The sequence below is a fragment of the Benincasa hispida genome, chromosome 12 (assembly GCF_027475165.1).
Source record: "Benincasa hispida cultivar pf3 chromosome 12, pf3_genome.v1.1, whole genome shotgun sequence".
Lineage (NCBI taxonomy): Eukaryota > Viridiplantae > Streptophyta > Magnoliopsida > Cucurbitales > Cucurbitaceae > Benincasa > Benincasa hispida.
In genome coordinates, this window is record NC_143489.1 from 39044336 (window position 1) to 39116424 (window position 72089).

Sequence of the window (72089 nt, forward strand, 5' to 3'; positions counted from 1 at the left end):
TTTGGAAGGAAGGCACTATCATATAGGCTCTTAACACTAAGTGATGTAAGCCTTTCACACCGTGAGCAAATTTTTGGATATCTTGCAAAATGAAAACTATTTTCATTTTATTCTTCAGTTATAAGAACTGAATTGAACTTCCCACTTTCGCACGAATTTGGAGAAAAACTCGGCCAATTATTTCATAACCGCCTAATTAATTAAATAATGAATATAATCATATTATATTCTTAACCTATAGTTTGATATCATATATCAACTATAGTGTTTTCTCCTCTATTTTATATAAATCATATTTATATCCAATTTCTTCCAAAATAATGTATCTCATACATTTAATCAATCATATCATATATAATTAACCAGTCCAATTATATCATATATAATTGAACTCCCTCTTGTCAATTTGAAGATTTCAAACTGACCCAAAAACTGATTCTCAACTTTTATCCAAGCTACCAAGGGGACCTTATGAACCTATGGCTCGAAGCTCCAACGGTACATGAATAGCTGACTAAACTCTTTAGCCACGAGATCTACCATCCGTTAACTGTTAGACATTCCACTAAAGATCGACAACTGAACTCTTCTTACCACAGATATATTTCTGTGTCCTTCGGATATAACCAATCATGAGTACGTTGACCCTTCATAGATGCTCGTAAGTATAGCTGGGCCAAATTACCGTCTTGTCCCTATAGTTACATCTCATAAGTACCACTGATCCCTCTAATGAACAATACAACATAGTCTAACTATGTGAACACCTCTCAGGCCAAGAGAAGATGTAGTGCCACATCGTTCAAGCCCTGGAATCAGCCCTTAAGGTTGCTATCTATCTACTTACTCCTGCTTCGGGAAAGAGTGAATTCCATATTGTGTAGTTGAGTTCCCAGCTCCCAAATCAGACGAATCCCCAAAGTACTAGGTTTGAGTCGGCAGCCTGGCCACTCGCACCCATGAAAATCAAAGGATCACCCTCAATGGCAGGAGTTCCCAACTTCTTCAAGATTGAGGTCATATTACCTATGGTCATTCTAGTGAAGTGAAGTCTCTGTCATGAATGATGTTATATAACGAGACGTTAACACTTTGTGGTCAGGTCTTATACAAACTCTTTGTATAGGATGCCCCCACTCGCATGTCCCCTACACGAATGATCAGGATTAGATCATCTGTAACAAGTCACAACACTTATAACTATTCCACAAAGCGGGTCACATCCATAGTGTTACCAGGATAAGGTTTCCCTCTATATCCATATACTACAGACCATTTTGGTTATCTCTTAAGACATGATCCACTTGTATGTCACCACATACATGCTTAAGTTACATAAAGATAACCAGGGATTTTAGTTTATTGGTTTGTAGTAAATCAAATAAAACATTCAGATGAGCAAAATCAAGAAGTGAAGTAAATATCATATATTATACATCACAAGCGTTCGTACAAACTGTTTACAAAATACAGGACACGAAACTTTAGGACATCAACCCCCAACAAATAGAACATTGGCACTATTTCAAGCATCTTATATTGACAAGATGTTGTTAAGATATAATATGCAAAATTCCAAGAAAGGTATGTTACCTTTTAGGCATGAAATTCATTTGTCGAAGGAACAATGTCCTAAGACACCCCAAGATGTTGAGGAGACGAATAGAATTCCATACACATCTGCAGTTGGGAGTTTGATGTATGCCATGTTGTGTACATGTCCTAACATATACTTTGCAGTTGGAATCATCAGCAGGTTCCAATCCAATCCAGGTTATAGTCATTGGACTGCAATAAAAAACATCCTCAAGTATCTAAGGAGAACGAGGGATTATATGCTTATATATGGACCTAAGGATTTGATCCTTACAGAATACACTGATTTTGATTTTCAGAGTGACGTAGATTCCAGGAAATCTACTTTAGGATCAGTTTTCACTCTTAATGGATGAGCTATAATTTGGAGAAGTATTAAGCAAAGTTGTATCGCTGACTCCACAATGGAAGCAGAATACGTGGCTACATGTGAAACTGCTAAAGAAGCAGTATGGCTACGCAAATTCTCGGCTGATTTGGAAGTAGTTCCAAATATGCATCAACCTATCACACTGTATAGTGACAATAGTGGTGTTGTTGCCAACTCAAAAGAACCCAGGAGTTACAAATATGGAAAACACATTGAAAGAAAGTACCATCTCATCCGAAAGATAGTGCACAGAGAAGATGTGATCGTCACAAAGATTGCTTTTAAAGACAACCTTACTAATCCATTCACAAAGGCCCTCTCGGCTAAAGTGTTCGAGAGCCACCTATTTGGACTAGGACTCTAAGTAGTGTAATCTAGGGCAAGTGGGAGAATATCGTTGGTATTAGAGATGCCCTAGTTTATTGTATTTTCCCTTTATATCTCTCAACATTATATTGTATATATTTATTCTCACTAGAGTTTTAGTCCAAGTGGGAGATTGTTGGGAATGTCTTAGAACTCGCAGTTCATGTTAAACATTCTATTTATCAATAATAATAAGTTGTTAATTTTGCATTCTATTATGAAAATCCAATAAACATATCCATGGGTATAGTCTGAATACTGTAACTTTATGTAGTGACATAAACAGGATCAAGTTAACAGTATATGGTCTAAATGGTCTAATAATAAGTATAGGGACGAAATTGGGTATCTCATCCTGGTAACACTATTGGATATAGACTGGACCACGAAAATAGTCACTTTTCTTTATAACAACCGTTTACTGTTAAAACTGACTATTTCATTTATTACAAACGGTGAGAGTAGTCCAACAACACTGCTCAATAGGCCTCCCATTTTGGGGATAAGACCGGATGAATAGTTGGGGACATAGCCTTGCAAGATGGAATTTACTTCTACCCGATTTAGGGTTAGTAGATTGGTTGTTCTCTTAAATACTAATTCTAAGTCTTGAACAATCGGGACTCCACCTTCTCATGATAGAGAAGGGACTTGATTCGTAGGGATTATGAATCGAAATTATTCATTAGAGGGTTAGTGGAAACTTAAGGAACAAGATGTATTCACAGGGGTTAAACGGTTATTTTGACCCAGCTGTGATTACGAACAACCTGTGAAGGATCGACTTACTGATTATGGTTGTATAAAGTAGAGATAATACATCTACAGTGAGGGAAGTTCAACTATGGACTATAGTGGAGTGACTCATTAGTTAACGAATGGGGGTTAGATCGGTCAAATGAGTTTAGTTGATTAATCTCGGATCGTTGGAGCCCATGATCTGTAGGTCCGCGAGGTCCCCTACTAGCTCATAAATGGATAAGCTTTATAGTAGCTTGATAAATAATTTGAAACATTCAAGCTAAAATTAAACGAAATAGGAGAATATATATTTAAATGTGATTTAAATATATGAAGATGGATTTGTGTAAAAACTAATTTAATATTTGATATTGAATTAATTAAAATTATTTAAATGATTATTTATTAATTTTATTAGAAAATTAATAATGTTTTCAGTTTTAAAATCAAAATGAATTTTTAAATCTTATTTGACTTTTGGAAATTTGAAAAACAACAAATCATGCACAAAATGGAAAATCAAGTTTTTCCATTACCCATCTTTTATATGCTCACACAAACACCATTACCTTACTCTTCATTAACTCCAAGCATGAGCTGCAACTCATGCAACATTCTTCTTTGCGTGTTCACCTACAATAAATAAAGAAGATTGAAGTGAATTTGAGGCATGCATTCAATAGAAATTTTAGAGAAAATTTTGGGTTAAAGAAGAGTTCTTCAAGCAATGTGGTGTTGTGAGCTTCTCTTTGTTTATTCATTGCTTCAAGCTATTCTTGAGTCCCACAACTTGTTCTAAAGCTCCAAGAGGATAGTGGAGAAGATCTTGAGGTGGTTCACGGTATTCTTTGGAGAAGACTACTGCTGATTGATCGAGATTTTGAAGAGTTCTACAAAGCTATGACTACAAACCCTCTTTTATTAGATGAGCATATTTTAGTTTCTTCCAAAATTAGTGAATCTGAATGCTTATTGATCCTTGTTGCTTTTACTGCATGTTGATACATTTTTACAGTCCGAACCGGTCCAGTTGACCTAGTTGAGCCGGTTTAACCTGTTCAACTTGGTTTTTGGTCTTTTTAAGCTGGTTCGTGTGGTTTTTGGCAGATTCGAGTTGGTTCAAAGTGTTTGAAGCTAGTTCGAGGGAGCTGCTTGCTGAATTATGTAATAATTTAGTTTTTTGTTTGCTTTTAATGCCAAATTCAGTCCACTTTAGTGTTGTTTACTTATTATGCATGTGATGTATAATACTATTTGATTATGTGTGCATAAAGTATGCCATATAGTTTTTTAAAAACCCCACCATAAGATAAGCATGTGGCATACATTTGTCATATGTTATATGTGTTATAATGTATATAGTGTGCTTGCTAGGTTCTAATATAAGTGTTATATATTAAAGAATGTTTGTTTAAGGAAGCATGTTATAGATGAATGTTCTAGGGTTATAAATGTTATAATATATTTTATAATTGTTATAAAATAACCTAGACTTAACAAAGATAAGATGCATGCTCACCTAGGGTTAACTGGTGCAATTCAATTGCCTTTTTAAGAGCTAAAATAGGTAGATTACTTGTAAAACTAGAGTTGTTTACTTACCAGGGGAGATCTTGTCTAAGGTTGGGGGTACTTAAGTTGACGATTTATGGAACACCTCCTACCTGGAGATCAAACTGATGTCTAAGTCAATAACCCTAGTTTTATGAGCATGCATGAGTGGTGTAAGGTAATAAAATTGGTTTATCACCTAAACATCATAGGTTAATCCCGGTATAAGAGTTATACTAGGAAAAATCACCTAGATTTACGTTGTTAAATATTAGCTAGTTAATAACCAAGTAAATATCCAATCTTTTATAAAATAGAACACTTCAGTGGGAGATTAATAGTATATGAGATATATTATTTCTAGCTCTCACGTCCCTAAGAGTTCATACCGTGAGATCCATGCTCGACTTCGAGTTGCTATTAGCGGAAACTCCCTTCGAAAAGTGTTTGCATGGGTCAATAACAAGGTGAATAAGGGAAGTAGTTCATAGTAAATGGGTGAAGGGTGTGTGTCAACACACCCTACTCTCTCTTCCATTAGGTCACACCATGAGATTCCTATTTGCACCTGTTGGTTGGCTTTATGCGACCCTTTGCTAGTCGTTTAGTGACGGTTATCCCTTCAGAGGGTTGTAACATAGGATTCGAAACACCGTGAACTCCAGAAATGGATAAGGTTACTTAGGTCTGTTTTCAAACAATTGTTTCTCTTTCGAGGGCTTGTTTGATTCTTCTCTGTAATTTGAAAGTTATAGGTATGCACTTACAAGACGTACTAAATGTTAGTAAAGATCTTGACCAAATAAACGAAAACTAAGTACTATAAGGATAAGAGTTATTCTGGTATTAGTATTTAGTCAAGAATGTCTTGATTGAATAAAGGAGTAGTTGACTTCCCTTTGGTGGGGGCTATTCTAACTCACTAAAGGATCGTAGCAAAAGAATAATGAAAAAGGTAAATTATTATTGTTGGGGTTGATGCCTTAAATCTCGTAGGATCCTATAGTTTGTAAACACGTGTATGAACAAACATTTGTGATGTAATAATATGAGATATTTTCTTCACTATTGTCTATGAAATATGAGATATTTTAGTTGCATTAACCACAGACCAATAAACTAAGATCTCTAGTTATCGTTGTAACTTAAGCATGTATGTGGAAACATACAAGTGGGTCGAATTGATAACCTAAATGGTCTGTAGTATATGGATAAAGGAGGGAAAGTTTATCCTTGTGACACTACGGATACGGCTCGCTTTATAGATGGTACAAGTGTTGTAAAGTGCTACAGATGGTCTGATCCCGATCATTCATGTAGAGATATGCAAGCGGGAATATCCTATACAAAGAAGTTTATATAAGACCGGACCACGAAATGTTTAGTCTCATTATATAACGTCGTTTATGACAAAGACTTTCATTTCACTAGGATGGCCATAGGTAACATGACCTTAAGCCGGAGTGAGTTGGAAACTCTTGCCTATGAGGGCGGTCCTTTGATTTGCATGGGTGCGAGTGGCCGATCGCTGACTTAAACCTATCACTTTGAGGATTCATCTGATTGGGGAGCTGGAAACTCAGCTACACAAGACAGAATTCACTCCTTCCCCGAAGTAGGAGTAAGTAGATAGATTGCTCTCTTAAGGACTGATTTTGGGGCTTGAACAATGTGGCGTCACACCTTCTCATGGCCCGAGAATTGTTCACTCATAGTAGAACTATGATATATTGTTCATTAGAGGATCCAGTGGTACTTAAGGAGTTAGATGTAACTATAGGGGCAAAATGGTAAATTAGTCCAACTGTACTTATAAGCGATTTATGAAGGCTCGTCGTACTATTGATTGGTTATATCCAATGGACACATAATTATATGTGTAGTGCAAAGAGTGCAATTGTCGGTCTTTTGTGGAATGTCCGACAGTTAACAGATGGTAGATATCGTGATTAAAGAGTTTAGTCAGTTATTCACATACAGTTGGAGTTTCAAGCTACATGTCCATAAGGTCTCCTTGGTAACTAAATGGATTCATGTTGAGAATCATTTTTTGCATTAGTTTGAAGTGTTCAAATTAACAAGAGGGAATTTGATTATATATGATATAATTAAATTGATTCAATTATATGTGATATGATTGATTTGATGTATTAAATACATTAAATGGAGTTAATATAAATATAATTTATATTAAATGTCATAAAGGAGAAAAGAACTATGGTTTAAATATTACATATGATGTGATATTAAAACTATAGGTTATACATATAATATGATAAATTAGTTATTATATTTATTTATAGTAAAACAATTATTAGATAATTGTTGGTAGTTATTTGTTTCTCCTTTAATCGGTTAAGTGGGAGGTTTCTATTAGTTTTAATAACTGAAGGATAAAAGTGAAAATGGTTTAATTTTTTCATGATCACATCACATTCGATCGAGTGAAAGAAAAAGCTATACGATAGCCTTTGAGAGAGTAAACGACCAAGCTTCTCATTACTAGACGATAGCTCCTCGTTTGCTAGATGATCGAGTATCCAACTCTATACGATGGAGGTTCTCATTCTCCCATTTACTCGATCGTTTAACTCGATCATATACATCCTTCTTCCCTCTACCAAATTCACACAGAGCCCACACCTCCTAGATTCTCACACAGACAATACCAAGGTAACCGAGTGGTAGTGTCGAGTATTTCTATTCAAGAATCGAGTCTTACTTGATTGGGTTCGAGGATCTGATAGTTCGTGAGTTGCACTTGTTGTTCGTTGCGTTCATGCTCGCAATCGAGTTTGCTTGGACGTTGGACTGGTGTTGATCGAGGGAATACACGAAGAAGAGTTCTTCAAAGGTATGTCACTCGATCCAGTTGGTTTTAACTTGAAAGCATGCTGTAATTTACCTAAAGATACATAACTGTGGTCGTATGTTTGTAAATTCTTTATTCTTTCACAGTGAGTTTAGAGTGATCTTACTTCCACTCCATGTTGCTCTTATTTAAGAGTTCCTTCAATTTTTTCCAAATAAATTGGATTAAAAATAGTTAAATTAGTTCTCTAATAATTTGTTTACTTTTTCAACAATGTCATCATCCATTATACAACTGCTAGCTTCTGAAAAACGTAACAGCGATAATTACGGAACTTGGAAATCAAATATAAACACGATACTAGAAATAGATGATCTCCGATTCGTTTTAACGAAGGAGTGTCCTCCATCCCCTGGTCCCAACGCAAACCAAATAGTTCAGGATGCGTATGACAGATGGGTCAAAGCTAATGAGAAGGCTCGGGTTTATATTTTAGCCAATATATCTGATGTACTGTCTAAGAAACACGAGAGATTAGCTACTACAAGAGAGATCATGGACTCTTTGCAGGGCCTATTTTGACAACCATCCACATCTACCATGCATGACACAATTAAATTCGTTTACAACTGCAGAATGAAGGAAGGAAGCTCCGTAAGGGAACATGTTTTGAACATAATGGTTCACTTCAATATTACAGAAGTGAATGGAGTTGTCATGAATGAGAAGAGTCAAGTTGGATTCATTATGCAGTCTCTTCCGAAGAGCTTTTTTCAATTCAAAACGAATGCAATGATGAATAAGATTGAGTATAACTTGACGACTCTTCTAAATGAACTCCAAATTTACGGATCTTTATTGAAAAATAAAGGTTCAGAGGCAGAAGCAAATGTTGCTTCCACCTCAAAGAGGAAACCTTAGAAAGAATCTTCTTCTGGGAGTAAATCTGGCCCTTCTTTCTCCAAGAATAGAGGTATTCAAAAGAAAAAGAAGGAAACTGGGAAGGAAAAGGTCTAGCTGCACAGAAAGGCTAAAAGGAAGTTGCCAAAGGAAAATGAATCCATTGAAACGAAAATGGGCATTGGAAAAGAAATTGCCCTAAATATCTCGTCGAGATGAAAGATGAAAAAGAAAGATAAGGTAAATTAGATTTACTGGTTATTGAAACATTATAGTGGAGAATGAAGATTCTACCTGGATATTGGATTCAGGGGCCACTAATCATGTTTGTTTTTCTTCTCAAGAAACTAGTTCCTAGAGGCAGCTTGAAGATGATGAGATTACTTTTCAGGTTGGATCAAGGGAGTGTATCTCAGAAAATGTAGTGGGAGCTACTAAATTAACTTTTGGAAATAGATGTTTGTATTTAAAAAATGTTCTTTATGTACCTTTTTGTAAAAGAAATTTGATATCTATTTCCTGTTTGTTGGAAGATTTGTACAAAGTAAACTTTTGTCTTAATGAAGCGTTCATTACAAAAAGATGTATACAAATATGTTCTGCAAACTTAGAAATTAACTTATATAAGTTAAAACCATCTAAAGTTGAAGTTGTATATAACACAAAAATGTTTAAACAGCTGAAACTAAAAGAAAAAGGCAACACATTTCTCAAAGTTCCTATCTTTGGCACTTGAGACTTGGTCACATTAATATCAATAGCATTGAGAAACTGGCTAAAAGTGACTTCTAAACAAGTTAGAAAATGTCTCTTTATCGCCATGTGAGTCATGACTCGAAGGAAAAATGAAAAAAAGATCTTTTTCTGTAAAAGAACTTTGAGCCAAAGAAATCTTAGAGCTTGTGTATTCGAACCTCTATGGACCAGTGAGTGTTAAAGCACGGGGAGGTTATGAATATTTCATTAGTTTTATAGATGATTATTCAAGGTACGGTTACATTTACCTAATTCATTTTAAGTCCGAAGCTCTTGAAAAGTTCAAGGAATTTAAGACCGGGGTTGAGAACCAATTAGGTAAATCTATTAAGAAACTTTGATTAAATCGAGGTAGGGAGTATTTGGACTTGAAATTTCAGGACTATATGATAGAACATGGGAATGCCTCAGCAGAACGGTGTATCTGAACAGAAAAACAAAACCTTGTTAGACATGGTTTAGTCCATGATGAGTTATTCTCAATTGCCTAACTCATTCTAGGGGTATCGAGTAGAGATTGCAACTTACATTTTGAATAACGTTCCCTCTAAGAGTGTTTTAAAAACAACTTATGAGTTATGGATAGGACATAAAACTAGTTTACATCATTTCTGTATCTAGGGTTGCCTGGCACACGCGTTGGTGCAAAATCCTAAGAAATTGGAACATCGTTCAAAATTATATCTGTTTGTAGGTTACCCTAAAGGAACGAGAGGTGGTCAGTTTTATGATCCTCAGGATGATAAGGTAATTGTATCTTAGAACATCGTTCAAAATTATGCCTGTTTTTACCTTAAAGGAATGAGAGGTGGTCATTTTTATGTTCCTCGGGATGATAAGGTAATTGCATATGTGTTGGTGCAAAATCCTAAGAAATTGGAACATCCTTCAAAATTATGCCTGTTTGTAGGTTACCCTAAAGGAATGAAAGGTGGTCGGTTTTATGATCCTCAAGATGATAAGGTAATTGTATCGAAAAATGCCACATTCCTAGAAAAAGACCACATTCGAGATCATAAACCCCGTAGTAAACTAGTATTGGAAGAGATTTGAAATAATGCTACAGACGAATCAACAAAAGTTGTTGATCAGCCTTGCTCATCAACAAGATTTGTAGATAGATCAAGGATGTCTGGTCTATTACATCCTACTCAAGAGTTTAGGGAGCCTCAATGTAGTGGAAGAGTTGTTAGACTGCCTGACCACTATATGGGTTTAACTGAAACGGAAGTCAACATACTTGTAAGTGGATCCATTAACATATAAACAGGCAATGGATGATGTTGATCGAGATCAGTGGATCAAAGCCATAGACTTTGAAAGAGTCTATGTACTTTAATTCAGTTGTTAGAGGTCCATTAACATATAAACAGGCAATGGATGATGTTGATCGAGATCAGTGGATCAAAGCCATAGACTTTGAAAGAGTCTATGTACTTAATTCAGTTTGGAAACTTGTAGATAAACCTATGAGGTAAGACCTATCATTGTAAGTGGATCTACAAGCGTAAAAGAGACCATACAGGGAAGGTACAAACCTATAAAGCCCAGTTAGTAGCAAAGGGTTATACCTAGGTTGAGGGAGTGGACTATGAAGAAACCTTCTCATCTTTGCTATGATCAAATCAATCAGGATACTCTTGTCCATTGCCACTTTTTATAATTATGAAATTTGGCAAATGGATGTCAAGACTGCCTTTCTAAATGGAGATCTTGAAGAGAGTATTTATAGTCCAACTAGAAGGGTTCATTGAACAGGGCCAGGAGCAAAAAGTTTGCAAACTGAAGAGACCTATTTATGGATTGAAACAGGCATCCAAATCCTGGAATATAAGATTTGATACTACAGTCAAATCTTATGGCTTTGAACAAAACGTTGATGAACCATGTGTATACAAATAGATCATCAACTCTATTGTAGCATTTCTAATTTTGTATGTAGATGATATCCTACTTATTAGGAATAATGTAGGATACCTAACTAACATTAAAAATTGGCTAGCAACCCAATTTCATATGAAAGATCTGGAAGAGGCGCAATATGTTCTTGGGATTCAAATAGTTCAAAACTGTAAGAATAGAATGCTAGCCATGTCTCAAACATCTTATAAGACAAGGTGTTGTCTAGGTTTGATGTATGTAATGCTATGTACTCGTCTAGATGTATGCTTTGCAGTAAGGATTGTCAGTAGGTATCAGTCCAATCCTGGTTATGAACATTGAGCTGTTATTGAGAATGAGGACAATATTGTTGATCCGTTTATAAAGACCCTTCTGGCTAAGTTTTTCGAGGGTCACCTAAAGAGTTTAGGACTACATGTAGAATAAATAGGGCAAGTGGGAGAAAATGTGGGTATGAGATGCCCTAGATTATTGTATTTAGTTTTCTCTCACGACACTCAACTTTGTTGTAACCCACTAAGAGTTTTAGTCCAAGTGGGAATTTGTTGGGTTGTATGTCCTAAAACTCGTAGTTTTGTAAACAGTAAACATATATGAAGTTTATTCAGACAAGTGTTGTTGATTGTTTAATAACTCTAAATCCAATGAACTACGAACCCTTAGCTATTGTTATGAATACTTAGACTTTATGTGAAGACATAAACTAGATCAAGTTCGAGTAAAATAGCCTAAATGGTCTATAGTACTTGGATTAGGTTGGGTACCTATTTCTAGAGATACTATCGAATATGGCCCGCTTTATGATTGTTACAAATATTATAAAGTATCATAAAAAATGTGATCAGTTCGTTTATGTAAAGACATGGAGCGTGGGTGTTCTACACGATGAGATTGTGTAAGACAGACCACGAAATAATCACTATTACGTATTAACACCGTTTACTATTAACACTAATTAATTTCACTTCTTGATGACCTAGATAACTTGATCTAAATCCTGAGCTGTCTATGAACTCTTATTTATTCGCGATTGTCCCTTGATCTGCATAGGTGAGGGTAAGCCCAGCATCACTACTCAATATGCCTCCTATTTTAAGGATCAGACCGGGTAGATTGCTGGGGACATAGAATTTGCAAGATGGAATTCACTCCTACCCATTTTTGGGATAGTAGAAAGGTTGTTCCCTTAAGGGCTGATCTTGGGTATTGAACAAGGGGCCCCATCTCTCGTTGGCTTGAAAGGGAATGGATTTAGTGATTATGATCCTAAATTAATTGTTCATTAGAGGGACAGTGGTACTTAAGAAGAAAAGATGTAACTCAGAAGTATTTCGGTATTTGACCTAGCTGAGGTTACGAACAACCTGTGAAGGATCAACTTATTGATGACGGTTATATCAAATAATGGACACATAATATATCTACAATGAGGGGAGTGCAACTGCAGGCTATAATGGACAGTCCTGTTAGTTAACGAATGTTGATTAACTAGATTAAAGAATTTGACTGGTTAATCTCGGATCGTTTGAGCCCATGATCTGTAGGTCCATTGGGTCTCCTTGCTAGCTCAATACGAACAAAATTGAAGAACTAGGTGAAGTGAGAATTTGAAATGTTCAAATTCGGTCTTAAGGGAAAATTGTATTTTATATGAGATATAATTTACAAGTAAATAATTAATTTATTAATTAATTATTTTTTAGAGTATACTTGATCATTAGCATGAAAGTATTTTTTAAACTTGATTAATGTGATTAATTAAAGCTAGGTGTTAAAGATAATTTAATATGTGATATTAAATTTGTTTTTAATTAAATAATTTCTAAAATTTGAAAATTGTATTTCATTTTTTTTAATAAAAAATTAGTTAGTGAAAAAATCTATTGGATTTTTCCACTAACTAAGTGGACGTTGAAGTGGTATTTCCCAAGCTTGACACCTAGAGATCACATGTTAGTGGAGTTTGAGGTGGAGACATGCAAAATGGGATTTTGCATTTGTTTTCTCTACAAAAGGCTTTGTTTTTAAAATTTACAAGATTAATGCTTCCTCAACTTTTGACCTATAATCTTCCACCTCATTTCTCTTTACTCTCATTCTTTCTATAGTGAAATTCCCTTATTTTTACTAACAAAACGGTCCCACAACCATGTTCTTCAATTATAGAATAGCGGGATTCACTAGTGTCGATCGAGCTCGGGAGAGGAAGATTGCGGTAGAGTCTTCAAAGGTTGTATTTTTTTTATCCCTTTTGCATGCTTATTCTTGTTTTCAATTCAATTAGAATGTTGTCGATTTCATCACTTTCGCGTGCATGCGTTCTTTATGTTCCATCAGTGAGAATATATTGTAGAGTGAAAGTCACCTTGAGAAATGATCAAATCTATCCTAAAGACCACCTTAATTTGTTGGCTTCATTCAAAACCTTTGTTTATTGTTTTCTATATTTAGTTACTTTAGTTCTTTGTTGTTTTTCTCATTCTATTTCCATCATTATCCCATGTTGCTACATTATACTCATGATATTTTATTTAATAAAGTTTGTTGATTCTTTTCTACTTATGAACTAATTTTTTCATGAGTTCAGTCATGTGGATACTTTAAAACTTTTGTGGCTTGAAATTATGCTAATTCATTTGCTTTAATCTTTACATTTCTTTTGTTGAGTGTTAGGTCGGGAATTTTTGTCTCATACAACCCCTAACCTAAGCAAATAATATTTATAATTCACCGAACCTAATTCTTATACTAACTAGTAGTATAAGCGACAAGTCTGGGGTCGAACCTTAAAGAACCAATTGACCAATTAAATCAAATAACGAATTCCTTGGGAAAAAAAGTGTTTTGGTTGGTAAAAAGAAATTAAAAGAAAGTAAAATGTAGATTTCTTTTATTATTTTGAGACACGCAAAATTTGAGCACTTAAATAAAATTGTAAATTCTCTATGAAAAGATTCATGGGAAATATAGTCACTAGGTGTAGTTCTATCAACGAATTCAAAAATATTATGAAATTTACACAATTCTACAACCTATTAAGTAATATCTAATAGCTCAATTAGTCAATCAAGAATTACATTCCAATTAACCCTAAATTAGTCAAAATCACTTCCTTGACAATAATTTTTATGATTTATCCTAAGTTGCATTAAAATCTAGGGTTTCTTCGTTGTGAGATTCTTTATGATGGAAAGACTAGGCTTAAAGACCGATTTATTGGAAGATTCTAAATTAGATTATTCATGTAAGAATTCAGAAAAAAGTCTTTATTCATTACAAAAAAATCTAATTTTTTGCCACTTAATCTGTTATTATGCAAAGTAGCCAAGTAGAATTTGCAAGAAAGAAATTAAAAGATCCGAGTCGTCAATTCATTACGATCAATTTCTATTAAAAATTCATACAAGAATCAACCGAATATTATGAAATTCATAAGAAAGATTACAAAATTATCGAGAACTAAACCTAATTGACTATTTTCCATGAGTTAAGGCTTACTTAGCCTTCCATTTTGCTTTCAATCATTCCAAGGGAATTACAAGAATTGAATGAAAGAATACAAAAATAGTTGAAAGAATGGTGAAATTTTGGTAGAGCTTCTTCAAGGTGCTCTGAAATTCTCTCAAAAAATGGTTTTTCACTAATGCAAAAATTGAATTTTTCTTTTTATACCTAGGTCGTAGCGTTGTAACTCTCCAATGAGCGTTGCAATGCTCTTATCGATCCAAACTTCGAGTGTTGGGGTAGAGCTGCGACGATGCTGTGATGTTGGCTTGAGATGAGGCGCATGCGCATAGAAGCTAAAATTGTTGTCAATCTACGTAGTGTTGCAACATAGAGGGTAGCGTCACAACGCTGCCCTGTATCTGATACTACTGCCTTTAAGCGTCGCATTGTAGTGTCGAGCTACGGTCTTGATGCTGCCTACGTTGCCAAATGCGCTCTACTAAGTGATATTTTGGTAATTTAGTGACTTATTCAATTTTGTTGATTCTAAGCTCCATTTTAACACCAATTTGACTCATTTTTCACCTAAGTGACTTCTTTAGCCTCTTGAGATGATTTTACCTATAAAATGAACATTTTATGCATAAGAATTACATAAATATGATAGAGTTAAAGATATAAAACTAGCTCTTTTTAAGAGCTATCATTGAGTATATTGTTATCTTATTAATTTTAACTGATCACTTAATTTAACATGCTAATGGAGTCTTAATACTTAGAAGTTTGAGATAAAAACATATTTCACAAAGGAATATGGGACTAAAAGCCTAGAGATAGGATTTTCATATAACCCTAAATGTGGTACACTATATGATTTAAAAATTGCATGAAACGATTTAAGATTCAGCTAGCTATAGAGATATAGGTTTAGCTACTTAGGTTCCTAAAGGTGAGAACAAGACTGAATAAAAGATGTTTTTTGTCCATGTTGGGTAACTGTTGATGTGATGCAACCGCATAGCTCAAGGAATAAAGCCTATTGGTTGAAACTTGACTGTAAATCCATGCTTCCATCTTCTGTTTATTATTCTACATATTATCCAAAATCACTCATTTTAATGGTTACCACTTAGTTAACATCGAAAAAATCTTTCTTAAAGAATTGAATTGCATAAATAGTCTCTTGGGATACGATATTTAGAATACTTTATCCATATTATTACTTGTTGACAATGTATGCTTGTACTAGACCATATTTATTCATATTATTATCATTCATACACATCCGATCGATCAAATGCCATAAATTTTCTTTCAAATACTAGTTGCTCATAAGGCTGGAAATAATTTCTCAAGGAATTGCTTCTTCAATTCATTACAAGCTGTGATGGTCCTAGATGGTAAGTTAGTATAACCAATCCTTGGTGTTGTCCTCCAATGAGAAAGGAAATACCCTTCATGTTCTGTTGTTCTCTAGTAATATCGTGTTGTCTCATGCCATCGCACACACTATATGAAATTCCTTCAAGTATTTGTGTGGGTCATCGCCTACACTACTACAAAAAAATAGGCGATAAGTAAATAAGTCCTGGCTTAAGCTCACAAAAGTGCCCATAGTCTGAAGATAGATAATATATAGTGGTTCTCGAGTCATATCAGAGGCGGTGAGGTCCCTCAAAGTGCACTATGGAACTTTCATTCGTTCCTTTACTTCTTCCAGTAGAAGTTCTTCTTATATGGTGTGTTTGTCACATAGATTTGTGTTTTTTACTACTTGCACTCTTACTCCTCTTTCAAGTCTCCTCGCCTCTCGGTCAATTTCTAGAAAATACAACAAATTAGAATATCCAAAGGATTGAGCCATACAGAAACAAAGAGCCAAAAAAAAAAAAAGTTAAAAAACTGTTGCGAAATCGATAATTAAATAACACAAAAAGGAACGTAGAGTAGGGAAGATCGACACACAGATATACGTGGTTCATTAACAGTGTGTTAGCTACTTCCACGGGCAGAGGGAGAACAATATTATTTAAGAGAATGTTTTCAGAAATTATATCAAAACAGCGAGACCTCCGTATTTGATTGTTCGAAGCGTCAACAAACAGATTCAAGACATTTGAACAAAAACTTTAAGCTTATAGTTGAGAAACTACAAGATTCACCACCAATTGTGCCAATTTCATAGCAAGGTTTGTTGACTCCCTTGATCGAAATAAAATTTCCTCCTCCTAAACTCTGTGGTAGAGTGGTACAGAAACAAACTAATTCCTCATAACATATTCTTAAAGATTCAATGTAACCGAAGGAAGGGTGTGAACATGCTTGTGGATATGCTTGAAAGTAAAGAGTGCATAGAAAGTAAATATAGAAAATGGTGAAAGTGATGTAAAAAGAACAATCGTTGGAATATCTAACTTAGGTTTTGAGGTATCCCAATCAATTGTCTAAGCTTAGCCAACACATCTTGGAATGTTAAATGGAATACACCTAATCAATTAACAAATTTAGATGAAGTGCATGATAAACATATTAACCAACCACATTAAGTTTTATGGGTTAAACACAATATGAATGACAAGTAGGTAGTGTCTCGCTAATCACATAATACAATATTCAACTAGTTAATTAAATAATGCCAAATTGAATGGATGTCATACAATTCATAAGTTTAATTAACATATGTTATCAAAATATTAAGGATCTAAACGGTTATGGATTAAGATTTAACCTATAGCAATAAATCATGTAATTTTGACTAGTTTGTCAAACAATTCTAAAGATACACAATCATAAATATAATACAAGTTGAATGTCCATAGATAATATAAAAATAATCAAGTTTGGAATAAGTCTCACAAGTTTACGTTTCTAACCCACGCTAGAGCTAACCTCTTAGCCATAAAAGTCTTTTATCTCCAATGAATACAAGTATAAAGATGAAGATACAATATAAAAATGTGAAAATACAGAGGGGAAGTCGTGGAGAATTTGAGTGGGGGCTGAGTGCTTTGACTTAAAAAAGGCAAAGAATGTATTTATGGAAGTATCAAGGCATCATGGCGCTATTTCATATTTTATATGCGAACTTTTTTCTTGAACTGCAACTATTATCTTTCGCATTGTGGTACTGTGGTACGAGGACATTCACTGTCTTTTTCACGCCCTTTTGATCTAATTGTTTCATTAAGACCTACAAAATCATCAAATAAACACGTACAATATAGGAATAAACTCGAATTAAGTTGAGCATGATAACATATTTTAGGTGTTGTCAATCCACTTCTGATTACTTGGTGGCATTTGCAAGTGGTGTAGTGTCTTGGCAATCAAGATTGCAAAAGTGTATTCCACTTTTAAAATTGAAGTGCAAAGAGTATTAATCTTATAGCAGCAGAAAGGTGCAAAGAGATCGTGGATGAAGTACTTTAAACAAAAACTTGGTTTCAAATAACAACGATATGTGATATACTACGATAATTAGAGTATTATTCATCTTCGTAAAAATGCTATATTTCATTCAGAACAAAGCATATAAATGTGATGTATTACTAGATGAGATCTATTTTGAATGATGAATTTTTTAAGCTTGAGAAGATATATATCGGTCATAATGGATCTGATGGTGAAATATGGGAGATTTCATGGATTATTTCACTTTTTGTGGAAAGCCCATTAAGGCTCACTTGGGCCATTAGCTTTTGAACATAAAACCAAAAGCAATCAATCATAAATATTATGAAAATCAAGTATGACGACATGGTGAGAAAATTATAAAAGAAATATAGAAAAGAAAGTATTATGTATAGAAGTGTATTTTAGCATTTTGGAGATGGATTTGTGGTCTGATTGAACTAAAATTTTGACTGTTTATTCTTGACATGAGATTTTTTAATGTAGAAGATGAAGACTTCTTTTAGAGCTACTACAGTTGGATTAAAGTGAGTAGTCAGTTACCACTTCAAGTGAGAATTTTTTTATTTATTCTCTTCTATTATTGTCGTTTGTTACCAAGATTTTTATTTTTATATTGTGTATATCTATGGTTACGAAAATCAAGTGTGACAGCATAGTGAGAAAATTAGAAAATAAAAATATAAAAGAAAGTATTCCCTACCGAAGTATATTTCGGCGTTTAGGAGTTTGGAGGTCAATTTATTTTATTGAGCTGAAATTTTGATAGATTGTTCTTGAAAGAAGAGTCTCCAATCTAGACAATGGAGATTTCTTTTGGTGCTACTTATGGTTAGATTATAATGGGTAGTTGGTGACCACTTCGAGTGAGACTTTTCTAATTACTTTTCTATTATTGTTGTTTGTTGTCAAGATTTTTAATCTTTATATTGTGTATGCATCTAGTTGTGACTAAGGAAAATTTATTGTAACCTATTATTGATTATATTTAATAGAGATTTTGGTTTCGATTCTGGTTTTTTAATCCTTGAGGAGATTTTCGATGATTGATTATTATTATTATCATCATCATCAATAGTCAATTAATTTCCTTTAGATTCACAGAAAAGGGCGGATAATTAATCCTAGGAATATATTGATTATCCCAACAATACCCACATTTGTTATACTAATTATAAAACAAAGTTTTAAATCAGTTATCAATAATTGTATAATTATTAACTATAGTTATTTAGACATAATCAAAATTAAAATTACCAAGAAAATAAACATAAAAAAAAAAAAAAAAAAAAACACGAATTCAATTCATCCAACTATTAATATTCAAAATCACACCAATACACAATCAAAAGCTTCACAATTTCTCAAATTCGTGAAACCCCACCACCACTTTCTTCCACACAAATTAAGATCACACTCAAAAACAGAAACATAGAAACTGAAAACAGCAATCATATGGCATGGAAGAGAGCCAATCTTGTAGTTAAATATGAGAAACACACACACAATGATATATATATATATATATATATATATGTTTCTCTATTCAAGTCCAAGGTTCTTTCTCATGGAGGTGAGAAAGTGATAGATCTTCCCAGGACAAGGGATAACACTTGCAACAGTCTCCTTCTGCAAACATCTCTTTTCCCAAGCTGATAATTTAGGGCAATGTTCTTCCACTTTGAAGTTCCCTATTTTCTCATAAGCATAGAACCAACTTGTGAATGGAATTGCAATCACATCTACAATCCCAAAACTTTCACCTCCAAAGAAATCTTTGTCCCCTAAAGCTTCCTCCAATTGCTTTAAAATCTCTATCAACTCTTTCTTGGCTGCCTCTTGCTCTTCTCCATTGCTCTTCCAAATCTTGGAACCCACATCAAATACCTTACCAAAAAAAGTTTGAAAATTTTTTATTCTTCAAAGTGAAAGCATGAAATGTATATAAATAACTCTAGCTAGGCAGAGAGATCAATGTTGAATTGTCACCCATTTTCAGCATTTATATAACCATTAGGAGTCATTTTATAACTAATTGATTTTTAGTTTTTTAAACACTAGTTTTCAACTATTGTTTTCTTTTCTTTTTTTAATTTGTACTTCTTAAAAGTGTTTTAAAATACCAAGTCAAGTTTTTTAAATTAAAAGAAAAATAGATTTTAAAAATTTGTTTTTATTTTTAGAATTTTGCTAACAACTCAACTAATTCCAAAACCTTACTATAATCATTTAGAGCCCTTTAATAAGTAATTAATTTTAGTTTTTTAAACATTAGTTTCCAACTATTAAACATTAGTTTTTTAAACATTGGTTTAATAACTAATTCATAGAAGTGTTTTAAAAAACCAAGTCAAATTTTTAAAACCAAAAGAAAATTTATTTTTAAAAATTCATTTTTTAAAAAATATTTGCTAAGAACTCAACTGCATATGGAAACTATTGGTCAAGAAGTTGTAAGAAAATATGCCTAATTTTCGAAAATATAAAACAAAAAACTAAATGATATTCAAGCAAGGTCTTAATTATCTATTTGATTAGGGTAAGTTATCAACAAAATATGACAGTTTTATTTATAACAAAAACATAACTAGGAGGCTAAATTTCTTTTAAAAGAATAAATTGAAAATGGAGAAAATAATTAGGAAAAATTTCACATATAGAAATAATGTCAAACCATTTACAGAAATAGTAAAAAAAAAACACTGATAGATTTCTATCGGCGTTTATCAGTGATAGACTTCTATCAGTTTCTATCATTGATAGATTTCTATCAATTTCTATCATTGATAGACTTCTATCAACATCTATTAAAGAAGAATAAAATTTTGCTATTTTGTGTAAATAGTCTTCCTTATTTTTTTATTTTCAAAAATCTCCATAATAATTAATATTAATACGCTTCTAGTTAATCTTAAGACTTTTTTTAAGGAAGAAGTTAATCTAAAACTAAGCACACACAAATGGGTAAGTTTCAATTATTCATGCCCCATTTGATATTAAAAAAAATGAAAAATGAAAAACATGCCTAGCTATGCCTTGATAGTCAAAACTTTTGGTGTAACCCAATTTCAAATACATTTTTATGATTTCAAAGGATAAACACTAGAAAATTATTGACTTTGGAAGGGTGTCGAAGTGTAGTTAAAAGTCATTTCAAACAGGTTCTAAAATATTGATAAGAAAGCATAGAAAGAAAACAAACAAACCTTTTTGTCGATGTAGTCAATCCAAAACCGAGCTTGAGCTCTTTTGTAGGGCGAAGAAGGAAGAAGTGGGGAAGAAGAAGGCCAAGTCTCATCAATATAGTTAACAATAATGGAGCTTTCATTCAATGGCTTACCATTATGCAAGAGAACAGGCACTTTCTTATAAATAGGGTTAGATTTGAGCAACAACTCACTTTTCCCACCTTTGAAACCAAACAAATCCTCTTCTTTACTTTCATAACTCACTCCCTTCTCATTCAAAGCAATCTTAACCCTATTGCAAAATGGGCTGAGCACACAGTCCAAAATTATAACCTCCTCTTTTGACATCTTCAAGATACTTCCTTTTTCTCCCCTCTAAAAAGGCTCCTCTATTTCTCTATATGTCTCCCTTTGCTTTAGCTCTTTGGCTCCTTGTAGATTGTGCATGAAGATAATATGTTTATATAGAGATGAAGATACTCAACAACATGGTTGGTTTCTTCATCTTTTGATTTGATTCTATTCTTTCTCGATCTATTTCATTTTATTGGGATCAACAATATATGAGATTGGAAGATTCGAACATTTGATATCTTAATCAAAGTTATATGTCTAATTAAACCAATTGAACTTTGTTCAGATTTTGACTTATTTATTTATTTTATAATTATTATGATACTCGTTCCAAACTATATAATATATAACAACCAAAACTTTGTTACAAAGACATTGGAGTAATTGATATATTGGAGAGTATAGCTATGGTCGGCCCAACAAGGAAGTATAAGCATAGTTTATAAAGTTAATAATGAAAGAAACTACATGATCAACATGACTTGGCCCTTTTTGTTTTATTTGTATTAATGCTTCCAAAGAATTGAGTTTCACAATGTGGTAAGAGTATATGATGTTCAAGTTCTCTTTTGTTATATAAATAAATGGAATTTCCAAGACCTTCTAAGTAAATATGAATGAATATGCTATATTATAAAGTTTTATAATTATTTAAGTTATATGAAGTGGGGTAATTTTCTATATATTTCATAGGTTGGAACATGTTCTATTTTATTATATTAAAATATAAGTATTTACAACTCGGTTATAAAATGACTTATATATATATATATATATATTAAGTGTAGTTTGATCTCACATTATGTCGTCTCTCAGTTTAGGTAAATGTTGACAAAAATATTGACATGAAACAAAAAAAAAATAGGAAGAAATTATTTATTGTTTATATTATATTCACATTAGCAACATTTTATTGTTTATTTTCTATGCTTCATGAATTTTTTTAACGATATAATGAAAATGTCGATTTACACTCTCCTCATATGAGATATCAAGGTTGAACAAATAAAAATGTAGAAATATCGACAAAAGTATCCGGTATGCATGTATGGATTATTTTTGGATTATTTTTGCATGAACGATTTCTTCCTCTCACTGATTTTTGCTTTCGATTTCTTCTTCTATTTTGCTTTCTACTTTCCAAAATCTCATTGATTTTCCTCACCGAGACCTCCATTTCATCGAAATCTTCCAAAATTTCGATTTTGCTCGATTTTCAGTCCTCCATTTGATCCTCACTGAATCCTCTATTGTAGCGGTCGTGTTGCTCGATTTTCATACTTTTTTTACTATCAATTTTTGCTCCTTTTTGTGGTATATTTCTTTCTCTAGTTGTTTTTCAATATATTTTAAACTTAGAAATATATGTATGTTTTTGGAATTCTTTCTCTAATTTATGTATGTTTTTGGCTGATCTATATTTATATGTATGTTTTTGCATGTTTTTGGGTTGAGTTTATTTTAAACTTAGTTTATGTATAGTTTATGTATAGTTTATGTATGATTTAGTCTATGTATAGTTTTTGTATGATTTAGTTTATGTATAGTTTAATTTATGTATAGTTTATGTATGATTTAGTTTATGTATAGTTTATGTATGTTTTTTGGTTGATTTAGTTTATGTATATTTTTTGACTGATTTAGTTTATGTATGTTTTTGGGCTGATCTTATATTTTTTTATTTGTTTGGATTGATTTAAACATAGAAATCTTATATGTATTTGTTAGGTTGATCTTATATGTATATGTTTGTAGATCTTATATTTGTTTATTTGTTTGAGCTGATTTAAATATATAATTTATAAATCTTAGATTTGGTCTGATTTAAATGTATAATATTTAGATTTTATATGTTAAATTTAGAAATTTGAGTTTGTTGGGTTGACATATTAACATATTTTTTTGTCAACTATGACAATTGAAAAAAACATAATAAATATGCCAATGCGTCCTGAAGATTTAGTAATTCTTGAACTTGGAAATGATGGAGATAGTGACATTGACGTTGAAGTTGATGAATTATTTGGAAACGACGGTAGTGGTGAACATGATCTTGAATTGGTACCATCGGAAATGTGCACCCAAATAGATTGGAAAATGACAAATTCAACTTGTGAACTAGAAGTCTACTTTGAAAGAAATGAATGTAGGAGTAGATAACTGTAGTTTAATACAAAAAGGAATGTTATTTAATACCAAAGAAGATTTACAGCTTGCTGTAAAAAAATATTGTGTGACAGAACACTACGAAATTATCGTAGTGGAATCAAATTAGGATCTTTGGTATGTTAAATGTAAATCATGGAGTGACGGTTGTGCTTGGAGGCTACGGGCATGTCGGTGCAAAACTCATGGGATGCTCGAAATCACAAAACTAAGGAGAACACTCATGTTTGTTTTCAGAATTGACACAGGATCATTCACAACTGAATTTAAATTTCATGAGTATCGAAATTCAAATTTTGGTTAGAGCTGATCCTGGAGTACCTATGGCCCTACTTCAAGAAGTCATTAAAAAACAATATGGCTATAATGTCAATTATAGACAGGTGTGGCAAGCCAAGAGAAAAACGTTAATTGTTGTGTTTGGCGATTGGGGGAAATCATATTCGAAGCTTCCGTATTGGCTGAATGCTGTTGTTCGTTACAATCCAGGAACACGAACAGATTGGTTTTTACTTCCCTTTAATGTGCCAGGTACGACTATTTTTGGACAAGTTTTTTGGTCTTTTGGTCCTGCAAAAGAAGGGTTCAACCATTGTAGGCCATTAATCCAGATTGATGGAACTCATCTCTATGGAAAATATAAGGGGAAATTATTGACAACCTTATCTATTGATGCAAACGGACATATATTTCCCCTTTCTTTTGATATCGTAGAAGGTGAGAATTCGTCCAGTTGGTCATGGTTTTTGTGGACATTGCGTGAATATGTTACCCAAAGAGAGGGTATTTGCTTGATTTCTGACAGACATAAGGGCATTCTTTCTGCAATTAATAATGAAGAAATTCGTTGGAGTGAACCCACCGATATTGTCTTCGCCATGTTGCCAGTAATTTCAATACAAAATACAAATTGAAGCAACTAAAAAGTTTGGTGTTTAAGGTCGAAAATCAACACCAAAGGCGTAAGTTCATTCGGTGCATGAAAGAATTGAAACAATTGCACCCTTAATGTCTTGAATTTTTTTTAGACATTGACTTGGAAAAATGGACACAGTCACGACGGTGGGTACCGCTATGGGTGGATGACCAGCAATGCAGCCGAATGCATGAATGGCGTTTTCAAAGGTGCTAGAATATTACTAATTACTTCTTTGGTTAGGCTAACATTCTATCGCACAATACTGTATTTTGAACGTCGGAGACAAGAAATCAGTGAAGCATTTGATCGTGGAGACATATATACAGAATATGCCCTAAAGAAACTGAAGAGGTGGGAAAAACGAGCATCGACACATACGGTGACATCCATTGACAGGGAAAGTCAAACTTTCGAAGTACAAACTGGCATAAGTATGATTTCTCCCTACAAAGGACAACACACAAGTTTTAAGCTCGAAAGAAGGGACATGTTCTTGCAATAAGTGGCAATCATTCAAGATTCCATGCTCTCATGTAATTGCAGTTTGTAATTATATGCATATGACATATCTACCACTTATTGATGAATGCTACAAATTGTCCAATTTCAAGCGTTGTTTTGAAGACCGCTTCCATCCAATTCAACACCCAGATTATTGGCCAGAATTATCATTTACAAAAGTTTGTCCAAATGCGGACTTACTTAAAGAACAAGGTCGGTCAAAAAGTATGCGCATTCATATGAAATGGATTGGAGAGAAGCAAGCCAAAAAGTGCAATGTACAATTTGTAAAAGAGAAGGACATAACAGACGCACTTGTCCACACCGTAAACTAGGTGCTTCGTTGTCTTCGGGTCATTAGGTGTATTTTTTTTTTACTTATACATTTCATGTATTTGTATTCTTTATGTATTTATATTTTTCATGTAATTGTATATTTCATGTATTTGTATTCTTTATGTAATTATATTTTTCATGTAATTGTATATTTCATGTATTTGTATTCTTTATGTATTTATAATGAATTTATGTAATAAATTTATTTTATGTAATTATATTTTTTAATGTATTTTTTATGTATCTTTTATGTCATGGATTTTATTATGTAATATAATTTGAACTTTTTAGGTAATGGAGCCTAGTCCTTCTAATCATGTACAATTGTACCAACAAAACACGCATCGTTCACAGACAGTATGGGATAGTTCTTCCACTATAGTGTTGAGTTGTCGGAGAAGGGAGGGGACTACACAACATACTATCTCATTTGATCACCGCATTATTCCATATGTTTAGGAGATAGGTTTTCTTGGAGTTGTACAGATTGGTTTCATCCAGCTTGATTGGCACCTTATTACTACTCTAGTTGAGCGCTGGAGACCAGAGACCCACACATTTCACCTGCCATGTGGGGAATGTACGATTATGCTAGGGTGGTCATTCAAACTGCAAAAACCGAACTGAACTGAAGACTTAGTGAAACCGAAAAATTCAGTTCGGTTCGATTTCACTTTCGAAAACCGAATTTGAAATCGAACCGAATAGTTTTTAATTAATATATATATATATATATATATTAATTTATTTATATATTTAAAAAAAGAGTAAAACTGAATTTAAAACCGAACCGCTTTTAATTTAAAGAACAAAACCGAATTTAAAACTGAATCGAACCAAACCGCTTTTAATTAAAAAAAGAATATAACATGGATTTTTTAAAAATGCCAAAACCGAATTTGAAACTGAACCGAACTGCATAGAACCAATGAATCGGTTCGATTCGGTTTAACCACCAAACCGAACCGTTTCCACCCCTAAATTACGCTGCAGGATGTTGCCGAACAATTTGGTCTATGAGTGGATGGGCAACCACTAACAGGCTCACTACAATATGACTGGAAGAACGTTTGTGAAGAGCTCTTAGGCGTTCTACCAAAGGATCTGAAGGGATTAAGATTGAGAATCTCTTGGTTGGCGTCCCAGTTTCCCGAATTACCTCCCGATGCTGACGACATCAGCGTATGTAGGTACGCACGAGCATACATCCTGCAGCTTATTGGAGGATTTTTATTTGCCGACAAGTCAAATACTCTGGTGCATCTCATGTTCCTCCCATTATTGTCTGATTTCGAGCATGCTCGTACGTACTCGTGGGGTGGTGCATGTCTTGCATGGTTGTACAGAGAACTTTGTCGGGTTTCCAATACACAAGCATTGGAAATAGCGGGGCCACTGATACCATTACAAGTATGGGTTCATGATCGATTTCCAATTAGAGCACCACAAGTCCAACTACAGACCCCAGATCATCGTCCACTTAGTACCAGGTATTATTTTATTTATATATTTATTTCGTTACCATTTTATATAAGAATATAAATTAATTGTATTTTTTATAATTTTAGATGGAATGGTAACTGCCTCTGAACAGTCAGCAAATATATTGCTCGTGTACAGAAAAATATTCGACATGCTGACGCACAATCAGGTAGTAAATATGTATATAAATGAATATTTAAAACATTTTATATTTATACTTATTATTATTATTATTATTATTATTATTTTGGTCAGGTTATTTGGACGCCACACACACAGATTTGGTCATCCTTAACTGATTATTGTCGTGATGGTGAAGACATCTGGTTGACGTTAGCCCTCTTATATGCTTTCATATAGTAGAGTGGCATCATCCAGATCGCGTGCTGAGACAGTTTGGTATGCGACAAATGATACCTTCGTTGTCCTATACACTCCCATCACTATACCAGATTGATTTAAGAGGTAAGCACGACCAAGACTGGCATCGAGTCCATGCAGAATATTTATCCTACTGGCATGGACGACGTGATCGTTGTGCACAGGGAGAATTAACAAATGGGCCAGCTGTATCAGACGACTACTTTCCCTTATACAATTCGATCACGAGGCGATTTATCTCACCTGGCGGTGCTTACTATTACTGCATGGTAAGAGATTTAAAATCAGACATTTTCCATATATATGATATGAATATTGTTTAATATTTATTTTTTTTATTGTACAGAATAATTTTATTGGTGATGTTCAACAATATTCAGTGCAGAACAACTTACCAGAATTGGGTTCAATGTGTCAGCAAACATTGGTCAACGTAGAAGGTATTATTCAACAAACAAGACGATTCAATGTTGCTGACACCGATCGAAGACGTATTCGCCGTAAACGACAACGATAACGGGGTGAACCTTATTTAGAGGGACACGTAGACAACCCCATGAGAAGTAAGGGCCAGGGGGAGTCGTTTTTAAATCCCGCATTGTATCATTTTCAAATTGTAAATTAAAGAACTAATTGTAAATATTCTTTAATATCATGGTATATTTTTTTTAATATGAGTGCAAGATGTTTTCATTGTAGATAAAATATATAATTAAGTTTAATAATGAAAGAATTAAGTTTAATAATTAAAAAAAATTATAAACAATAATGAAGGAATTAATTTATATAATTATGTTTAACATTAAACTTTTAAAAAAATTATAAGCGAATCGTGTACCGGGTACACGAGTTCGCTTGACGATCAACCAGTCAGCCGACGTGGTTAACTGACTAGATTAAATGGTACTCGTGTACCGGGTACACGAGTATGCCACATGGTAATCGTGTACCGAGTACACGATTCCACTACACTAGTTTTGTCGATACTTTCCCAAAACACCTATTACCTTCAACCCTATTTTTGTCATTATTTATTAAAAAAACATTATTTCAAAAAAAAAATCAGGTTTTCATGCCAAGATTATTCAAGTAATGTTGATCAAACTACTTGAGAAGTGATTCAAATCTTGAATTTATCGAGATAAATCCATTCTATCTTCAAATCAAGATGATGACCATAACAATTCTTATATTCAATTCGCTAAGATTTTCTTATCATTTGTATGAGAGCTTTATGCTCTAGATTGGATTCATGTTAGTGTTGCATTCTTTTTCGACTTTTTTTAGTCTATGTACTTTAAATTTTATATGATATAATTTTTATCATGAAAAATATTGTTAGGATGTAATGAAATTTCTTACACGATGATAAAGTAAAATATCTTGTTAAATGAAAGAGACTTGATCGTTACAAAAAAATAAAAAAATAAAAATAAATGAATGAATAAAATAAAATAAAATAAAATAATTTATTCCAAAAAATTAGACCAAATGTATTTTTTAAGGTAATTATTTTAACCTGCAAAATTACTCGAAATGTTTTCAAATATAATAAAATGTCACGTCGTTCAATGATAGATAGTGATAAACATCTATTAATGTCTATTATGATATTGATAGACGATAATATTTTACTATATTTATAAATAAATTAGCTCAATTCCCTATATTTGAATGATAGAAATTTTCAATATGATTAAAACTTTATTAATAGTCAAAGCGATTGGCGAGCATAGAACTAGCATATGGATGTGTTAGTTATTCGAGAGCCAATGGTCCAATTGCGCTACCCATAGTACTAATTAAATAAATTAATTAAGAAAAAAAACCCACTTAATAATATAACCTAGATCGAATTGTCGTACGTTTATCCTTCACAAATACCATCCAAAACCTCTTGAGATGAGCACTGTTCTTGTACACTTGATGAAGATATGAAAATCAAAATCTATTACCCTTCGGCTAAGAGGAAAAAAAAAGGAAAAATTAAGCACCCAAAACAAAGACGAAGAAGAAGAAAAACCCTTTTGTAAATGCCTAGTAGAGAGAAAGGAAATTAATTTAAAACTTTTACAGACAAAAAATTACAAGAGTGGAAAATTTCAAGATTGAAATTGCTTGCCTTCAAAAGTCTGCCCAAAATTCCAATCCTTTGGAGCAACATTGTAAGACGTAATTGTTACTCCATCACTGCTAGTGACTTCGAAGGAAAGGGCTTGATGGTTCAAATCAGCATTAATGTGCCAGTTCTGCCCCCAATTACGACCCATCGGAAGCCAACCGGTTCTCGACCCCTTGATCTTTACAGCACTCACATCTCCAGCGCCTGCAACGTTACTTATCAATACTGAGAGGTAGATGCCGTACCCAGAAACTGTGTATCGAATACCTCCTTCCTTTCGGCATTTGATCCTGCAAAAGCCATATCAACAAAAGTTAAGACTCACTGATTTAGGAAGATGGAGCAAAGGCAATATGAGACAACGAGGCAACTTCTGTGGAGTCCCACAGTTCTAAAGTTTTATATTTTCAAGACAATATAGGCCACGTTTTGTAATGATTACGTTTATACTTTTATATTTTTTAAATTTATGGTGGCTTCCGCTCAATTCTCTGATCATAGTTTTCTCGTTTTCACATTTCTTGAAGAAACACTTAAACTCTTGACTAAATTCTTAAAACAAAAACAAATTTTTTTAACACTACTTTTTCAGTTTTCACAATTTTGCAAAAATTGGTACAAAATAGATAACAGAACATAGAAACTTATGGGAAGAAGTAATGTTTATAACTTAATTTTCAAAACCGAAAACAAAAAACCAAATGGTTATAGTTCGAGGCCATAGCTTTATGGTGTAAGCAGAAAAATACATAGAAACGGGACGGATGGATGTATCCACAAAGGGAATTTATGATAAAGCTACTCTAATTGGCACGAAGCAAAAAAGTAACGTCAGAAAGAACTTTGAGAAGGGTACACAAAGAAATCACCAATTTCACCTAGTCAAGAACCTCAGCAGAAGTTCCTCTTTTTATTCCTTCTCTTTTCTTCTCATTTTTTTTTATTTTTATATGAACCTCATCAGAAGCTCTCGGGATGTTGGAGAAAATTCTATTATTTAGATCCTTCCATATTTCAGATGTAGCTACAATTGAATTTTGAATAGAACTTTAGCTTCCTTTTGAACATAAGGCCATAAAGAGGTTGGTCCAAAAGATCTAAATAATGGAAGGCCCACCACTGAAATTGAAAATAGAGGGAATATAATCTCGAAAGAGTCAACAGTCAGCAGACAGCAACATACACTGCAGAAAAAAGTGATTCTGATTATCACCATCAGTTGATTTTTTTATTATTATTATTACTTTCTTTTTTTTTTCCTTTTTTTAACAGGAAATCATTGTATGAAAATTATGCAGTAATTGAGCTAGATGTGCATAAAGACAAGCTTTTTTGGACTTGATCGCCAGCATTAACTCTCCCTAATGCAAGGGCCTACAATGATACTCGAATATTAAATAAAATCTCTTTACTACACCAAATCTCTAAGGGTCTGTTTGGCCCAAGGAATCGGAAAGTAGATGTTGTGAACTTCTCTTCTTGTTTGGCCCAAGGACAAGTAGTTTGTGGGTCCCACTACTGAAAAACATCAATTTTATATCTTATCAACTCCTTATATTATGGACCCAGGAGTTTACAACTCCCTAGACTTCATAACTCCACGGAACTCCCTATTCTACTCCTTACCCCAAACACTCCTTAAAGAGTTTGCAAATATTGAGGGTTCCTCACAACTTCTATTCCAGCAGCCGTGTACCGTTTTGTATTAGAATTACGAAAGTACATGGGAAGCACAGAAGCTAGTGAATCACTATCAATCCAAGGGTTTTCAGGATATCAAACTGAACTCTATCTTTACAAACCTTAACGTCAGAGAAGGAGACGGCTGGCACTTGATAGTGGGAATAAAACCATGGTTATCTGCTTCTGCTAGCTTTCCAAGTAGTACTCCAAACAAGAGTCTTTACCATACTTTTTGACAGTGGTCCAGTACCAAAGGGAATTAATCTTCTTTGGGAAGCACCAGAGTCATTTAACCAAGTTCTTTTTTTTAAGTTTCCCAATCCAAACCTACCTTAGCAGTTCACTTCATTTACAAAAAGAAGTTGAACTTCAATAAAACCGTTGCTTTAATCTTTGGCCAACTGAATGAAAACATGGAATATGCCAACATACAAAAGGGTGCAAATATAGGACCAACAAACTGAAGTATATAAGTTAATTCTCAATCTAAAAGTGTTAAATTGTTAATAATGAGAATAAGTTACGAAGAGCTTAGCCTCTTTAACGGAAGCAAAGAGTACAGCATGATTTCCCAACTGTAGCTACGAAAACCATCCTTCTAGATTGAGAATGAACTCAAAGCATTCAAAACAAACACAACAAACAATGAGGAAAGATCTCTTCGCATAGTGCCCCTTGAACCTTTTATTCTCACATGAGGAGACCATTCAGGAAAATGGGATAAGTTGGCATCCAAATGTGGCTGTTTGCCCAGCTACTCCAAGCCAACCTAAAGTCCCTTCTAACTCTAAGAACAGATTGAATAAAATCCAAGTTAACCCTCTATCAAATACTTCCACTAGTTTAATTTTAGTTACCTCTCCTTTTCTCATCCACCAACCCATCAGCAGCTACAATACAACTTACAACAGATGCACAATCTCACAAAAGGCAGGTTTTTCCAAATTCTAGAGGGAAGCACCTTCTACGTATTTCCAAGAGGACCTTAGCAAGTATCCTATGCAAACTGGTGATGGAAGCTTATGGCATCAGGGTTGCAAGATTCATCCACCAAAACAATTCAAAGCTTCACAGAATCACAGAACTTCAAAGGAATCCATTCGTTACAACGAATTTTACAAAATACCCCATCTGGATTGTGAGAGGATGGTTTTTTTAAAAGCTTCACAGATTTAAAACATCAGACCAATATGATTCCTATTGTCTTTCACTTTTGCTTCATTTTTGTAATGTCCTTGTTTTTTGAGTCCTTTTCATTTATTTAATTGAAATGTCTTTGCTATTGTAGCATAAACGTCACAAATCTCTCAGAAGTTTAACAAGAATTATGGTTTCCCAACAAGTTTTTTTTTTTTTTTTTTTTTTTGAAACGGAAACAAACTTTTCATTGATATAATGAAAAGAGACTATTGCTCAAAGTACAAAGCTCAAAATAATAATAATTCGGAGCTCAATGGATCAGTAGGTTGGAGGACATCTCAACTAGGTTGACACCTCATAGCACCCTCATCATATCCATTTACAAGATGAAACTATCAAACAAAATCAGAGACTATTAATAGTTACAAAGAAGATATAAAAGCATTCTAGTTGAGGCAAATGTCTTGGATAGAATAATCAGCAAAAAACATAGATTGAGAGCACCAAGAAGCGGGTTGATCCAAATCTGTCTGATCATTCAATAGCTTTGTTGTGGAATACTCTTTAGTTTCGTTCAAACAATAATTCTGAAATTAAAGGTTTAACTGCATTTGACTAAAGAATTTGTGTCTTAGAAGACAAGATTGGTCTAGTCAAAATATGGGAAACATTACCATTATGAATGTTCTGTCCAAAGACCTAATGTAGATTGAAATATGAAAAAGAGATTCCTCCAACATTTTCTTGAATAAGGACAATCAAAGAACACATGTTGTAAGTCTTCACTACTTGCTAGGCATAAATGGCAGATGGTGGGTGAAAGATAATGAGATTGAAGTTTGGTTGCGACACTTCAGAGCAATTAAGAGATCCAAAAATTAAAGCCCAAATCAGAATGTTGATTTTTCTTGGGCTTTTGGACTTCCGGAGGCCTGAACAAGCTCTTCTTTCAAAGGGGAAGATGAGTTCAAGTGCTTTGATAAGGATTTTACTGAAAATCCTGCAGACAAATTCAATGACCACACCCTTGCATCAGCCCTTTGGGTTGGTTTTTTGCCTTCCAGACAGTCCATTAATTGCTGGAATTCTGAGAATTCCTCATCCTTTAGAGGCCTTCGAAATAACAAATTCCAAGAGTAAATTTCCCGGTCCCAATGTTCACTAATGTTACCTTTAGGCATTGTAGCAACACGGTAGAGATGAGGGAAGCTTTCTTTGAAAGCAACTTAGTTCCCAACAACTAAAGGAAACATATTCTATAACATTGTTACTAAAAAGGATATCATTTCGTTACAGGGATCCCTGCCTCTAAACCGCACGAGGCAATCAATTTTAACATGATTATCATATATCTTAAGGTTTCTCTACCAGACCTAAGATCATTAGAGTTCTTGTCAGTTGTTACTCATTCCATGTTATTTAATACCAAAATTCAACTTGGTGTTTCGAACTAGTTGAAGATTATTATCGCCACTATTGGAAATGTGAGCAGTGTCCCATATTGGCTAAAAGATAGGAAGGTCATAGTACCTTGGACAACTGTCTTCATTAATGTGAACCCTTTTGAGTGAAAATAAAACCAAAGTTATGCAGCCTTGAAAATTGCATAAGCTATAAAAACCTCCAACTAACTAGAAAATTGGCATCTATCACGCTTGCAGTTTTCCTTTAAATTTAGAACTAACACATTGTGAAAGCTCACTTATAGTAGCACTCCCTTTTCCTTAAATCAGATGCGAGTATCCTGAGTAAGGTTTGGTGTTCTGTCCTTAACTGATTAATTGGGCTCTATATTGGGAAGGTTAACTACGTCTCAAGATGTACATTAATTCTGATGAAGCTTACTATTCTGGTTAAATACACCATATCATTTTACGCCGTCAAGTGCACAATGTGTTTTTTCTAGCACATGGATGATTGAAAGTCTAACAAAGTCCACCTAATTTATAGCTGAGGGAATCCAGAGTCGCAATGTATACATATGGTAACAGAGTCGGATAAATCAGAAAATTCAATCATAATAAAACCATGTACTAAACAAACTTCACAATGATTACAGCTTAGTAGAATTATATATTGCAATTTAAAAATAAAACATAAAAGATCAAGACATTAAGGGCAACTTCAAATGTTAACAAGCGAGTAAAATTCGAGTATAGAATAAAGCAAGAACAGATCTCTTTACACATTTCAATCCTCAATCAAATAAATCAGATAATCCAAAAGCAAGACAAAGAAACCGCAAGAAAGAAAGCACTGAACACATACCTCCGATACTGAACAGGCATGTTTCCCGCCTTCCAGATAGCGATCTTCTCAAACGCCTCAATAGGGAGAACAAAATGCTTATTAGGAGGGTTACAATGTCCTCCACCCTCAGCCGTGAAGCCATAATTAGGCGCACAGAAATTAGTAACAGTGACAATGATAGAGGTACCAGGAATACACCACCGGAGGTCCTCTACACACCGGAGCTGAAAGCAGGCACCACAGATCTGTCCGCGTTCAAATAGCGACTCGCTGAGTCCCACAGTCGCCATGCCATAGCCTGCCTTCACTAAATCGCCATAACCACAGGCTCCGCCCACCGCATCGCGAGGGTCGGAGGCGGCGTAGTAGGTGGCACGAGCAGATCTCCAGTCGGAGAGCGACGGGGCGGAGTCCGGCGACGGCGAGGAGGTCGTAGAAGAGAAATGGGAGGTGACTGGAGATGTGAGAAGTGCTGCAACAGTGAAGAGGAAGTGAAGTGGAAGACATGGCGACATCTCTCCGGAGAGAGTGTGAGGGGCAAAGTGGGGAAGAAAATAAAATTGTAATTTACTGTTTTTGAAATTGGTGTTAATTTATATTATTGTTAAGAGAAAGGATTATAAATTTTAGAAAATTCCAAATTAATTGAAGTGAATAGTTTTGTTGGTTCCGCGTAGAATAATATGTTTATCTCCTCATGTCGGTTATGGAATCGAGGGAGAAAAGCAAAGACTACTTTCTTTTTCTTTTTTTCTTTTTTTTCTTTTGCGAACTTTTTTTTCGTCAATATACTTTTTTTTTCTTGTGAACTAAAGATTGAAATCATTAAATTCGTTCAAATAGTATTACGAAAAACGACCAGTGTAGTGGCTCGGTTGAACTTTAAGAGGACGAGTGGGAGCAAGATGAGTTGAGATGAGTTATGATATCGATGTAACGGTATTTGGGGATTCACTTTGTATGTCATAGATATTTTATATTCATGTCCATCAACTTGGTAACAATATACTCAACCCTTATCACCATCGATATCTCTATTGTCATTCTAACCAACACCTTTGATACTTAACTCCAGCCACCATCTTGGGTGATTTTTGACGATGGTCACCTCCACAGAATTCTTGTGATCGCCAACTTCGGCCACCACCTACCTCGACTTTCTCGCAACGGCCACCTTCGTCGTATTTGGCGACCACCAACTCTGGCTACATCCGACCACTATCGTCGACGACCAACTCCAGCGAGCACCTCTACTAACTTTGACAACCATTATTTTAATTATTGGTTTAGTATTTTATAGTTGTCTTTATAGTAATTCTAGTAAAAACATTTTCAACATAACAAACCAAACAAACTTGTAAAAAAAAAAAAAAAGACACTTTTGAGAAAATGTTGTCAAACACATGATTATTTTTATTTAAACATTTTTTTATCAAAAGTATTTAAATGAAAAAAAAATCCAAATTAGCCCAAACATAGGCTTGTATCATGAAGAAAAGAAGTGTGAACTAGAGTTTGGGAGGTGGAAAGGAAGTTGTCAAGCATATCTATCAAATAGAAAATTGGATGGACGTTTGTATAATTTTTTTTCTTTTTTTTTTTGTATAAGTGGACTTAGCCATTTTTTTGGCTCATGTCATATATAATTTTTTTTTTTTTTTTTGATATCATATAATTGGGTCGAAGAATGTAGCCATTTATTACATATTTTTGTGCTAGACATGTAACATGACCACTAATAAAGTCATTGTAATACAATTACATTTTGAGATATTCCACTTATAATATAAATCCAAATTTGTTTTTTTTTCAATGAATCCAATATAAGTTTGCCCAGCTTAATTAGAAATGTCACATACATAAAACTATAAAATGGTTGCTTAAATAAAAACTTTTTTAATTGCATGATCCAAAAGTAAACTCTAAACTCCATTTTCTAAAACTCCCAAACAACACACGTATACTAAAAAAAAACAATAAAATAAAATGCAATTCATAGTTTATTTGAAGAGAAACTTTCATAGATAGAAAAAATGTCAAACTATTTACAGAAATAATAATAATAAAAAAACACTGATAGACACTGATAGACTTCTATCAGCATATACCAGTTATAGACGTTGATAGACTTAGATCAACATCTATTTGTGATAGACATCGATAACAATGTTTATTAAAAGTATAATTAAATGTTGCGATTTGTGTAAATATTTTGTCTTAGTTTTCTATTTTTGAAAACCCCCTTTATTTTAATATATATATATATATATTAGTAATATTGAATAAAAAAACTTCAAGCGAAAATAATCATCATAAAAACAGATTATTTATGTCAGGAAAAGCTGTATCAAATACCCCTGACATATGAACTCAATGTAGCACCCCAAACATAGATATATAAACTCAAACAAAATAACTTTGTACCCTAAACACAGACATGTGAATTCTACAAACATATAAACTCCAGACATCATATCTCAGCTTAGCACCCCAATAGTCCATAAAATTCATGTCTCTTTGTTTCTAAAATTTTTAAATTACAAAACACACTGAGACGCAAAGTTAGAAGTTTTAGATTCTAAATTTATATTTATATTTAATAAATCAATTAAAATTAAAAAAAAATCAAAGTATTAGATACAAAATTGAAAATTCATAGATTTAATAGAGAGAAAATGTAAAGTCTATAAATCTTTTTTATACTTTTAAAAGGTTAGGCCTCGTTTGGTATCCATTTAATTTTTACTTTCAGTTTTTGAAAATTAAGCCTACAAATATCTCTACCACCTCTAGATTTCTTGTTTTATTATCTACTTTTTACCCATATTTTCAAAAACCAAGCCAAATTTTAAAAGCTAAAAAAATTAGTTTTTAAAAAACTTGTTTTTGCTTTTGAAAATTGGCTACAACTTCAACTTTTATACTTGAGAAAAATGTAAATCATTGTAAGAAAATGTGAGAAAATATGCTTAATTTTCAAAAACTAAAAACAAAAAATAAAATGGTTAACAAATGGAACCTTAGCATTTTGGGTGTTGAGTTAGTTATTATAGATCATGATAATATGTGAGTTATGGTAATCTTACAATAGTCTATATTTGGATGCAAATTATCTTAGTTTGGGTTGTAATAGTCTATGTTTGGGGTGGAGATTATTTTAGTTTGGGTAACAAATAGTAAACACCATAATAAATAGTAAATATTGTAAACAGGAATTTGAAATAGTAATACTCCTAATTGTAAGTTATAATAGTTGGAAACATTGATTATCATAATTCGAGCCCAAACGCCACCTAAATAATTCGAGCATAGTTTAAATTTAGTCAACGTTTTGGGATCCGTTTGGATTGACTTGAGAAAAAAGCTGTTTCAAAAAGAGGAACTTCTACTAAACTTTTGTGTGGTTAGCTGTGAAGGACAGATTGGATACGCGAGATTGATTGAGGAGTTGGGGTGTGTTGTCAGAGGGGGGTGCCTTCTTGGGTGGGGGGGAGGGGGGATGTGGAATTGCGAGATCATTTATTTTTTGAGTGTGGGTTTGGGAAAGAGGTGTGGTCTAGTGTGTTGCGTCAGTTGGGCTCGTCGCATCGGGTGGCGGGTTGGGATGTGGAGTTGAGTTGGTTGTGTTGAGTGGGGTTGGGTAAGGGGTACGTAGTAAGTTATTCCGTATTTTCTGGTGTGCTTCCATATACTACATCTGACAAGAACATAATCGGCGACTGCATGGAAGTAGACCGAGGTTGATGTCAGCTCTGGTTCACCTTATGGTCTCTACGGTTCGTGCTCGTGCTTCTTCCTGGCGGGTTGATCTTCTTGGTCTTATATAGTGTGTTTACGGATGTTTTTTCTTGTTGTACTTTCCGTTGTTCTTTGTTTTGCTGTTATCCCTTGTTTGTAGGATTTTTGTTTCTTTTCTCTAGCTTTCTCTCTAGTGGTCTGCGAGTTTATTTTTTGTGTTGGTTTTGTTCTGATCTTATCTTGTAGGCTTTGTTTTGGATTTTGTTACCCTATTTTTGCTTGTGCTTTGATGCCTTGATCCCGGGCTGTGGGATCCCCCTTATTGTTGCATAATAATATCACCTATTCTAAAAAAAACCTTTAAATTGATACACTTATAAAAATTCAATGGTATAAATTGATAATTACTGAAATAAACGAGTAAATAAATTAATAAATATATATAAAAAGGGTAAAATAGTCATCTCACATGTCAAAAGTTCATCTATAAAATTAAAACCGAACCAAATCTCTTTTGTCCTCAAAGATTGTCTCAAAGAGTGTGGCTTCAGCTACTTCCACTGTTGCAATTTCTTCAAAAGCTAAGATCTCCTCCTCCCTATTTACTCAAGCTCCAAAAAATTCATCATCAAATCCCCAAAATTTCGCTAGAAATCATCATTAATGGTCTTCGTTCATATCACGGCCACCCGAACCAGTTGCATCACTTGCAGTTTTGCTGGAAAAGTTCAATACAGGGATTTCGTTTTAAGGCTGGCTTCCGATGTTCCTATAGAATTGCAAAACAGGTAATATTACTGCCACCGAAGCATTACATTTCTTTGACTTAATGATGCGTGCAAATCCTACCCTGCCATATCTTCATTCAACTATTTACTTGGTGAACTTGCTAAGATTAAACGTCTCTCAAGTATTTTTTTTTTTTTTCTGTATAATAGAATGTGCCTAGCTGGACTTGTGCCAAATTTCTTCATGCTGAATATTTTGATTAATTGCCTTTGTAATGTGAATCGGGTTAGAGAAGGTTTTGCAGCCATGGCAGGGATTTTAAGGAGTGGTTATATTCCTGATAAAGTGACAAATACGACTTTTCTTGTGTAGGGCGCATATGATTAGTGAAGCAATATATATATTTATGAGAATGCAAAAGTTAGGTTGTAGGCTTAATGTGATTACTTATGGGACCTATTGAATAAGGAATATTGACATTGCACTTAAGTTGCATGATGAAATGCTCAATGAGACTAGTCGATATGGGATTAATTGTAAGCCTAATGTTATTTGCAAAAATATAATTATAAACAGGCTTTGTAAGGATGGATGGGAAGATGAGGCAATAGAACTTTTCAAGGAAATGAAAGCTCAGGGAATGATTCCCAATATCATTTCTTATACCTCCTTGATTCATGCATTTTGCTATTGTGGAAAGTGGGAGGAGGCTAAATGTTTGTTCAATGAAAGGGTGGATCAAGGTGTTCGATCAAATGCGATCACATTTAGTGTGTTGATTGATATGCTTGGCAAGGCAGATAAGGTTATTGAGGTTAAGAATTTGCTAGAGATGATGATTCAGAGAGGTAATGTTCCAATTTGTTAACTTATCAATCATTGATTGAGGGGTTTTGTTTGGTTGGTGACCTGAATATTATTAGGAAATTGTTCATTGTTTGGTTGGTGACCTGAATATTATTTGGTTGGTGACCTGAATATGTGACTTACCCCTGCCTCGGGGAAGGAGTATATTAACAATCACAGGTATTTGTATATACTGTTTACAAACTACAGGACACGAGACTTTAGGGCATCAACCCCAACAATAGGCCCATCTATAGTAAGGGTTAGAGTCAGATTCATTTTACTCTAAGTATTCTTCCTCCTCAGGATCCTCCAAATTTCACGTGGCTCCCTCATTGAGTCCTTCTTGTAACTGCCCTTGTGGAATACCTCCATTGTCCGTCATTGTTGCAAAACAAAAACAAGTGAAAGAAAAGTGGACCTCACAAATCACTCTCTCACGTGTTTCACTCAACAAGTGAAGTTTGCTTGTGTTTACACTCTTTAATGTAGGCGCTCTCTCACAAAAATGGATGCTCTTAAGGTGATGAGTCAATATTTTGCAATCAAGACCAGAAGAGCAAGCAAAAAACAAACCAAGCAAGAATGAGTGTAAAGTATCAAACTCAAGCAAAGAACTAATAGAATTCAACAAAAATGAAAACTAGAAATCAAGAACCTAATGTTCGAGATTCAACAAATTAGATTCAACAAATTAGACATGAAAGCAAGAAAAATAAGATATTTAAAATCAAGAATTCAAGATTCACGATTCAAAGAGTAATACAAGATGAATAAAGATGACAAACTACTAGACAAATCACTGATAAAAAAAAAAACAAAGAATTATGAATAAAACTAACGACATGAATTTTATCGAAACCCCCAATGCCTTTCAGAAGCTTTGAACTCATAAAAATTGAGCTACTTGTTTCATGTACCTGCTTGACGTACTTGCACGAAAAAAATTTGTATGTTTGTATCTAACTTTTGTAAAATTTGAGACCATTTTCCCCCTCACGTCTGGCACCTCTCAGACTTCAATTTTTTTCCTTTTTTTTTTTTCAATTCACAACAACTTCCGATTTTCAGCACCCTCTTTTTTTCATTTTCAATCCAAAATTCCAGCAATAAATTAAAACTAAGATTTTGACGCAAATTTTTCAAAAGAAAACAACACAGGAACCCTAATTATATATATATATATATATATATAAAAGACTTAAGAAAGAAAGCAATTAATGTTGGGAATGTCCTAAACTCGCAGTTCGTAAATGTTACAAACATATCTTATTTATAAATAAAAATTTTTGTTGAGATTTTTATTCAATAAATTATTATTGATATTGCATCCTCTTATGAAAATTCAATAAACGAATTCATGGCTATAACATGAATACTTTAACTTTATGTGGCTACATAAAAATGGATCAAGTTTTAGTATGTAGCCAAAATGGTCTATAAGTATACGGATGAGATTGGATACCTCATCCTCGTGACACTATTAGATGCAACCTATTTTGTATACTAATATAAATGAAGTGATCCAAAAATCATTCATGTAGAGACATGTGAGTGGAGGGAGTTTGCATAAGATCGGACCTCGAAATAGTTACTTTTCTTTATAACAATCGTTTACTATTAAAGCTGACTATCTCAAACTCAATGACTTAGGGTAATGCGATCTTAATCCTGAGCTAATTAAGAACTCCTATTTATTCAGGATTATCCTTTAATTTGTAGGAGTATATCAGCATGCAGCGGAAGCAACAAGGATCAACAAGCATTCTAACTCATTAATTTTGGTTGTAAATAAAGCATGCTTATATAATAATAAGAGGGTTTCAAGTCATACCTTTGTAGAACCTCTTGAAACTCGAATTCTTCTTGTGAACCACCTCAAGATATTCCCTACTATTCTCTTGGAGCTTTAGATTGAGTTGTGAGACTCAAAATAAGTTTAAATGAAGGGAATTTGGAGAAGAACACCACTGATGCAACTTGAAGAAACCTTTTTCAACCTTTCAAGTTTTCAACAAAACTTCGGCAAGTTTTAATAGTTTGCATGCCCAATTTTCACTTCCATGTTCTTTATTTATTGCAGGACATTCAGGCATAGCAGAAGGCTGAATGAGGTGCAGCTCATGCTTGAAGAGTAAATCAAGATTCAAGTAGATTTTGTGTGAGTATCTTGGTTAAGTGAATGGAGGAAACCAACTTTCCAATTTTGTGTTGTTTCCAAATTTCTAATTTCAATATTGATTTCCAAAATCAACTTAATTTCAAAAATGAAATTATTATTGGTTTTACAAATTAATTTCATAAATTAATTTTCTAATAAAATTAATAATAAATAATTAATTAAACAATTTAATTAATTCTAATTAATTAAACAATTTAATTAATTCTAATTAATTTAATATCAAATATTAAATTAATTTACACAAATTCCATCTTCATGAATCTCTATTCATGAATTTAATATTTCAATCATATTTAAATATTCAATTAATTCTCCAATTTCGTTTAATTCTAATTTGAACGTTTCAAATTAACTTATCACGCTACTCTAAAGCTAATTCATTTATGAGTTAATAGAGGGACCTCGTGGACCAACAGATCATGGGCTCCAAGGATCCGAGATTAATTGGCTAAACTCTTTACACCGAGTTAATCCCCATTCGTTAACTAATGGGTCACTCCACTAAAGCTCATAGTTTCACTCCCCTCACTGTAGATATATTATGTCTACATGATTTAACCATAATTAGCAAGTCAATCCTCCACAGGTTGTTTGTAATAACGGCTGGGTCAAATATCTATTTTATCCCCGAGATTACGTCTTGTTCCTTAAGTTCCTACTGATCTTCTAATGAACAATTGGTTTGTGATCCAATCACTAAACCAGAACCCTCTCAGTCCAGTGAGAGGGCGAGGCCCCTTGTTCAAGACCTGGATTCAGTACTTATGAGAATAACCTTTCTCCTATCCCTAAATCGGGTAGGCATGAATTCCGTCTTGCACCCTATGTCTCCAACTATCTACCCGATCTTACCCCTGAAATGGGAGGCTTATTGAGCTGGTGCTGTTGAGCCAACCCTCTGAAGGAAATTGGACATGAGGATTTCCATGAGCAACAGAAGGATCTTTCCAAATTTCAATCGTATATGAACATTACAATTACAATCACAAACAGAAACATATGATTATGTGTAAAACAGAAATTACAGCATGTTTGACGACACAATCAAGGGATAGGACTAACAAACCTTGAAGACTCATCTTCAAGTTCCTTGATCACGAACGCTCACACAATCCGCAATACTGCAACACTTGAACGCTCGTACAACACGATCGCTACACTACATGATCACAGCGAACTCGAATAAAGCGATCACCATGGTCACGAACACCCCAAACGGCCTCCACAGAACCTCGACTGTGTTGAGTTTAGTATGACACCACCATGAAGGTCACCTCGGTGTTCTTGGTGTGAGAATCCAGAGGATGGGCTCTGTGTGGACTTGATCAGAGGCAAAAACTGGAGGAGGAACAATCGTGTAAACGATTGAGCAAGTGGGAGAAGATAAAGCCTATCGTATAGGTTGATGCCCAATCGTTTAACAAAAGCTATGTGATTGTTTAGCTCATCGTCCAGCTGAGTTTCTATCATATAGGAACACTCCACGATCGTCTAGTCTCTCCAAGCTGTCATTTAGTAAATCTGATTTACTTGACAACTATTCCATGAGTAACTTTTGATAACGAGCAGAAATGCACGTTATCATAGTGCTAATCCTTAAACAATGTTGGATTGCGTTGATGAAATATGTTAAATTGCGTCCATTAAGCATAAATTCTATAATATTGCGGTCGCATGCGTCCAATGCATTAGAGCAGTTGATCTTTATATTTTATGCAGAATAATGCGTTAACGCAATGCAAAGAATACGATCATAAGAATACATTGGTCGAGCGCAACTTCACTGCAAGACTTTGCATTGATCGTGCTCGCAAACATTCACCCAAGAAGAATCACCGCAACATGGTGGGCGTATCCGGACGAAAGGATAATTAAGATCGATGGGACAGAAAGCTGACGGCAGTTGGATCCAAATTAAGTTGACAGCCGATAATGGTCATAAAATATATCTAGCTTTATCAATGACAATTATTCGGCACATCAATCAGGAATTAAAGCTTTCCCATCTGTACAACCAGGAGAGAGAAGCCGTCTTTCACCTTTGATGCCCTATAAATACTAAGTACATTCTTCAGAGAAAGGGTTAAGCAGTTGATTACTTCACATCACTTTACAAGTTCACACCTCTGTTCATAGTTTTCTTTTCCATTTTACGACAGAGCTAGAGAAGAGTGGTGATGCCAAAGATCATCCAAGGCGGCTCGAGAGAGAACCTTGGGGTGTAAGAGCAGAGAGTGGGTTGACTCTCACGAAAGCGAGAATATCTTTAGAGCACGAGTAGAACAGTGTAACGCCTGGTGGCAAGAAATTGCTCCAGGCTCTTTACTATACTTGCATTGGTATTCTGTACTTCATCTTATATCTATTCAATGGAAGTTCTATTTCTACATCTGCTCACTCTCTTAATACGCATGAGAAGCTAAACTAATAAAATGGGTTGAGAGGAACTAAGCTAATATGATCTAGGAAGTTTATTGCTTGCGATTGTCTTGTTTTATGTTGTGCAAATTACCTCTTAAAGTTACTCGAGAGAGAATCTAAAGAAAGAACCTAATGTCTCGAGAGAGCTAAGTTAGAATCTGGTCTCGAAAGAGCAAGATTAGACTTACATAAACAAGAGATAGGGACTTAGAGATAAACTCTGTTTGTAAACTTACATCGCATGCATCCTAGGAATAGGGATGATATTATGTGGTCGCATATTTGTGAATGTCATGTTGTCATCGGTTAAATAGAGATAGAGGTTTATATGTAAACCCTGTAGACTTATTGCATATGTATCGCATGCGTTCTAGCCTTAGAAGCCGTGGCATTCACGCTGAGAGGTGGTTTACTATTGTATGCATGTTGCACGATCGCAAAGCATGAACGCATCCTAGGGAGTGTTAGCCGAAACCCTTCTCAACCCTTCTCAACCCGTTCACCGTATTTTCATCGTATTTTCCATTTACCAACTCTTTTCAAACTCGGTCGCATTTATTATTATTTTCATCAACGCAACATACACCCAACACTTGTTTATTTCACTGGTTACCGCAAGTTTTCATAAAAATCTCCAACGCAACTATTTTCACAAATCCCTATGTTCGACCCTGGACTTACCAGGAAACTCAGAGGAATTTACACTTGGATTCCGCTGGGGAAACTTGAGTGCACAACACTATCCATCAACACATATCATCTATATTTTTCGCACCTCATAAATCTAAGCATCAACTTTCCGAGATTGGAATTCTCAAAATAACAACTTACCAAAATTAGGAAAACATTTTTCCTTTTATCTCATGGTTACCATGAAACCACCAATAACCTCCCACTCAATTGGTTATTAGAGAAAAAGAGATAATTATCTAATAACAATTATTATTATAAATATAAATGATAACCAACTTATCATACTATATTTGTAACCTATAGTTTTAATATTTCATCTCATGAAACATACAAACCATAACTCTTTTTCTATTCCATGGTCTTTAATGTAAATCTCATTTACATTAATCCTCCATTAGATGTATTTCATACATCATACTGATCATATCATATATAATCGAATTACCTCTTGTCAATTTGAACATTTCAAATCAACACCAAGAACTAGTCTTCAACTTGAATCTATTGAGCTACCAAATGGACCTTATGGACCTATAGCTCGAAGCTCCAACAATACGCGAATAATTGACTAAACTCTTGAATCACAGGATCCACCATCCGTCAACTACCAGGCACTCCACTAAAGTTCGACAACTGAACTTTCCTTACCACAAATATATTATATGTCCATCTTAACCAATCAATAATGCGACAACCCTTCATAGATCGTTCGTAAGTACAGCTCGACCTATAACTGTTATGCCCCTGTAGTTACATCTAACTCCTTAAGTACCACTGATCCCTCTAATGAACATAAGTCATAGTCCTACTATGGCCGAGTCCTCTCTTCTAAAGAGAAATTGTGGCCACTATGTTCAAGCCTTAAAATCAGCCCTTAAGGGAGCAATCTATCTACTTACCCCTGGCTCAGGGAAGGAGTGAATTCCATCTTGTGTAATTGAGTTTCCAACTCCCAAATTAGACAAGTCCCCAAAAAGTAGGCATGTTGAGTTGGCAATCGGGCCACTTCCACCCATACTAATCAAATTACTACCTTCAAAGGTAGGAGTTCCTAAAACACTCAAGATTGAGGTCCTATCACCTATGGTCGTTTTGGTGAGATGTAAGTCTCCAGTTTCAACGGCGTTATATACTGAGTTTAGTCATCTCGTGGTCCGGTCTTATACAAACTCTTTATATAGGAAAATCCCGCTCGCATATCTCCACTTGAATGGTCAGGATCTACCATCTGTAGTAGTTTACAACACTTGCAAACCCCTACAAAGCAGGTCGTATCCGTAGTGTCACAAGGATTAGGTATCCCAGACATATTTAGGTTATCACTTAAGGCATAATCCACTTGTATATCTCATATACATGCTCAAGTTTACATAAGATAACCATTGAGCTTTTTTATTGGATATGAGTATATGCCAGAATTAAATAATAGTTATTTTATTCATAAACAATGTGTATAATTATAAACAATGAGACTCCGGGAGAATTACGACATCAATCCCAACACCCTCACCTATGCAAATCTAAGGATAATCCTAAATAAACAGGAGTTCATAGTTAACTCGGGATGAAGATCGAGTTACCTAGGTCATCTAAGTGAAATAGTCAGTCTTATGCAATAAACAACGTTATAAAGTAAGAATGACTTATTTCTTGGTCCGATCTTATGCAAGCTCATTGCATAGGACGCCCCCATTCCTCATGTCAATACATGAACGAATCTTGATCACTTCGTTTGTAGTATCTTTACAACTCTTTGTAACAACTACAGAGTAGGCCACATCCAATAGTGTTACCAGAATAAGGTACCCAACCTTAATCATGTACTATAGACCGTTTTGGCTATTTACTCAAATTTGATCCATCTCTATGTCTCTACATAAAGTTCGAGTATTCATATAATAGCCATGGATCTTAGTTTATTGGATTTATACTTTTACGTATGCAATTTATAGAATCAATAATAAGTTTATTGACTATATAATATGTTTATCTTTTACAAACTGTGAGTTTTAGGACATAAAACCCAACATGATCTGCATAGGTGAGAATAGTCCAACAACATTGCTCAATAAGCCTCCCATTTTGAGGATAAAACCTGATAGATAGTTGGGGACATAGCTTTGCAATATGGAATTCACTCTTACCTGATTTAGGGTTAGCAGATAGGTTGTTCTCTTAAAACATTGATGCCTTGTCTTAAACAATGGGGCCCCGCCCTCTCATGGAAGAGAGGGTTAAGATTTATAAGTTGGACTATAAATCAATCGTTCAATGGAGGATCAGTGGGAGCTTAAGGAGCAAGATGTATTTACAGGGGTAAAATGGTAATCTTTGACCCAACTGTAAATACGAACAACCTGTGAAGGATTGACTTACCAATTATGGTTAAAATGGACCGAAAAATATCTACAGTGAGGAGAGTACAACTATCAAGTTATAGGTTGGTAGTCAACGAATAGTGATTAATTTGGTTTAAAGAGTTTAACTAATTAATTAAAAATCATTGGAGCTCAAGATCTGTAGGTCCATTAGGTCCCTCTACTAGCTCGTAATTTGGATTAGTAAATTGAGTAATCTTGACTAGATTTGAAATTAGGGTTTAGAATTTGAAATGTTCAAATTCAATTAGTATTTCTATTAATTGTATTTGATACAACATGTTTAATTTTATCGAAATTTAACAAAATTGGAGAATCAATTAATGTTTAAATTATGATTTAAATATTAATTATATAAAATCAAATTCATTGTAGTGAAATTGGTATTTTATTAATTTAATATTAGATATTAAATTAACAAAATTAATTAAAATGTTGAATTAATTTGTTGTATTTAAAATTAATTAATTGAATTAATGTTTATAAAATTAATAAAATAAATAAAATTTTTATTTAGAAATTAGTTTTAGAAATCAATTTTTTAAAAAACAAATTTTGAAAACTCAAAGTGGTGATTTTCAAAAGTTCGAAATCTCCACTATGGTGCAAAGCACCTTATTCATCCAATTCAACTTTCTCCATGAAGAAGGAGCTGACCTTCATGCAAGCTTTGAATTTGTATGATGAAACCTTTATAAATTAAAGTGTTGGGTTGAATGATGTTTTAAGCTTTCAAGAACTTTCATATATTCATCAATTTAGTGTTTCCACCACACATTTCTTGCAAGAGAATAGTAGAAAAGATATTCATGGTGGTCTACTTGTAGATTGAAGCACATTTACGTGGATCTCAACTGGTGTTGAAGAGGTTTCATCAAAGGTATTGTGTTCAGCAAACCCTTTACTGTAATAGTTACTTTGAAGCATGTTTTAAACTCAAATTAAGTATAATTAGAGTGCTTATTGATTCTGATTATCTACGCTACATGTTAATATACTCTATCAATTGGTATCAGAGCATGATTTAAACACTCAATAATCGTTAATTTGAGTTTGGTGGGTGTTTTTCATAAATTGTATGAAAATGGGGAACTGATATGTTTTTCTAGTGTTTTGGCATTTGAATCTTTTCAATTATGTTGTAACTCTTATAATTGGCTCTTGTTTGATGGGCCTTAATGTGTGTTTAAGTGTCTGTAATTCATTTGGAGTCATTAGATTTGCAATTAGGATGTAATTGAAGAAAAAGTGAAGAAGGTCGAGCAACAGGAACTGAAAATTCAAATTTTTGCCAGATACTCAATGCTTGATGGAATACTCAATAGTGTTTCATGAAATACTTAATGCACGATGCCATACTCGATGGTACTCGATGCGTTTACTCGATGATATTTCATGAAATACTTGATGCACGATGCCATACTCGATGGTACTCGATACGTTCACTCGATGATATTTCATGAAATACTCGCTGCTTGATGCATGGTGCTTTACTCGATGGTCGATGGCCTCTACTCGAAGGTATTTTGTGAAATATTTAAGGTTTGATGATGCTTGATGTCATACTCGAGGCACACTAGCATACTTGATGCTGGGTGCGTGCTGATACTCGATGGGTTTTGCCTGGTTCAAAGCGGTTTGAGTGGTCCAGAAGGTTTTTTAAGCTAGTTTTGCTAATTTATATAATAGCTAGACCTTTCTTTGCTTGGGAATGCCAAAACCAAAAACCATATCAGTTTTGTGTTTACTTATTTATGGGTTTGATTGATAACCAGTTTTATGACTGAAATAACAAAAATTGATAACCAGTTTTATGAGCTTGCATGAGTGGTGTGAGGTTTTAAAGTTACTTTTAACCTAGACATCGTAGGTTTAAATCCAAATGTAAATGTTATACTTGGATAATAAACACATAGACTTAGGTAATTTAAAATTAGTCGTGATAGACCTAAGTTAAAGAATACCCAAACATTTAGAATACTTCAGTGGGAGATTAACTATATATACGATATATTGTTTTTAGCTCTTACGTCCTCAAGAGTACACACCGTGAGATCCATGCTCGGATTCGTGTCAATTTTACCTCGATTACTCCATTCAGAAAGTGTTTGCATGGGTCAATAACAAGATGAATGAGGGAAGTAGTTCATAGTAAGTGGGTGAAGGAAATGTATCAACATCTTCGACGGTCTACTCAACTAGTTTGAACCGTGAGATTTCCATGTTGCGCCTGCTGTCGTTTTTAGGCGGCACTAGCTAATCATTAACAGCAGCGATCCCTTTGGAGGGTTGTAACATAAGATTTGGAACAACTCAAGCTTTAGAAATGAATAGGGTCTTATAGTTCTGTCTTGCACATTGTCTTCCAATTCAGGGACATGTTCCTATCGTACTATAAGGTTTAAAAATGGCGGGTCACACTTACAGAATTACTAAGTGTTAGTAAGTTCTTGACTGAAAACTGGTAGCTAATGACTGTCAAAATATGAGTTATTCTGGAGATAGTATTTAGTCAAGAATGTCTTGCTTTAGTGAAGGAATATTTGACTGCCTCAGGTAGCACTTATTCTAACTCAAACGTTGCAAATAAACAACAATCTATGGGTACTTTATTAGTTTTTGCTAAAATTTGATTTAGATGCACTTTATTAATAGAATTTGTGTAATTTTTCAGAATGTCCAACTCAGTGAAACAACTTCTAGCTTCTGACAAATTTAATGGAAAGGGTTATTTCAACTGAAAGTCATATTTAAACACAATATTAGTTGTTGATGATTTGAGGTTTATGTTAACAGAGGAATTTCCTTCTATTCCTAGTACGACGGCAAATCGAAGCATTTGGAATGCTTATGATATGTAGGTCAGGGCGAATGAAAAGGCAAGGGCCTATATCTTAGCGAGCATATCCGATGTGCTCAATAAGAAACATGAGCCCACGCCCACAGCCCGTGAAATTATGGCGTCATTACAGGATATGTTCGGACAACTGTCATCTTTTGTTCGACACGAGGGTATAAATTATGTTTATAACTCGCGAATAAAATATGGAACCATTGTCAGAGAATATATTCTAGACATGATGGTCCATTTTAATGTCGAAAAAGCTCATGGGACTATCATAGACGAAACTAGTCAAGTTAGTATGATATTAAAGTCTCTTCCGAAGAGCTACCTAACCTCTCGTGCCAATGCCGTAATGAATAAATAAATTACAGTTTGACTAATTTATTAAACGAACTATAGACTTATAAGTCAATGATGAAATTGAAAGAGAGTGAAGCAAATATTGTTCACGACAAAAGAAATTTCTGAAGGGTTCATCGTAAAAAATGAAACCCACTGACCAAAAGAAGTCTATCCCTTCATCATCTAAAGACAAAACTGCACAGATGAAGAAAAAGGGAAAAGGGAACAAAAAACACACTACAAAGAAAAACAATGCTCCCAAAGGAAAATGTTTCCATTATGGAGAAGATGGGCACCGGAAATGGAACTGGCCGAAGTATATGGCTGAGAAGAAAGTGGAAAACGAAAATCAAGGTAAATCAGATTTACTTGTAATTGAAACATGTTTAATGGAAAATTCTCACTTGACCTAGATATTAGATTCAAGAGCCTCTAACCATGTTTGCACTTTTCTACAGGAAACTAGTTCTTTGAAATAACTCTCGGAGTACAAAATGACTTTTAAGATGGGAACAAAGGAAGCCATTTCAACAGAAGCAGTGGGAGATGTCAAGTTGTTTTTTAGAGATTCTTTTGTCTTGTTAAGAAATGTATACTTGAAGGAACTCTAAATCTAGAGAACCAGTGAGCGAAAGCAAATCGTTCCAAACTCCATTGTGGAAGAATAAACATTTACAATCATACAAAAATAGTTATGCATTAAACGACAAATTACTGCATGCTACAAAATAAAATACAAAAGATCAAGTAGAATACCTTTGAAGAACCATTTCTTCACATATTTCCTCGATCGATCAGTAACGCGTCCAAGAGCACAAATGCAATGAGCAACTCAGCAAACAACACGAACTGGAAAAACCTCGATCACCACCAAGTATAACTTGATCCTTGATCCTCGAACAGAATTGGACACCACCACTTGATTACCTTAGTATTTTAGGTGTGAGAATCTAGGAGGTGTGGGCTCTGTATTAATTTTGGATAGAGGGATGGAGGGAAAAGACGATCGATTATGCGACAGAAGGAATAAGAAGTCTATTGTATAGACTTGGTACTCGATCGTGTAGTAAGCGAGTAACTATCGTATAGAAAACTCGGCGCGATCGTTTAGTCTCTAAGGCTATTGTTTAGTAAAATTCGTTTTTACTGGATAGTGTTACTATGAAAATGTCTCGAATGAATGAATTTGGAAAATTATTTTTCTTTTATCTCACAGTTACCATAAACTGTCTAAAACCACCTACTAAGGTGGTTATTGGAGAAAATGAATCATTATTTATCTCATAATTAATATATTATAAATAAATACAATTATTAACTTATCATATTATATTTATAACCCATAGTTTTAATATTGCATCATATACAATATATAAACCATAGTTCTTTTTCTCTTTTATGCCATTTAATATAAATCATATTTAGATTGATTCCTCCAATCAAATAATGTATTAAATAGATCAAATCAATTATATCATATATAATTGAACTAATTTAATTATATCATATATAATCAAATTCCCTCTTGTTAATTTGAATATTTCAAACTAACCCAAAAACTTATTCTCAACATGAATCCATTGAGCTACCAATGGGACCTTATAGACCTATAGCTTGAAGCTCCAACGGTACGTGAATAACTGATTAAACTCCTTAATCACGATATCCACCATCTATTATTTGTCGGCCACTCCACTAAATACCAACAACTGCACTCTTCGCACTACAGATATATTTTTGTGTCCATTGGATATAATCAATCAACAGTACTATGACCCTTCACAAATCGCTCGTAAGTATAGCTGGGCCAATTTGTCGTTTTACCGCTGTAGTTACATCTAACTCCTTAAGTACCACTGATTCCTCTAATAAATAATATATCATAGTCTCACCATGACTAAATCTTCTCGGGTCAAGAGAAGGTGTGGTGCCACATTGTTCAAGCCCCGGAAAAGGAGTAATTTATCTACTTACCCCTGCTTCGGGGAAAGAGTGAATTCCATCTTGTGTAGCTGAGTTCCCAGCTCCCCAATCAGACGAATCTTTTAAGTGGTATGTTTAAGTCGGCTATCTGGCCACTCACACCCATGCAAATCAAAGGACCGCCCTCATAGGCAGGAGTTCATAACTCACTCAGGATTAAGGTCATGTTACCTATGGTCATCCTAGTGAAATGAAAGTCTCTGTCATGAACGACGTATAACGAGACAAAACATTTCGTGGTCCGGTCTTATACAAACTCTTTTTTAGAGAGCATCCCCGCTCACATGTCTAATACACGAATAATCAGGATCATACCATTTGTAGCACTTTACAACATTTGTAATACCTACAAAGCGGGCCACACTCATAGTGTCACTAGGATAAGGTTTCCCTCCTTTATCCATATACTACAGACCATTTAGGTTATCACTTAAAGCACGATCCACTTGTATGTCTCCACATACATGCTTAATTTACAATGATAACCAGGGATCTTAGTTTATTGGTTTGTGGTTAATGCAACTAAAATATCTCGTATTTCATAGACTGAAGTGAATAAAATATCTCATATTATACATCACAAAGCGTTTGTTCATACAAGTATTTACAAACTACAAGACCCTACGAGATTTAGGGCATGAACCCCAACAATCTCCCACTTGTCCTAAAGCTAGTGGGATGTACAAGATAATCTCATTACAAGTACACAAAACAATAAACTAGGGCACAAATGCCCAGTACAACATCTCCCACTTGTTCTAGTTCAACCGCAGTCAGTCCCATAGACCCATACTCTACAGGTGACCCTCAAACATTATAGCCATGAGAGTCTTCATAAACGTATTAGCAACATTGTGCTCTGAAGCTATCTTCGTGACAATCACGTCCCCTCGATGCACAATCTCTCGGATGAGATGATATTTCCGCTTTATGTGCTTGTCGCCTGATGACTTCGAGGCTCACATGAATTCACCACAACACCACTATTATCACAATAAAGGGTGATGGGCCTAGACATGTCTGGAACAACTTCCAGATCAGTCAGGAACTTTCTAAGAAAAATAGCCTCCTTAGCAGCTTCACAAGCCGCTACATACTCGGTCTCCATGGTGGAGTCAGCGATGCACCCTTGCTTGGTGCTTCGGCAGACTATTGCCCCTTCATTAAGAGTAAACACTGATCCTAAAGTGGATTTCCGAGAATCCTTATCAGTCTGAAAATCAGAGTTCGCGTATTCTATAAGGATTAAATCCTTAGCACCATACACAAGCATGTAGTCCCTCGTTCAACGAAGATACTTGAGGATGTTCTTGGTGGTTGTCCAGTGACCCTGTCCTGGATTAGACTGATATCTACTGATTATCCCCACAGCATATTAGATGCCAGCTCTAGTACATAACACCGCTTACATCAAACTGCCCACGACAGATGCATAGGGGACCCGTCTCATTTCCTCAACCTCTTAAGGTGTCTTAGGACACTGTTCCTTAGACAATGTAACTCCGTGCGTCTCCCAAATATTTCATTTAGAATTGGTTCACTAGCCAGTTCTTAACTGAAGTCAGTAATACGTCATTCCCAATGAGTAGGATATCGTCTACATACAACACTAGGAAAACTACTGAACTGTTGATGATTTTCTTGTAGACACAAGGCTCATCAACGTTTTGGTCAAAGCCATAAGATTTGATCGCAGTATCAAACCTTATGTTCCAAGATCGAGATGCCTGTTTCAGTTCATAAATGGACCGATTCAGCTTGCAAACCTTTTTCTTGACCTTGGGCTATGAATCCCTCTGGTTTCACCATATAAATGGTCTCCTCAAGATTTCCATTCAGAAAAGCGGTCTTGAAATCTATTTGCCATATCTCATAGTCATAATATGAGGCAATGGATAGGAGGATACGGATAGACTTCAGCATGGCAACAGACAAGAAAGTCTCCTCATAGTCAACTCCCTCTACCTAGGTATAACTCTTTTCCACAAGTCTAGACTTGAAGGGTTGCACCTTCCCATCAGCACCTCGTTTTCTCTCGTAGATCTATTTACAACCTATAGTTTTAATCCCATCAGGTTGATCTATAAGATCCCAAACTGAGTTGAAATACATAGACTCCATCTCGAGATCCATGGCTTTGACCCTTTCATCTCGGTCAACATCCTCCATTGTTTTCTTGTAAGACAACGAATCCTCAACCTCGCCATTAGCTACCATAGCTAGGATTTCAGGTAAACCCATATAGCGAACTACGTCGGGGTTCCCTCAATAATTGAGGTGGATTTGACCCACTAGATGAACTTCCATCAACAACTTTTGTTGTGGTAGAAGGCTCTTCAACAATTCTTGTTGAAGTTTCAGTAGTTTCTTTGGAAGCCTCATTCAACACGATTTTAATTCTTAGACTGTGCTCTCTTATATGACCCTCCTAAAAAAAAGTAGCATTTGTCGACACAAACACCTTGTTTTCCTTAGGATCATAAAAGTAACTCCCTCATGTCCCTTTCAGGTAGCCTAAAAATAGGCACAACCTCGAACGTGGTTCCAGTTTCCTAGGATTAGCCTCAAGCACATGTGCTGGACAACCCTAAATACGGAAGTGACATAAACTAGCTTTATGTCCGTTCCATAGCTCCAAAGGTGTTTTGGCAACACTCTTAGAGGGAACACAGTTAAGGATGTAAGCTGCAGTCTCTACTGCAAAACTCCAAATCGAGTCCAGTAAGGAAGCATAACTCATCATCGCTGAAACATGTCCAACAGGATTTGATTTCTCCTCTCCGATACACCATTTTGCTAAGATGTACCAGGTGCTAAGAGTTGGGAAACGATTCCATGTTCTATCAAATAGTTCTAGAACTCAAAATCCAAAAACTCTCCACCTTGATCAGATCGAAGTGTTTTAATCCTTTTACTTGATGCATTTTCAACTTCAATCTTGAACTCTTTGAACTTTTCAAAGGATTCAGACTTATGTTGCATCAAATAAACGTACCCATACCTTGAATAATCATCAGTAAAAGTGATGAAGTACTTATAGCCTCCCCTGGCTCGCACATTCATCAGATCATAAAGGTCTGAATATACTAACTCTAAAGGTTTTTTGGCCCTATAACCTTTTCCAGTAAAAGGTCTTTTAGTCATTTTTTATTCAAGGCATGACTCGGACACAGGTAAAGAATTTTCTTCTAGCTCGCTTAGAAGCCCATTCTTCACCAACCTCTCAATCCTATTGAGATTAATATGCCCCAAACAAAGGTGCCAAAGTTGGGCATTTTCCTTGGGAGAAACTTTAAGTCATTTGTTTTGAGTTACAACAGTTTTAAAAATATCTATGTTATGGAGGGAATTTATTGCTAATGGCCTTAACACATACAAATTGTTTTCCAGTTTTGCTGAACATATATCAACACCATTTTTCAAAATAAACACTTTATTTACTGAAAAGTTCAAGGTGTATTTACATTAAAGCAATGACTTTACAGAAATTAAGTTCTTCTTTAACTCGAGAACAACGTATACATCATTCAAAATGATAAACCTAGTCTATAAAGTCAACCGGAGGTCTCCCACTTCCACAACTAAGACGACGTGACCAGTTTCAACTTGCATCATCATCTCACCAGCCTTAAGCTGTCGCGAGGAACTAATTCCCTGAAATGAAGAACAAACATGGTTAGTGGCCCCAGAGTCTATAATCCAAGCAGAATCATCATTCTCCACTAAACAAGTCTCCAAAACCAGTAAATCATATTTACCTTGTTTGGCTTTCTTCTTCTTCTTCTAAATAACTTAGGCAGTTCCGTTTCTAGTGCTCATCCTATTTGCGGTGGAAACATTTCCCCTTGTCAACCAACACTGGTCGCCTACCCTCGGAGCGGCAGGTTGTGGGTTTGCAGACGTTTTCCCTTTCCCTTTACTACCCTTCTTCTTCTTCCACTTTCTAGTGACGGAAGAAGAAAATGCCAACTTAGTTTCAGAGGTCGAACCTCAGTGGAACTTCTTGGAAGATGAAGCAACATTTGCCTTACCAATCTTCTTCTCCTTACTTTTCAGCAAGGATTGGAACGTCTGCAACTTGTTGAGTAGAGTTGTAAGGTTGTAATCAACTCTGTTCAGAACAGCGTTGCTTACAAAATGAAAAAAGCTTTCTGGTAACAACTCTAGAATAATGCTAACTTGGCCGGCCTCATAAATGCTAGACCCGTTCATCTCCACTACATTAAAGTGGACCATTATGTTCAGAACATGTTCACGAATAGATGTACCCTTCTTCATTTTGAAGTTGAAGATGAACTTTAGAGCGTCGTGCCTGAGTTGCGCGGACGGTTGTCCGAACATTCCCCTCATGGACTCCATGATCTTGTTGGGATTGGTGTTCTAATTCTCCCGGAGTCTCGTTGTTTTGTAAAGATACACATTGTTCAATGAATAAAATAACTGTTATTTAATTTTGGCATTTACTCATATCCAATAAACAAAGCTCCTTGGTTATCTTATGTGAACTTAAGCATGCATATGTGAAATAAAAGTGGATCATGCCTTAAGTGATAACCTAAATCAGTCTGTAGTATAAGGTTTAAGGAGGGATACCTGATTCTGATGACACTATGGATACGACCTGCTTTCTAGAGGTTTGCAAGTGTTGTAAACTACTACAAATGGTTGATCTTGACCATTCATGTGGAGACGTAGAGCGGGAGTGTGCTATAAAAAGAGTTTGTATAAGGCCTAGACCACGAGATGACTAAACTCTGTATATAACGTCGATGATATTAGAAACTTGCATCTCACCTAAACGACCATAGGTGATACGACCTCAATCCTGAGTGTTTTGTGAGCTATTGCCTTTGAGGGTGGTCCTTTGATTAGTATGGGTGAGAGTGGCCAGATTGCCAACTCAACATGCCTACCTTTTTGGGGACTTGTTTGATCTGGGAGCCACAAGATGGAATTCACTCCTTTCTCGAAACAAGGATAAGTAGAGAGGTTGTTCCCTTAAGGGCTGATTCTAGGGCTTGAACATAGTGGCCACGGCTTCTCTTTGGAAGAGAAGACTCAGTCATAGTAGGACTATGACTTATGTTCATTAGAGGGATCAGTGATACTTAAGGAGACAGATGTAACTAAAGGGGCATAACGGTTATTGGCCCAACTGTATTTACGAGCGATCTGTGAAGGGTTGTCACACTATTGATTGGTTAAGATGGACACACAATATATCTATAGTAAGGAGAGTTCAGCTGTCGGTCTTTAGATGAGTGCCTGGTAGTTAACGAATGGTGGATCCCGTGACTAAAGAGTTTAGTCAGTTATCCACGTACCATTGGAGCTTCGGATCTACAGGTCCATGAGGTCCCCTTGGTAGCTTGGATTTTGTTCAGGATCAGTTCTTGGTGTTGATTTGAAATGTTCAAATTGACAAGAGGTATTTTGATTATATATGATATAATCGGTTGGATGTATGAGATACATCTAGTGGAGGATTGATGTAAATGAGATTTACATTAAGTACCATGGAATAGAAAAAGAACTATGGTTTATATGTTTCATGAGATGAAATATTAAAACTTAGATTATAAATATAGTATGATAAGTTGGTTATCATTTATGTTTATAATAATATTAATTATTGGATAATTAATATTTTTTCTTTTAAATAACCAAAGTAGTAGGTGGTTATTGGATCATGGTAACCGTGAGTTTAAAAGGAAAGTGGTTTCCTATTTTGAAAAAGAGGTTTTTACAAAAATTTGAAAAGGATTTTTGAGTTTTCTCTCGACGTATAGAAACTCATGGTGGTCGTCAAATAAATACAAATTTATTAAACGACGACTGGGCGAGCTAAACGATCGTGCAGTGTTTACTAAACGATCGCTAGCCAAAGGTAAACGATCGTGTAGTGTCTGTAAGCGACAAACTGAGCTAAACGATAGAGCTAAACGATTGCATAGCTTTTGCTAGACGATCACATAGCTTTATCTAAATAATTGGGCATCGACCTATACGATAGGTCTCCGCCATCTCCCATTTGCCCAGTCATGTACGCGATCGTTGTTTCCTCCGTTCGTTTGCCTCATACCAAGTTCGAACAGAGCCCACCCTCTGGATTCTCACACCGAGAATACCAAGGTCGCCTTGTTGGTGGTGTCAGACTCAACTCGACACCATCAAGGTTTTCTAGAGGTCATTCGTGTCTCTGAGGACGAGCACGGTGTGAGACAGAGGAGATCGTTCTGGATGAGCGCAAAGTGTTCATGCGATGTTCGTTGCAATGTTGCGGTCGTGTAGATCGAGCGCTCGTGGTTGTTGTTGTTTGATCAGAGTCACGTATCGAAACGTGGAGACGCACTCTCCTATGTACGTAGAGTTTGTCTTTCTATGCATTTGAGTTTGTTCATGTTGTAATTTCTCTATATAATTGTATAAGTGTTTGCTTGAAGTCGACTATAAATGATTTGTTGATTCATGATTGTAATTTGGAATAGTCTTGCTTCCGCTGCTCATGGAAATCATCGCTTCTGATTTCCTTCAATTGGTATTAGAGGCAGGTTCTCTGATATTCCAAATTACAGATCTGAATTAAACATATTTTACAGTCGCGGTGGGTTTCTGCATTTGTGGTTAACTGTTTTCTGCATTTGTGGATGAATATGATGAACGTTTTGGGTTTAAATTGCCTTTTGTTAAAGCTTTCGGTATTACAAAGTGTTAATTGTAAGGGCCTCTGTGTTTTTGGGCGAAATTAACTTTGCAATCGAGTCTGTAATTTGAAATGTTCGAGTTCGTTGAGTCATTCGTGATGAAGCTTCGGTGCATGGTAATGTTGTTCTCAACGAAGAAGAAGATCAAGCATTGGTCGGATCGTGTCGCCTCAGGTAAACGATCATAGGGATTTTACTAAGCGATCGTTTAGAAATTTTTTTTAGACGATCATGTAGTATTTTCTAAACGATCGTTTAACTAATGCTAAGTGATGGGGTAAATTGTTTACCATATCACGTAGCGTTGGTTGCACGATCGCGTAGGCGCTGGAGGTAGTCGATCGTAGTGGGAGCATGCAATGCTCGTCCTTTAGTAGAAGGCACGCGTTAGACGATCATATAGTTAGCAAGCTTTATCGCTTTGTTACTATCTATGCGATCGCGCGTATGTGATATAGAGGCGTTAACTAAGTGATCGCTTAGCCGATGGTGCTTCGCAACATCGTAGTCGCTTAGACGATCGCGGAAGGCGGGTGCTATGCAGAGCGCGCTAAGAGATCGTGTACTTCAGGCTTCATCGCTTAGTAAAGGTACACGATCGTGGTGTAATAGCTAAATGATCGTTTGGATTTTTCTAGACGATCTTATAGTAATTCTAAACGATCGTTTAACTCTGGGAGCGCTGGTAAGTGATGGAGCAAAGAGTTTCTTTTATCATCTAAACGATCGCGGGGTGCTTAGTACACGATGAACGGTTGGAGAAGCGATGCTTTGCTGAGCGGTTCAAGACCCGGTTCGCCTGTTTGAACCGAAGACTCCTTGTCTTTGTAATAGTTATTTTTCCTTTTGTGTTTAAGGCAATTTCACCCGATTCATCAACTTTTATTGCTAATACATGTGATGTATGGTTCTTATATGTCAAAGTGTTTGTCATATAATTAAAAACCCACCTTAGGTTGTGCAATCATTCATGCATCATGTATTATAAATTTTATAATCGAGCATGAAGAAATTACTTGAAAGCATATGCATGCATCATGAAATATAAGAGTTATATTTTGCATGCAGTGAGCATTATCATGCATGATCTTGTTATTATAAATGTTATAGTCTAAGGGTGAATGGAAGCATGTTTTCTTGTTTCATTGAGATTTTGTATAAGTGTTATATAAAAGAAGTAGCAATGAATGGACAATGCATTGAGCATGATACTTAGGCTGTTTATAATCGTTATGAATGCCTTGAATGTGTTAGCTTAGCATTGTGGTTGTTTCCGTTTATAAGTGTTATAAAGGAAATTAGACCTAAAATCAATAATTCAGAGTTGTATGCGAACTTAGGGTGAACTCAAGTTTTTAAAAGGGTTTTAAAACTGGATTGAGATACATCTAAGTTCAAGTGGTTCTAAAGAGTTTAGTAACCTAGATTAATCTTTTAAAATTAGTTTAATAGGATTAAATGGGTTGGAATAAAAGATTAAATTTGTTGTAAACCTATCTATAAGGGACCTTTATTCTAAGGCAGGTTCTGGCTAGGCTGGGGTTCTTAAGTTGATGAAAATGTAACACCCCTACCTTGGAACCTACCTAGAAAGGTAAATTAGATAGATTTTTAGCAAGCATGTGACGTTTTGGTCAAAGACTCCATTAAAGAGTTTAATAGATGATAATCAAAAGTTGTTCAACTATCCAAGGTAAAAGTTACTCTTGGGAAAACCTAAAATTCACTTAGTTAAAATCCTTAGCCGTGTTTTTTCTAAGTAAGCTAAACCCTAGGTTTTAAAATACTCAGTGGGAGGAGGAGGCGTCTCAGATATGTCTATAATTCCACTCATGTTTCTCCCTGTATGTTCTGTATGTTCACACTGTGAGATTCATGCTTGGCCTCGAGATGCCCTAGGATGCATCCCCCTTCAGATGGTGTTTACATGAGTCAATATCAATGTGGACGAAGAGAGTATTTATAGTAAGTGGGTGAAGGGTGTGTGTCAACACATTTATGGTCTCTGTCATTGGTTTACAACGTGAGATCATTCTGTACGCCCTCGTGTCGCTTTCGAAGCGGCCCCCTTCGGATGGGTTTTGTGCAGTTGGTCAATATCAACGTGAACTCTAGAAATGGATAGGGTTGCTTTAGGTTTTGCCCCAATCGGATTTTTCCTTTTGGACTGGCCTTTTATGACGGATCTTTAGGGCTTAAAATGGTGGGTCACACTTACGGGAGATTGTTAAGTAAGTTAATGATCTCTTGGCCAAATCAATGATGGCTAGTCGTTATAGGAACAATATTTGTTCTAGTATTAATGTCTTGTTAAGATCTTCTCAATTCAGAGGAGGGATAACTGACCTCCCTTTAGCGGTTTTTGTCCTAAACCTTTGAAGCGTCATTGCGAAACTAGATGTCACACAGGGTTCATGTTAGTTTTGCTAAAATCTTATTGGATGTTGTTTTGTTATACAACGGGTATTTGCTTAAGACTTAACGTAGGTCAATGTGTTTTTCTTTTTAGTAACTCGTTAGTATTTCCGTTTAAAGCTTTTAAAAATGACTGATTTATTACAGTGGAAAGAATCGTGTGAAATGAATTTCGTGGCAAACGACCTCCATCCCACTACTCTTTTAAAGAGGAGACAAGATAGTAAATATGATTTATTGGTCTTAGAGACATGTCTGGTAGAGAATGATGATTCTTCATGGATCCTTGATTTAGGTGCTACAATCATGTCAATTCCTCTTACCAAGGATTTAGTTCCTGGCAAACGTTGCCACAGGGAGAGATGACTCTTCGAGTCGGTAATGGTGAGGTTGTTTCAGCTATTGCTGTAGGCAGACTGAAGTTATTTGTTGACAAGAAACATTATCTGTTATTGGATAATGTTTTTATAGTTCCTCATATTAAGAGGAACTTAATCTCGGTTTCTTGTCTCATTGAACAAAGCTATACCGTCTCCTTTTCTGAGAATAAAGTGTTTATTTTTTAGAATGGAATGGAGATTGGTTATGGTTCAATGGAAAATAACTTATATGTACAAAGGCCGTTAGTCATAAAAGCCTTGTTTAACACTGAAATGTTTAGTTCGGCAACAATAGCTAAAAGACCAAAGGTTTCTCTAAAAGAAAACGTCCATCTTTGGCATCTAAGATTAGGTCACATCAACCTCAATAGGATTAAGAAGTTGGTGAAAAGTGGACTTCTAAAGAGTTTAGAAGAAAACTCCTTGCCGGTATGTGAATCATGCCTTGAAGGCAAGATGACCAAACGATCTTTTACTAGAAAAGGTTATAAAGCCAAGGAAACCTTGGAGCTTGTACATTCAGACCTTTGCAGTCCGATGAATATTAAAGCTCAAGATGGGTATGAATATTTCATCTCTTTCATAGATGATTATTCAAGGTTTGGGTATCTCTTCCTAATGCAACGTAAGTCTGAAGCCCTTGACAAGTTCAAAGAGTATAAGGCTGAAGTTGAAAACTTGTTAGGTAAGATAAAAACACTACGATCTGATCGTGGTGCAGAGTATATGGACCTCTAATTCCAGAACTATATGATAGAACATGGGATTGCGTCCCAACTCTCGACCCTTGGTACACCTCAGTAGAATGGTGTATCAGAAAGGAGAAACAAAACCTTGTTGGACATGGTTCGGTCTATGATGAGTTATGCTCATCTTTCAGACTCGTTTTGGGGTTATGCAGTGCAGACTGCATGTTATATCCTGAACACCGTTCCCTCAAAAAGTGTTTCTGAAACACCTATTGAGTTATGGAGAGGCTGTAAAGGTAGTTTACGCCACTTCAGGATTTGGGGCTGTTCGGCACTTGTGCTAGCGACTAACCCAAAAAGTTGGAACTGCGTTCGAAGGTTTGCTTCTTTGTGGGCTACCCCAAGGAAACGAGAGGAGAATACTTCTATGATCCAAGTGAGAACAAAATGTTTATTTCCACTAATGCTATCTTCTTAGAAGAAGATCACATGAGGGATCATAAGCCACGAAGTAAGCTCCTTTTACGTGAGATCTCAAGTGAGATTGAGACTGCTGAGGGTTCAACAAGAGTTGTTGAACAGATCGACAGATCAACAAGAGTTGTTGAGGTCGGGATTTCTAGTCAACCAGCTCAAGAGTTGTGACTGCCTTGACATAGTGGGAAGGTTATGAACCCACCGGATCGCTACATGGGTTTGACTGAAGCCTAAAACGTCATTACAAATGATAGGATCGAGAATCCGTTGTCTTTTAAGAAAGCAATGGAGGATGTTGACAAAGATGAATGGGTTAAGGCCATGAACCAGGAAATGGAGTCCATGTACTTCAATAACGTTTGGGAGCTTGTTGATCCACTTGATGGGGTCAAACCTATTGGGTGCAAGTAGATCGATCAGGGAAAGAGGGGTGTAGATGGAAAGGTGCAAACCTTTAAGGCTAGACTCGTGGCAAAGGGTTATACCCAGGTTGAGGGAGTTGACTATGAGGAAACTTGCTCACCTGTTGTCATGCTTAAGTCTATATGAATTCTTCTGTCCATAGCCACCTTTTATAATTATGAAATATGGCAAATGGACGTCAAGACTGCCTTTCTTAATGGTAATCTTGAAGAGACCATCTATATGACTCAACCAGAGGGGTTCATAGTTCCAGATCAAGAGCAAAGAGTTTGCAAGCTTAATAGGTCTATTTATGGGCTGAAACAAGCATCTTGATCTTGGAACATCAGATTTGACACTGTTTTCAAGTCGTTTGGCTTTAACTAGAACGTTGATGAGCCTTGTATTTATAAGAAGATCATCAACAACTCAGTAGCTTTCCTGGTACTGTATGTGGATGATATCCTATTCATTGGGAATGATGTGGGGTATCTGACTGACATTAAGAGTTGGCTAGCTGCCCAGTTCCAAATGAAAGATTTAAGTGAGGCCCAGTATGTTCTCGGGATCCAAATCATTTGGGATCGCAAGAACAAATGGTTAGCTCTGTCGCAGATATCATACATTGATCAAATTTGATTAGGTACAGGATGCAGGATTCCAAGAGGGGTTTGTTACCTTTTAGTCATGGAATTGTTCTGTCTAAGGATCAATATCCTAAGACACCTCAAGAGGTTGAGGAGATGAGACGGATTCCCTATGCTTTTGTTGTAGGCAGCTTGATGTATGCAATGTTGTGTACCAGACCCGACATTATCTATGCAGTAGGGATTGTCAGTCGATATTAGTCTATTCCAGGATTTGATCACTGGACGGCGGTCAAGATGATCCTCAAGTATCTTCGAAGAACAAGGGACTACATGCTTGTGTATGGAGATAAGGATCTGATCCTTACAAGACACGTGGACTCTGACTTTCAAACCGATCGAGATTATCGCAAATCGACATCGGGGTCAGTGTTTACTCTGAATAGAAGGGCTGTAGTTTGGCCAAGCATCAAACAAGGATGCATCGTGGACTCCACTATGGAAGCCGAATACGTAGCGGCTTGTGAAGTAGCTAAAGAGGCTATTTGGCTGACGAAGTTCCTTACAGATTTGGAAGTTATTCCAAATATGGATTTTCCTATCACTCTTTATTGTGATAACAATGGGGCTGTGCAAATTCGAATGAGCCTCGGAGTCATTGTCGAGGTAAGCACATAGAACTAAAATATCACCTGATCAGGGAGATTGTGCGTCGCGGTGATGTGATAGTCGAGCAGATCGCATCGGAGCACAACGTTGCTGATCCCTTTACAAAGGCTCTCACGGCTAAAGTGTTCGAGGGTCACCTGGAGTGTCTGGGTCTGTGGGACATGCGGCATCTTGTCTAGGGCAAGTGGGAAATGATACTGGGGTATACCCTAGTTTATTGTATATTGTACATTTTCCTATTGTATTGTACATTAGTCTCCCGAGTCATTAGAACAAGTGAGAGATTGTTGGGATTGGTGTCCTAATTCTCCTGAAGTCTCGTTGTTTTGTAAAGATACACATTGTTCAATGAATAAAATAAGTGTTATTTTATTCTGGCATTTACCCATATCCAATAAACAAAGATCCTTGGTTATCTTATGTGAACTTAAGCATGTATATGTGATATACAAGTGGATCATGCCTTAAGTGATAACCTAAATTGGTCTATAGTTTAAGGATTAAGGTGGGATACCTGATCCTGGTGACACTACGGATAAGGCCTACTTTATAGAGGTTTGCAAGTGTTGTAAACTACTACAGATGGTTGATCCTGACCATTCATGTGGAGACGTGGAGGGGGGGTGTCCTATACAAAGAGTTTGTATAAGACCTAGACAACGAGATGACTAGACTCTATATAATGCTATTGATATTAGAGACTTGCATCTCACCTAAACGACCATAGGTGACACGACCTCAATCCTGAGTGTTTTGTGAACTCTTGCCTTTGAGGGCAGTCCTTTGATTAGTATGGGTGAGAGTGGCCAGATTGCCAACTCAACATGCCTACCTTTTTGGGGACTTGTCTGATCTAGGAGCTGGGAACTTAATCCACAAGATGGAATTCACTTCTTTCTCGAAGCAAGGATAAGTAGAGAGATTGCTCTCTTAAGGGCTGATTCCGGGGCTTGAACATAGTAGCCACGACTTCTCTTTGGAAGAGAAGACTCAGTCATAGTAGGACTATGACTTATGTTCATTAGTGGGATCAGTGGTACTTAAGGAGACAGATGTAACTAAAGGGGCATAACGGTTATTGGCCCAACTGTACTTACGAGCGATCTGTGAAGGGTTGTCGCATTGCTGATTGGTTAAGATGGACACATATTATATTTATAGTGAGGAGAGTTCAGCTGTCGGTCTTTAGTGGAGTGCCTGGCAGTTAACGGATGGTGGATTCCGTGACTAAAGAGTTTAGTTAGTTATTCACGTACTGTACGAGCTTCGGATCTACAGGTCCATGAGGTCCCCTTGGTAGCTTAGATTCTATTGAGGATCAGTTCTTGGTGTTGATTTGAAATGTTCAAATTGACAAGAGGTATTTTGGTTATATATGATATAATCTGTTTGATGTATGAGATATATCTAGTGGATGATTGATGTAAATGAGATTTACATTAAGTACCATGGAATAGAAAAAGAACTATGGTTTATATGTTTCATGAGATGAAATATTAAAACTATAAGTTATAAATATAGTATGATAAGTTGGTTATCATTTATGTTTATAATAATATTAATTATTGGATAATTAATATTTTTTCTTTTAAATAACCAAAGTAGTGGGTGGTTATTGGATCATGGTAACTGTGAGTTTAAAAGAAAAGTGGTTTCCTATTTTGAAAAAGAGGTTTTTACAAAAATTTGAAAAGGATTTTTGAGTTTTCTCTCGGCGTATAGAAACTCACAGTGGTCGTCAAGTAAATACAGATTTACTAAATGATGGCTAGGCGAGCTAAACGATCGTGCAGGTTCGAGCTAAATGATCGTGCAATGTTTACTAAAAAATTGCATAGCTTTGCTAGACGATCGCTGACCCAAGGTAAATGATCGTGTAGTGTCTGTAAGCAACAGATAGAGCTAAACGATCGCATAACTTTATCTAAACAATTGGGCATCGACCTATACGATAGGTCTCCGCCATCTCCCACTTTCCCAGTCGTGTACGCGATCATTGTTTCCTCCGTTCCTCTGCATCATACCAAGTCCGAAAAGAGCCCACCCTCTGGATTCTCACACCGAGAATACCAAGGTCACCTTGTTGGTGGTGTCAGACTCAACTTGACACCGTCGAGGTTTTCTAGAGGTCGTTCGTGTTGCTATGGAGGTCGTTCGTGTTGTAGAGGATGAGTGTGGTGTTCGTTCGTGTTGCAAAGGAGTTCGTGACCGAGGAGATCGTTGTGGACTAGCGCGAAGTGTTCGTGCGGTGTTCGTTGCAGTGTTGCGGTCATGTAGATTGAGCGCTCATGGTTGCTATTGTTCGATCAGAGTCACGCATCGGAGCATGGAGACGTATCCTCTTATGTGCATAGAGTTTGTTTTTCTATGCATTTGAGTTTGTTCATGCTATAATTTCTCTATATAATTGTATAACCATTTACTTAAAGTCGACTGTAAATGATTTGTTGATTCATGATTGTAATTTGGAATAGTCTTGTTTCTGCTGCTCATGGAAATCATCGCTTCCGATTTCCTTCAGACCTTACGTGCAGTGACCATGGGCTCATGTTCTTGGCCAAAACGTCATTAAGGCTAGCCAAGATATACGCTCAGGCCTTCTTGTTTGCCTGTCCATTTCTCGTATGCCTCTTGAACATTTGGAGTGGCATTAGGAGGTGGAATAGGAGGACGATCCTCCATAAGGACAAACCTAAGGTCATCGATGATAAGTATCGTGTTTATCGTGTTTTTCCAACTGGCATAGTTTTCGTCAGTCAGTTTATCGGCAATTAATAAAGCAAGAGTAACGGTAGCGATTTTTAAAAGTTGCTGAAAACAAGAACAAACTTAATGAGTCTACTTGCATTACCATTTCTAACACCATTTAAGTTTTAGCAAAATAGTTCTATAGTACCCTAAGTGACATCAATTTTGAAATGATGTCTCAGTGAGGCAGGACAAAAGTCACCAGTGGGGTGATCAAGTGCCCCTTCATTGGGATGAGACAATCTCAACAATAGGACAGAAACAACTCCGTGTAACTGAATCTAACAACCACCATTGTTCGGTCCAGAATTTGTTAACATCCTTAACAATTTTGTGTAAGTGTAACCTCTCATTTTAGGCCCTAGAGTCCCGCCTTAATGCGCCCATCGTAGGGAAAAGGCATATTAGGACAAGAGACTAAAGCAATCCTATCCATTTCTAGAGATCAAATAAAGAGTTGTGCAAATACAACCATCCCTTAGGAGGACACTCCCAGGGTGCCTCGAGGTGATGCATAAAAAACGTTATCCAACCTAATGAAAGAGACTATGGGATATGTTGTCACAAGTCCCGCTCCCACTTACTATGAACATTCTCTTCATTCACCTTGGTATTGACCAACCTAAACACCATCCTATAGAGGAACACTTCTAAGGTGCCTCGAAGACGAGGATAGATCTAATGGTGTGAATTTTTAGGAAGAAATGTGTAGAAGTAAAGTGAAGCATCATATACCCAAATTGCCTCCCACTGAATGTTCTACCTATGGATTCATTAACTTAGTAAATCCGGCTACTAATTTTAACTAAGTGGATATTTAATTTTCTAAAAAATAACACTTGTTTTTTATAATTAAACAAGTTTGATTCAAGTCTTATTAAACACTTTAATAGACTATCATCAAATTGCATGCATGCAACAAATCTATCTAATTCACCTTTCCAGGTAGGTTCCCAGGTAGGGGTGTTTTGTTTCCACAAGCTTAAATACACCAGCCTTGCCAGAACCCACCTTAGACAAAAGGTCCCTTATAGATAGATGTGATACATATTTAATCTTTTATTAATCAATTTAATCCTATTAAACTGAATTAAAATATTAAACTTAGGTATCTAATCTCATCAAACTGTAATCTTAGGTCTATCTCAATCAAATTTTAAAACATGATTAAAGCCTAAGTTTGCATGCATGTCTTTCTTATTGATTTTAATTCTAATTTCATTAATTATAACACTTATAAAAAAAATGAAACAACTAAAATCAACAACATTTCTAAGCTAGACATCCACAAGGTATTTATAACTTTTATAAATAAACCTAAGTGTCATGCTTCATGAAATGTTCATTCATTACTAAATATATATTTACAAGTAATGAACTACGCATACATGCTAACATACACTCTTATACTATAACACTTATAATATAAAGATGATGCATGAATATGATTAATGCATGCATATATTATAACTCTTATATTTTATGATGCATGAACATGCTTTAATGTAATTTAATCATGCAAACTACTATATTATAATACTTATAATATAAAGATGATGCATGAATAAAATGCGTAACTTATGGTGGGTTTTATCTATATGACATACATTATGGCATATAAGTAAAAATACATCACATGTACATTCATTAAAAATTGATGGACCAGGATAATTAGCCTCAAAATCCGGAAAAATACAGCTATCTTTTACAAAAGCATTGAGTCAACTGGTTCAAACAGGCGAACTAGAACTTGAACCGCCCGGGCGAAGCCTCGTCACTTGATCGTGTAGCAGCTCCTTGTGATCGTCGAGTAACACTGATCGAGTATAAACGATCATATGCGTGGATCGAGTGCCTTTGAACTATGCGATGAGCATGAAGGCCATGCGATCGTGCAGTGCACATCGAGCAACGCATGCCTAAACGATCGAGTAGATAATGACTATACAATGAAGCATGATTGTCTAAACGATTGAGGAGCAAGTGTAGAGTATCTTATACCGAGTGATCGAGTAGCCAGTGACTATGCGATGAACATATTGGACTACACGATCTTTTAGCGCGCGCCATGCGTCAAGTATCATATACTCAACGATCGTTTACCCCAAGCGTTTACACGATCGAGTAGCTAATACAACACGATCAAATAAACTCTTTACTCGATCGCGTAGCATTAGATATGCGATCGTTTAGTAAATACTACACGATCGAATAGAACTTTTCTACATGATCGCATAGCCAAATCTAAACGATTGTTTAGCCTGGGCTACACGTTATTGCCAACCCTTAGTCTTCTTCCTCGAAGACGACAACATCTTCATATGTTTGAAGCTTCATCACAAACGACTCAAACAAACAAAAAAACTTGAATACAGATTCGATAGCAAGTTAATTATGCCCAAAAAGGTAAGGGTCCTTACAAATTAACTTTGAAAATGTAAACAAAGCTTAAACAGAGGCAATTATCCCGAAATTATTCATCAACCACAATCCACAACCACACTAAACATTTAAATGCATTACAAAATCCAATAAACCCACCAAGACTGTAAATGAAATTCAATACAACAATGGAATTTGGAATATCAGAACAACCTGTCTCTGATACCAATTGAAGGAACTCTAAATCTAGAGAACCAGTGAGTGGAAGCAGATCGTTCCAAACTCCATTGTGAAAGAATATAAACATTTACAATCATACAGAAATAGTTATGCATTAAATGATAAATTATAGCATGCTTCAAGATAAAATACTAGGGATCGAGTAGAATATCTTTGAAAAACCATTTCTTCACGTATTTCCTCGATCAATCAGCAATGCGTCCAAGAGCACTAACGCAATGAGCAACTCAACAAATAACACGAACTGGAAAAACCTCGATCACCACCGAGTACAACTCAATCCTCGATCCTCGATCCTCAAACAGAATTAGACACCACCACCCGATTACCTTAGTATTCTCGATGTGAGAATCCAGGAGGTGTGGGCACTATATGAATTTTGGATAGAGGGATGGAGGAACTAGAAGATCGAGTATGCGACAGAAGGTCTTCTATTGTATAAACTTGGTACTCGATCTTGTAGTAAGCGAGTAACTATTGTATAGAAAACCCAACGCGATCGTTTAGTCTCTAAGGCTATCATTTAGTAAACCTCATTTTTACTCGATAGTGTTTCTATGAAAATGTCTCGAATGAATGAATTTAGAAAACTATTTTCCTTTTATCTCATATAAACTACCTAAAACCACCCACTAAGGTGGTTATCTCATAATTAATATATTATAAATAAATACAATAATTAACTTATCATATTGTATTTATAACCTATAGTTTTAATGTTGCATCATATGCAACATATAAACCATAGTTCTTTTTCTATTTTATGGAATTTAATATAAATCATATTTAGATTAATTCTTCGAATCAAATAATGTATCAAATACATCAAATCAATTATATCATATATAATTGAACTAATTTAATTATATCATATATAATCAAATTCTCTCTTGTTAATTTGAACATTTCAAACTAACCCAAAAATTTATTCTCAAAATGAATCCATTGAGCTACCAAGAGGACCTAATGGACCTATAGTTTGAAGCTTCAATGGTACGTGAATAACTGACTAAACTCTTTAATCACGATATCCACCATCCATTAATATCGAGCACTCCACTAAAAACCAACAGCTGCACTCTTTGCACTACAGATATATTTCTGTGTCCATTGGATATAACCAATCAACAATACGATGACTCTTCACAAATCGCTCATAAGTATAGCTGGGCCAATTTTCCGTTTTGCCTCTATAGTTATATCTAACTTCTTAAGTACCACCGATTTCTCTAATGAACAATATATCATAGTCTCACTATGACTAAATACTTCTCGAGCCAAGAAAAGGTGTGGTGCCACATTGTTCAAGCCTCGGAATCAGCCCTTAAGGTTACAATTTATCTACTTACCCCTGCTTCAGGGAAGGAGTGAATTCCATCTTGTGTAGCTGAGTTTCCAACTCCTCAATTAGACAAATCCTCAAAGTAGTAGGTTTAAGTCAGCGATCTGGCCACTCATACCCATGCAAATCAAAGGACCGCTCTCATAGACAGGAGTTCACAACTCACTCAAGATTAAGGTCATGTTACCTATGGTCATCCTAGTGAAATGAAAGTCTCTGTCATGAATGAAGTTATATAACGAAACTAAACACTTCATGGTCCAGTCTTATACAAACTCCTTTGTATAGGGCATCCCCGCTCGCATGTCTAAACACGAATGATTAGGATCAGACCATTTATAGCACTTTACAACATTTGTAAACCTACAAAGCGGGCCACACTTGTAGTGTCACTAGGATAAGGTTTCCCTCCTTTATCCATATACTATAGACCATATAGGTTATCATTTAAAGCACGATCCACTTGTATGTTTCCACATACATGCTTAGATTACAACGATAACCAAGGATCTTAGTTTATTAG

General features: G+C 35.4%; 3 protein-coding genes across 4 annotated transcripts; 1 reads left to right on the forward strand and 2 right to left on the reverse strand.

Annotated features, from left to right (window-relative positions):
• Positions 1–19394: 19394 nt before the first annotated feature.
• Positions 19395–21388, reverse strand: LOC120068409 (glutathione S-transferase 3-like). Its single transcript, XM_039020166.1, has 2 exons — positions 21059–21388; positions 19395–19739 (listed from the first exon to the last, which is right to left on the reverse strand). Exons 1-2 carry the CDS (start codon positions 21386–21388, stop codon positions 19395–19397), a joined length of 675 nt encoding a protein of 224 aa, XP_038876094.1.
• Positions 21389–28994: 7606 nt separating this feature from the next.
• Positions 28995–35021, reverse strand: EXPA13 (expansin A13). Its single transcript, XM_039020316.2, has 2 exons — positions 34393–35021; positions 28995–29591 (listed from the first exon to the last, which is right to left on the reverse strand). The coding sequence occupies exons 1-2, from the start codon at positions 34887–34889 to the stop codon at positions 29282–29284; spliced, it is 807 nt and encodes a 268-aa protein (XP_038876244.1). The 5' UTR covers positions 34890–35021; the 3' UTR covers positions 28995–29281.
• Positions 35022–38628: 3607 nt separating this feature from the next.
• On the forward strand, positions 38629–48794 carry LOC120068087 (uncharacterized). Of its 2 annotated transcripts, XM_090308698.1 has the most exons (5): positions 38642–38900; positions 39418–39689; positions 41771–41848; positions 48189–48241; positions 48657–48794. In XM_090308698.1, the coding sequence occupies exons 1-3, from the start codon at positions 38776–38778 to the stop codon at positions 41794–41796; spliced, it is 423 nt and encodes a 140-aa protein (XP_090164824.1). In that variant the 5' UTR covers positions 38642–38775; the 3' UTR covers positions 41797–41848; positions 48189–48241; positions 48657–48794. The 2 variants fall into 2 exon arrangements, with proteins under 2 accessions (XP_090164823.1, XP_090164824.1); XM_090308697.1 differs by lacking the exon at positions 48657–48794 and having other exon boundaries at positions 38629–38900; positions 48189–48337.
• The last annotated feature ends 23295 nt before the right edge of the window (positions 48795–72089 follow it).

Excerpts from the sequence above, each read along its gene's own strand:
- LOC120068409 (XM_039020166.1), bottom strand. The coding sequence starts at position 21,388 with ATGTCAAAAGAGGAGGTTATAATTTTGGACTGTGTGCTCAGCCCATTT. Across the intron at positions 19,740-21,058 it reads TTGACTACATCGACAAAAAG|GTATTTGATGTGGGTTCCAA; the intron begins GTTTGTTTGTTT and ends TTTTTTGGTAAG.
- EXPA13 (XM_039020316.2), bottom strand. The coding sequence starts at position 34,889 with ATGTCGCCATGTCTTCCACTTCACTTCCTCTTCACTGTTGCAGCACTT. Across the intron at positions 29,592-34,392 it reads ATGCCTGTTCAGTATCGGAG|GATCAAATGCCGAAAGGAAG; the intron begins GTATGTGTTCAG and ends TGGCTTTTGCAG.
- LOC120068087 (XM_090308697.1), top strand. The coding sequence starts at position 38,776 with ATGGTCTTCGTTCATATCACGGCCACCCGAACCAGTTGCATCACTTGC. Across the intron at positions 38,901-39,417 it reads CCTATAGAATTGCAAAACAG|GCTTTGTAAGGATGGATGGG; the intron begins GTAATATTACTG and ends AATTATAAACAG. Across the intron at positions 39,690-41,770 it reads AGAGATGATGATTCAGAGAG|GACATTCAGGCATAGCAGAA; the intron begins GTAATGTTCCAA and ends TATTTATTGCAG.